The sequence below is a fragment of the Musa acuminata genome, chromosome BXJ1-5, assembly GCF_036884655.1.
Source record: "Musa acuminata AAA Group cultivar baxijiao chromosome BXJ1-5, Cavendish_Baxijiao_AAA, whole genome shotgun sequence".
NCBI classification, from domain to species: domain Eukaryota; kingdom Viridiplantae; phylum Streptophyta; class Magnoliopsida; order Zingiberales; family Musaceae; genus Musa; species Musa acuminata.
Window position 1 is genome coordinate 34599780 of NC_088331.1, and position 69289 is coordinate 34669068.

The window sequence follows — 69289 nt, forward strand, 5'->3', positions numbered from 1 at the left end:
ACATTTTAATCCTATTAATAACTGCAATCTGTCCTCTACGATTTTACGAACGAGTTTCAACATTTAGACGTAAAACTGCATTCAGACGTAAATCGGCTTTCCTCGCTCAATCATCAGATTTCAGTTCACGTTTACGTCTTGATTTCAACTGCATACTGCCTTCTGCGAGTATACAAACGAGTTTCAAAGTTTAGACGTAAATCTAAGTCTAGACGTAAAACTGCGTTTAGACGTAAATCTGCGTTTAGACGTAAAACTACGTTTAGACGTAAAACTGCGTTTAGACGTAAATCTGCGTTTAGACGTAAAACTGCGTTTAGACGTAAATCTACGTTTAGACGTAAATCTGCGTTTAGACGTAAATCTGCATTTAGACGTAAATCTGAGTTTAGACGCAAAACTGCGCTTAGACGCAAAACTGTGCTTAGACGCAAAACTGCGCTTAAACGCAATCTGCGCTTAGACGCAAACTGCACTTAGATACAAACTGAGAATTTTAGTTTGCATCATAATAGTTTTTGAACGAACGCAGCTTTTGGTTTTTAAATCATTGTTAAGATTTCCGCTGCACTAATTCACCCCCCCCCTCTTAGTGCTCTCGATCCTAACAATTGGTATCAGAGCAAGGTTAACTCTCTAAAGGATTAAAACCCAAGAGAGATGGCATACGCCGGAAACCAAGAGGGGCATTCGATTACACGTCCACCCATGTTCAGTGGAACGGACTACACTTACTGGAAGACCCGAATGAGGATCTTTCTTATTTCTATGGATTTTGAACTGTGGAACCTTGTTGAAAATGGATTTTCAAAATCTTCTCTTCCAATGATCGATTGGAACGATTTGGAGAAGAAGGCTTTCGCTCTTAATGCAAAGGCTATGAATGCCTTATTTTGCGCACTTGATAAAAACGAGTTTAATCGTGTTTCAACTTGCGAAACTGCTTTTGATATTTGGCACACACTTGAAGTGACCCACGAGGGCACAAGTAGAGTGAAAGAGTCAAAAATCAATCTGTTGCTGCATTCTTTTGAACTTTTCCGAATGAAACCGAGTGAAACCATTGGCGACATGTTTACCCGTTTCACGGATGTCGTCAACGGTCTAAAAGGACTCGGAAAGAGCTTTTCGGATTTTGAGCTTGTTAATAAGATACTAAGATCCCTTCCTAAGAGTTGGGATCCTAAAGTCACCGCCATTCAAGAGGCAAAAGATCTGCGAAATTTCCCTCTTGAAGAACTAATCGGGTCATTAATGACCTACGAAATGACCTGCAAAGCTCATGAAGAGCAAGAAGACATCCTTCCAAAGAACAGGAAGGATATGGCACTTAAAACTTCTGAATGCCACTTGAGAGAAAACTCAAGTGATGAGGATTGTGACGATGACTTGGCACTTTTGACAAGAAAGTTTAAGAAATTCTTCAAAAGAAACAAGTTTAAAAACGATGTGAAAAATAAACTTGAACCCAAGAAGGACCAAGTAATCTGCTACGAATGTAAAAAGCCGGGACACTACAAGAGTGATTGTCCCCAAGTCAAGAAAAGAACAACAAAGAAGAAGGCGCTCCAAGCAACATGGGATGATTCGAGCGCATCTGAGGAAGAGGAGTCCAACACCGAGCAAGTTGCTCATTACGCCTTTATGGCCATCGAAGAGGAGGTAACGGATTTAATAGATGCTGATTTATCTTTCGATGAATTATTAAATGCCTTCCATGATTTATTTGATGAATGCAAAGTTATAAATAGAAAATACAACTTGCTAAAAAAGGTACATGATAATCTTACTTGTGAGTTTGATAAGTTAAAAGTCGAACATCATGATAGTTTAAATTCATGTATCAAATGTCATGATTTAGAAACTATACAAAAAGAAAACTTGCTACTTAAGGACACCTTGAAGAAATTCGAGGTTGGTAGCAAGTCATTAAACATGATCCTTACAAACAAGGGTCATGCTCCCAAAAGAAGTGGGATTGGATTTGTGAGGAGTCCTCACCGAAATCCAACTACCTTTGTAAAAGGCCCCATCTTACATGTTCAAAACCAAACCAAGTGCAACTTTTGTTGCAAATCTGGACACAAGACACATTGTTGTCCATTCAAAAAAATAAGTCCAAACAAATTAATTTGGGTTCCTAAAGGAACCATGATAAACTCTATGCAACATGATAGAAAATGTAGATCTATTTATGAGGCACCCAAAAGCAAATGGGTACCTAAACATCATCCTTTCTTGTAGAAAACTAAACAATCGCAAGCTAGGAGCAAGAAATGGTACCTTGATAGTGGATGCTCAAGGCATATGACCGGAGATCCATCTCAATTCTCTAAGCTCTCTAGCATAGACGAAGGATATGTCACCTTCGGAGACAACAACAAGGGTAAAATCATTGGCAAAGGAACCATAGGTAACAAATCCAACCTCTCTATTGAAGATGTTTTACTAGTTGATGGTTTAAAACATAACATCTTGAGCATTAGTCAATTATGTGATAAAGGATATATTATAAGATTTGAATCTAATGCCTGCATCATTGAAAAACCACACAAAAATATATCTATGATTGCATTAAAACAAAACAACGTATACACTATTGACATCAATGACTTATGTGATGAAATGTGCTTTGCCGTTATGAATGAGGATGCTTGGCTATGGCATAGAAGATTAGGTCATGCTAGCATGAAACTAATCAATCAAGTATCATCTAGAGAACTTGTAAGAGGAATTCCTCATATCAAGTTCATCAAAGATAATGTATGTGATGCTTGCCAATTAGGTAAGCAAATTAGGGGTAGCTTCAAAGCTAAGAATCAAATAAGCACCTCTAGGCCCCTACAATTGATCCATATGGACTTGTTCGGACCAATCTCTACATCGAGTCTAGGAGGTAGCAAATACGCCTTTGTCATTATTGATGACTACAGCAGATATACATGGACCTACTTTTTAAAACAAAAAAATGAATGCTTTAGACATTTTACCAAGTTTTGTAAACTTGTTCAAAATGAGAAGGAATCTATGATTTCGTCAATTAGAAGTGATCACGGTGGAGAATTTCAAAACCATGACTTCCAAGAATTCTGTGAACTCAACGGATACAACCATAACTTCTCTACTCCAAGAAATCCTCAACAAAATGGGGTAGTAGAAAGAAAAAATCGAAATTTACAAGAAATGGCAAGAACCATGTTGAATGAACATAGCCTACCCAAATATTTTTGGGCCGAAGCTGTAAACACTGCATGCTATATTTTAAATAGAGTCCTAGTAAGACCCTTACTCACCAAAACTCCTTATGAGTTATGGAATAACAAAAAACCCAATGTCTCATATTTTAAAGTCTTTGGGTGTAAGTGTTTTATCTTGAATGAAAAGGATAACTTAGGAAAATTCGATGCTAAATCTGATGAAGGAATCTTTCTTGGTTATTCTTCGGTTTCTAAAGCTTTTCGCATCTTCAATAAAAGAACCTTAATTATTGAAGAATCCATCCATGTTGTTTTCAATGAGATTTCAGAAATTAAGAAAAATGATCTTGATGATGATGTTAATTTTGATTCCTTGAATTTAAACGAAACCCCGTCTCCAACCAGCAACTTGGTTGCATCCACTTCCAAAACATCCTTACCCAAGGATTGGAAATATATAGATGCTCATCCTAAGGAGCTAATCCTAGGAGACACATCAAAGGGGGTTCAAACACGATCTTCTTTTAAAAACTTTTGTGCCAACGCCGCTTTTCTCTCCCAAATTGAACCCAAATGTGTTGATGAAGCCATGAAAGATGATTCATGGATTATCGCAATGCAAGATGAATTAAATCAATTTGAGAGAAATGAGGTGTGGACGCTTGTTCCTAGGCCAAATGACCATTTAGTAATTGGTACTAAATGGGTCTTTAGAAACAAGCAAGATGAAAATGGTATCGTGGTTAGAAACAAGGCTAGATTAGTGGCCAAAGGTTTCAACCAAGAAGAAGGTATCGATTACGAAGAAACCTTCGCACCTGTGGCTCGATTGGAAGCCATAAGGATGCTCCTTGCCTACGCTAGTTCCAATAATTTTAAGTTATTTCAAATGGATGTTAAAAGCGCTTTTCTAAATGGTTTCATTTCCGAAGAAATTTATGTTGAACAACCTCCTGGATTTGAAAATAATGGCTACCCTAATCATGTGTTTAGATTAACTAAAGCTCTCTATGGTTTAAAACAAGCCCCAAGGGCTTGGTATGAGAGACTTAGCTCTTTTCTCATTGAAAATAATTTCATAAAAGGCAAGGTTGATACTACATTGTTTATCAAGAATTTTGAAAATGATTTTCTCATTGTTCAGATTTATGTTGATGATATTATCTTTGGTTCTACAAATGAATCTCTTTGTGAATCCTTTGCGAAAACTATGAGTCATGAATTCGAAATGAGTCTAATGGGAGAGTTAACATTCTTCTTAGGCCTACAAATCAAACAACTAAGCAATGGCATATTTATTAGTCAAACCAAATATGCTGTGAGTTTGCTAAAGAAGTTCAAAATGAATAATTCAAAAGCCATTGACACTCCTATGAGCACCTCCACTAAGTTAGAAATTGATGAGAATGGAGAAAGCTTCGATAAAAAAACCTATAGGGGTATGATAGGAAGTTTACTTTACCTTACTGCCACCAGACCAGACATCATGTTCAGTGTAGGACTTTGTGCTAGATTTCAATCAGACCCTAAGATATCTCATCTCAAAGCAGTCAAAAGAATACTCAGATATCTTAATGGAACTACCAATCTAGGATTATGGTACCCAAAATCAGAAAATTTTGAATTAACAGCCTATGCTGATGCGGACTTCGCTGGCTGTAAACTAGACAGAAAAAGCACATCAGGATCATGTCAATTTTTAGGACATGCCCTTGTATTCTGGTCATCTAAGAAACAAAACTCGGTTGCCCTATCAACAACCGAAGCTGAATACATTGCAGCAAGTGCATGCTGTGCACAAGTTGTATGGATGAAAAACACTTTAGAAGATTACAAAGTGAATCTTAAAGATATTCCCATTAAATGTGATAACACGAGTGCAATATGCTTAACTAAAAATCCTATACAACACTCAAGAACAAAACACATTGATATTAGACATCACTTTATACGAGATCATGTCACTAATCATGATGTAACCATAGAGTTTATTGATACCAAACATCAACTAGCTGATATCTTCACAAAACCCCTATGTGAAGAATAATTTGATTACATAAGAAGAGAATTAGGAATGTTGATGTGTCCGAATACTTAAACTAGTTAAAATTATTTTTCGAATGTTATTACTATTACATGCCTTGACAATGCTTGATCAAATAACATGTTGCAAATTATGTGACATATATTTTTAACCAAATGCATGTAAGAAGTTCATTTTTCGGGTTGTATGCTAAAAATGGGATGTTCCCGTACACTCTTATGAAAACTCTTTGGAAAATGACTTTCCTCCGTCAAGCAAAAACAATAAAGAGATATATGTGTCATGACTTCCTTTATATGCTTGATAATGCTATCATGCTTTTTGTTGATGACAAAGGGGGAGAAACATATGAATTGATAAACACTATGTCATAGCTGAACTGCCATAATCATATCTATGTCATAGTTGCAAATACTTGAGTGATGCTATAAACAATGTTATGCCATCCTTGCATCACCAAGAGATATGTGAACATATGAATTGATAAACACTATGTCATAGCTGAACTGCCATAATCATATCTATGTCATAGTTGCAAATACTTGAGTGATGCTATAAACAATGTTATGCCATCCTTGTATCACCAAGAGATATGTGAACATGTGCTATAGTTTGCATCAAATCTTGATTTGATATTCTATATTGTGAAGAAAATGCAAACTTGCTAGAAAATCTCAAATGTGTGCATCATGTAAAAAGTCCTTCGTAGCTTTATATGATTACATGATGAATGGTTACAAACACTATCATACAAACTTGATGATGTATGTCATGCCTTGACATAATTCTTGAAGAGATACATCATGATGGGCATCATGATGGGAGCATTGATAAGTTTAACTGATCTAACTTATCAATACGTCACTTGAATTCTTAGGTCTTGAATTCAAGGTTGACTTATCTCAACTATGGCATATAGATAGGGGGAGTTAAGGACAACTCCTTTATCAATTGATTGTCATCATCAAAAAGGGGGAGATTGTTGAATCTCGGATTTTGATGATGAAGTCAATTGTCATTTGTTATCTAATCTATGTGTTGAGATAAGTGTGCAGGATTAACTACGATAAGAGTAAGACAAGCAGCAGGTGTTGCGCCGGAGTCAAGATCATGATCACGTTGGGAGTTCGAGAGTTCGACGGAAGTTCGGACGGTCGTCGGAGGTTCAGCGAGAACAGATCCGAGAAGTCCAGAAGCTTGCCAAGCGAAGCTCGTCGGAACTCGCCAAGTGGATCGTCGCAAAGTCCAGGAGTATGCCTGATGTCCGCAGAAGGATCACCGAGGGTTATCGGTTGATCGACGGAAGTTGGCCGGAAACTCGCCGGAAGAAGCGATTGACGCATCGGAGCAAAGCTGCAGAAGTTGTCTTAGAGTTAATCGTAGTTAGCATGATGATTAAGCATGAAAATGGGAGGTGATCCCATTAGCTTAATCTTGGGGCAATTGGGCCCCTGAAAAGATTCAAAGTGGGCCGAATGGAGTGAACCATTCGGACCCTGATTGCACCAGGAGGTGCAACCGCCCCAGCCAGGAGGTGCAACCGCCTGGGCTGTGGGGTTGGGAGGTGCAACCGCCCCAGCCAGGAGGTGCAACCGCCAGGGCTGCGAGGCTGGGAGGTGCAACCGCCCCAGCCGAGAGGTGCAACCGCCCAGAGCTCAGTCTTCGAGCTAGACTGGGCGGTGCAACCTCCTCTGCCAAGAGGTAGCACCGCCAGAGCTCAAGTTTCGAGCTCTGCCAGGCGATGCAACCACCGAGCTCAGTCTTCGAGCTCTGGCAGAGAGGTGCATCAGCCTGAGCTCAGTCTCGAGCTCTGCCAGGTGATGCAATCACCGAGCTCAGTCTTCGAGCTCTGGCAGAGAGGTGGATCAGCCTGAGCTCAGCTTGGAGCTCTGCCAGGTGATGCAACCACCGAGCTCAGTTTCGAGCTCTGCCAGGTGATGCAATCACCAAGCTCAGTCTTCGAGCTCTGCCAGGTGATGCAACCATCGAGCTCAGTCTTCGAGCTCTGGCAGAAAGAAGCAATCGCCTGAGCTCAGTCTTCGAGCTCTGCCAAGCGGTGCCACCTCTCCAGTCAAGAGGTGCAACCGCCTGATCCCAGAATTCTGGGATTTAATCGATTTGATCGTTTTGAGCTCGAATTTTGAATTGGGTTGGGGCCTATAAATACCCCACCCATTCAGCACTGAAAAGATACAGACCTACACCGAAATCTTGATCTTTTCTGTGATTCTAAGAGCTCAAAAGTGTTGTAAAGCCTTTAAGTCTCCTCCTTCTGTTCTTCAAGTTTTCAATTGTAAAGTGAGGAGAGAAAGGTCTGTAAAGGTTGTCTCCTAAGCCTGTCAAAAGGAGAGAAATTGTAAAAGGGCAGTTTGGCCTTCGCCCATTGAAGGAAGGCACCTAGTTGACATCGGCAACCTCATCGGTGGAGGAAGCCAAAAGTGGAGTAGGTCAAGGCTGACCGAACCACTCTAAATCTCTGGTTTGCGTTTATTTTCGAGCACTTTATCATTACTGCAAACCTCCCTCATCACTACTGCTCTCTGCGCTTTCACGAACAAGTTCTAAGTGCTGTTCTTCCAAATCTGCATTCATACGTAAATTCGTATTTTCATACATTACAGTTTACGTTTACATTTGATTCTGCAGAACTATTTTCCGTGCTTTTACGAACGAGCTTCTTTGCAGTTTACGCTTACATTTTAATCCTATTAATAACTGCAATCTGTCCTCTACGATTTTACGAACGAGTTTCAACATTTAGACGTAAAACTGCATTCAGACGTAAATCGGCTTTCCTCGCTCAATCATCAGATTTCAGTTCACGTTTACGTCTTGATTTCAACTGCATACTGCCTTCTGCGAGTATACAAACGAGTTTCAAAGTTTAGACGTAAATCTGCGTCTAGACGTAAAACTGCGTTTAGACGTAAATCTGCGTTTAGACGTAAAACTACGTTTAGACGTAAAACTGCGTTTAGACGTAAATCTGCGTTTAGACGTAAAACTGCGTTTAGACGTAAATCTGCGTTTAGACGTAAATCTGCGTTTAGACGTAAATCTACGTTTAGACATAAATCTGCATTTAGACGTAAATCTGAGTTTAGACGCAAAACTGCGCTTAGACGCAAAACTGCGCTTAGACGCAAAACTGCGCTTAAACGCAATCTGCGCTTAGACGCAAACTGCACTTAGATACAAACTGAGAATTTTAGTTTGCATCATAATAGTTTTTGAACGAACGCAGCTTTTGGTTTTTAAATCATTGTTAAGATTTCCGCTGCACTAATTCACCCCCCCCCTCTTAGTGCTCTCGATCCTAACACAACCGCCCCTGACAGGAGGTGGCACCGCCCAGAGTCTGCCAGGCGGTGCAACCGCCAGATCCCGGAATTTCGGGAATTGACAATTTTGAGCTCCAAATTCAAATTGGGTTGGGGCCTATAAATACCCCACCCTTTCAGCACTGAAAGGGCACTCAAAACAAACTGAAATCCTGATCTTATTCTGTGATTCTAAGAGCTCAAAATTATTGTAAAGGCCAAAAGTTCTTCTCCCTCTTTTCTTCCAAGTCATGATCTTTAAAGAGAGGAGAGAAAATTCTGTAAGGGTTGTCTCCTAAGCCCGTCAAAAGGAGTGAAACTGTAAAATAGTGGTTGGCCTTCGCCTATTGAAGGAAGGCCTCTAGTGGACGTCGGTGACCTCGTCGGTGGAGGAAGCCAAAAGTGGAGTAGGTCAAGATTGACCGAACCACTCTAAATCTCGGTTTGCATTTACTTTGAGCATCTTATCCTTACTGCAAATCTCCTCAAAAGCTTACTGCTTTCTGCGCATATACGATCGGGTTTCAAGCTTTGCACTTTCCGAATCGACGTTTAGACGTAAATCAGTTTTATCGTACGATCATATTATTTCAGTTTGCGTTTACGTTTTGATTTCAATCATAACTGCAAACTGCCTTTATATCCTTGCTTTAACTGCATCTCGCTTATTCAAGTGATTTACAAATCAGCATTTAGACGTAAATCAGTTTTTTCGTACGAATATCATATTTCAGTTTGCGCCTACTATCTGATTTGAACCATAACTGCAAACTGCATTTATATCTTTGCTGCATCTCGCTTAATCAAAAGTTAAAGTGATTTACGAATCAGGCTTTCTTACCGAAATCACTTTTATCGAACGAACGTAGTTTTTTTAATCGTAGAAGGTTTTCCACTGCACTAATTCACCCCCCCCCCCCCCCCCCCCTCTTAGTGCTCTTGATCCTAACAGTGAATTAGTGCAGCAGAAAACTTTCGACAATTTAAAACGACGTTCGTATGATAAAAACGATTTCGGTAAGAAAGTCGATTCAAAAATTGCTTTAACTTAGATTAGGCGAAGTGCAGTTAAAGTAAAGATATGGAGGTAGTTTGTAGTTAAGATAGAGAACAGAAAGTAAATGCAAACTGAGATTTAGAGTGGTTAAGTCAATCTTGACCTACATCCACTTTTGGCTTCCTCCTCCGATGAGGTCACCGACGTCCATTAGAGGCCTTCCTTCAATAGGCGAAGGCCAACCACTCTTTTACAATTTCACTCCTTTTGACGAGCTTAGGAGACAACCCTTACAGAATTTTCTCTCCTCTCTTGAAAGATCAAAACTTGGAAGAAAAGAGGGAGGAGAACTTCTAACCTTTACAACACTTTTGAGCTCTAAAAATCATAGAGTAAGATTGGATTTTCGGTGCCCTTTCATGCAGGAAAGGGTGGGGTATATATAGGCCTCAAACTGGTTTGAATTTGGAGCTCAAAAATTTCATCTCCCGGATTTTCGGGGTCATTGAGGTACTACCGCCAGACTGGGCAGTACGACAACCTATCAGAGCTCGGAGACCGAGCTCTGGCGGTGCCACCGTCCACCGCCCAGTCTCGCTCGGAGATTGAGCCCAGGCGGTGCCACTGCCTGACCTGGATGGTTGCACCGCCTAGCTTTCCTGAGAGACTGAGCTCTTGGGCAGTGCCACCGTCGGCCAGGAAATCTGGGTCCGAATGGGCTGATCCATTTGGCCCAATTTGGGTCTGCCAAGGGCCCAATTTCCCCCAGATTAAGTTAATGGGATCACCTCCCATTCCTATCTTAATCTACATGCTAACTACAATATTTCTTAAGACATTTACTGCAACTTGCTCTGGTGCGTCAATCGCTTCTTCCGGTGAGCTTCCGGCAAACATCCCATGAACCCTCGGTGATGCTCCGACGGACTTCCAGCAAACTCTTGGACTTGCGACGATCCACTTGGTGAGTTCCGACGAGCTTCTTTGGCAAGCTCCTGGACTTCTCGGATTTGTTCCCGTAGAACCTCCGATGACCGTCCGGACTTCCGTCAAACTCTCGAACCCCCAATGTGATCATGGTCTTGATTCCGGCGCAACTCCTGCTATATGTCTTACTTCCATCGTAGTTAATCCTGCACATGTAAAACAAACTTCAATCTAGACAATTAATACTAAGCATTAATCAAGTTGTCCGGCATGTCATTGGTCCCTCAACGCTTCGTCCGATTCTTCGGCGCATCGTCCTCTCCTGCGGCATATTGCCCAATCGGCCAATTAACTCCGCAACTCCGATATCCTTGGCGCAATACCCGCTCTTCTTGGCCCGATGCCCGAGTCCACGGCCCGAAGCCTTCTGTCGATACGTCGACTGATCCACTAGCCCAACGTCCAATCTTCTAACATGTTCCTCCGGCCCAACATGATTTTTCCTACTTTAATTGTCTCATCCTGATCGAAGCATCATGCGTCACTCAAAACGCAGATTAAAACATAAACACAATTATCAATTGGTTTTATCATCAAAATACGAGATTCAACAAAACTGTGTCTGGTGGTGGTACCACTAGACTGGGTAGTGGTACCGCCCAATATCAGTGTTAGTGTTAGATTGATAAGTAGTAGTATCGCTAGTACCCCAAAGACCTAGGATGAGACCAGTTTGGCTCCAAATTTGAAGCCATTTGGGGCCTATAAATACCCCACTCATCCTTTCTTGGTCAAGACAAGAATTTAAACAAAAATAGTATGAAAACTCTATTATAATTCCTTGAGATTTCCCCTTTAGCTCTAAGTTTCGGTTTTAGTTTAAGAGGAGGGTGATTGGCTTGTAAAGGTTATCTCCTGAACTTGTGAAAAGGAGAAAAGGGTTGTAAGAGGGTAGTTGATCTTCGCCCATTGAAAGAAGATCGATAGTGAAGCCGGTGGCCTCGATGGAGGAGGAATTGGGAGTGGACGTAGGTCACGATGACCAAACCACTATAAAACTCGATTTGCATTTTTATTATACTTTTCATTGTCATTGTATTTTGTTAATTGCTTATTAGACTTACTTCAAGTGAAGCACAATTTCGATATCATTTCTGATACGGGCTTTATCAAATGAAAGTTTTCGAATCGACGTAATTTTTACAAAAATACTAATTCACCCCCTCTTTTAGTGTCGATTTCGGTCCTAATAGTTGGTATTAGAGCCAAGTTTCTCTCTGTTTAGTTTAACACCCAAGAGAGATGGATTTTTTTGGCTTTCAAGAGAGTCACTCTATTATTCATCCTCCTATGTTCAATGGGATGGACTACACATAATGCAAAACACGAATGAGGGTTTTCTTGCTTTCTTTGCACTTTGATTTATAGAATATTACCGAATATAGTTTTCAACAACCCTTTAAACCTATGAATGAATGGAATGATTTTGAGAAAAAAGTATTTTCGTTAAATATAAAACCTATAAATGCTTTGTTTTGTGCTTTGAATAAAAATGAGTTTAATCATATTTCGACTTGTGAAACTACACATGACATTTGGCACACTCTTGAAATTACACATGAAGGCACAAGTAGAGTTAAAAAATCGAAAATTAATATTTTGATGCATAGTTTTGAATTGTTTTGAATGGAACCAAGCAAAACTATTGAAGATATATATATCCATTTTACGGATGTCATCAATGGTTTAAAAGAACTTAGTAAAAGTTTTTTTAACTTTGAACTTATAAATATAATAATACTAAGATCCCTTCCAAAAAGTTGGGATCCAAAAGTAATGTCAATACAAGAAGCAAAGGACTTAAACAATATTTCAATTGAAGAACTCATCGATTCATTGATAACATATGAAATGACTTATTTGGCACATGACAAATATGAGAACAACCTTCCAAAGAACAAAAACGATATGATACATAGAACAAAAGAAAACCACTCGAGCGAAAGCTCAAGTCATGATGACTTTGAACTCCTCACAAGAAAATTTAAGAAGTTCATAAAACAAGAATCTAAGAATAAAAATGAAAATAAAAAGAAGTAGTTGCCAAAGTAAAAGAAAGTATTCAAGACGATATGGGATGAATCAAGTGTATCGGAAAACGAGAAGCAAATCGATGAAAGCGAAGTGGCAAACTACGCATTGATGGTTCTCGATGACAAGGTAAATGACTTAACCGAAACTCCTTTACCTTACTATGAAATTACTTGATATATTTCACGAGTTGTTTGATGATTTTAATTAGTTAGTAGGAAATATAAAATGTCAAAAAAAGGGGAAGGAGGGGATTATACTTCTCTTTCTAGTAATTTTAAAAAATTAAAAAATTGATCATGATAATTACATTTTAACATCTTACAAGAAACAATAATGTGTATCTTGATGATTTGCGTATTGATTTTCATTTTCAAATGATGATGTAATACTTTTGTATGAAAGATTAGGGCATCACACAAATTGAAACTAAAAAGGGAATGCATTTTTTTTTTAATTTCTCTATCCTATCGAGTTTTTAATAAGAGATTGAAATATCTATTTATGTCATTTTGAATCTCTTAAAAGTGATTTTAATTATTTGATGATTTGAATTTAAATGAGTTTTATCCAAATCTTACACTTGATACTTGAATTTTTTTATGAATCATGATCTTGATGACTTGAGATTTCTTAGGCATGAATCAAGTTCTCCTATGTTTTCTTTTGCTATAAAGAAGTTTTTATCCTAATCATGATCTTGATTTCTCGATATTTGATACTTGAGACTTTTTTTTGTGAATCAAGTTCTCTTATTTGATCTCTTATGTTTCTTTTTGCCATTTACTAAAGAGAAAAATTATCTAAATGAATCATGATTGTTCTTTTGATTACAACTTGAAAGTTTTTTATGAATCAAGATTTTTCCTTTCACTAAAGAAAATATTCATCCAAATGAATCTTGATTCTTTCACTTGATATTTATGAATTGAGATTTATTATTAATCAAGATTTTTTATTAATTGTCCTCCTACTATTCTTCTTGGTATTTACTAAAGAGATTTATTCAAATTAACCATGATATGTCACTTGATTTCTTGATGTTTATGACTTGAATTTTATTATGTACAATTGTCTTGTATTTATGATTTGTATATCTCATGATATGATTGAATCATTGATGTAAAAAAAGAGAAAAATTATACTATTGTATTCTTCTCTTCTCTTTGACAATAATAAAGGGGGAGAAGTCTTGCTAGCTTGCACATCGAAAAGAAAAGAAAAAATTGCTAGCTTGCACATTTCAAGAAAAGAAAACTTGCTAGCTTACACATTGCAAAAGAAAGCAAAATTGCTAGTTTGTACATTTCAAGGAAAGAAAACTTGCTAGCTTACACATTGTAAAAGAAAGCAAAATTGTTAGGTTGCACATTTCAAAGAAGTAGACACTTGCTATCTTGCATATCTCAAGAGAAAAGTGCTAACTTACTGAGAAGCAAAACTTGCTAGCCTTGGTACTTCGAAGAGAACACTTGCTAACTTGTTAGCTTGCATGTTCTAAAGTAATGTAAATCTTGCTAAGTTGCTAGCTTGAAAACTTGCTAATTGCACTTCTCCTTTTTGTTGATGGCAAAGGGGGAGAAATTATGATGATGATCATGGTGTATTTTGATGTTTTGAAATTATGAGTATATATGAAATACTCATAATTTTAAGATGCATGTAATGATGTGATTAATTGGTTCTTTCAACATTCATGATGCATGCAATGATGAAATAGTCATAATTTTCTGAATTCAAAGTTTCTATCAATATAACATATTAATAGGGGGAGTTTAGTTTAAACTCCGTCATCAATTGGTCGTCATCATAAAAAAAAGGAGAGATTGTTGAATCTCGGATTTTGATGATGAAATCAATTGATGAGTTAATGATATAATCTGTGTTTTGAGTGACGCAAGACTAGCTTCAATCAGGGAAAGACAAATTGATTAAAATAGTGGAATCAGATGTTGGGTCAGAATGGAACATGTCAAGAGATTAGATGTCAAGCTAAAGGAGCAGTCAACGTACCGGCAAAAGAACTTCGTGCCATGAGTTCGGGCATCGGGCCAGAAAGATTAGACATTGTGCCAAGGAGATCGGATGTTGCGAAGGTCAACATGTCGATTGGGCAATATGCCGCAAGAGAGGACGATACACCGAAAGGATCGAACGAAGCGTTGGATGAACCAATGACATGCCAAACAACATAGTATTATTGATTGTGTCTAGATTGAAGTAGTCGTGGTTGTAATTGAGTTGATTTTGGGATAAACCCTACTAACTCAATTAGGGCTTAATTACGTCTAAGTTGGGGCTATTTTGGGCTAAGTGGAAGGCTCATTCGGTCACCCATAGAAGGTTCAAGTGGTGGCACTACAAAACTAGGCAATGGTACCACCCAAATACAGTCTCCTAGATTGTATCAAGCAGTGGTACTGCTCAGACATAGTCTCCCAAACTATGTTAGGTGGTGGTACAGCCAGACTAGATGGTGGTACCATCTAGTGTCAGTGTTAGTGTTAGTGTCAGATTGACAAGCGGTGGTACTACCCAGTATTGGCGATGGTACCGCTAGTACCTGAAGACTCGGGATGAGACCAATTTGGCTCCAAATTTGAATCCATTTGGGGCCTATAAATACCCCACTCATACATGCTCAATCAAGACAATAACTTGAACAAAATAGTATGAAAACTTTGTTGTAATTCCTTGAGATTTCCCCTCTAGCTTTAAGTTCCGGTTTTAGTTTAAGAGAGGGGCGAGTAGCTTATAAAGGTTATCTTCTAAACCTGTGAAAATAAGAAAAGGGTTATAAGAGGGTAGTTGATCTTTACCCTTTGAAAGAAGATTGATAGTGGAAGAGGAATCGGGAGTGAATGTAGGTCACGACGATCGAACCACTAGAAAACTCGATTTGTATTTTTGTTTTGCTTTTCATTGTCATTGATATTGTTTTAATTACTTATTACACTTTACTTCAAGTGAAGCACACTTTCGATATCATTTCCGATACGGGCTTTATCGAACGAAAGTTTTCAAATCGATGTAATTTTTATGAAAACACTAATTCACCATCCCTCTTAGTACTGATTTCAATCCTAACACATCCAACTACCTAAGCCTCCTAGATTAGTGGGTCTCTACCCAATAATCTCTTATTGGCTCTTATTAAATCTCATTCATAAGATTAAATAATTCAGGGGCTTATTAGATATCCAATAAGATAGGGTTTCCAGAGGATATCTCATATCCGAACCTCTACTCGTCACAACATCTACCATATATACGTGACCCTCTAGGCCCAATATCGAGCAAGCCATGAGTCATACCTATCAGAACTCCTTTTGACTCAGTGAATTATTATCTCTAAAATAATTCACTTGACTCATCGACTACGGATGTACTAGGCCACTACGTCACAGTCCCTAGACGATACAGAAGAATTCAATCCATTGGACCTGTTTGTCCTCAATTACCTTGTATATATAGTCCCTCATCCATCTAATACTCCAGAGACTATATACTGGACATGGTGCTGTCATGCCCATACGGTTTCTACTTGAGTCTCGCTCTAATCAGATTCTCCCGGAGAACTCTTTCTCTCTCAATCCGAATAACCCTAGCTAAGGATTTGTCTGAGTAAGAACACATGGGATATTCCTCTCATGACATCGAGAGCAAATAATCCTCTATCGACACTCAATAGCTCTCGTAAGGTTGGCTATCACTCCTAATGGCCGGTTGTGTTAGATCTAGAACTTTTAGGCCTATTATAAGTCTGGTATCATAGAGTGGAGTACTCATACATGACATCCTTGATGTCTCAAATCTAAGGACCAAATATACCATTAGGACTACGAAATCGTTGTCTGACAATAAGGCATTATCAATCATCCAACATTCCGTGAGCAGATCAATCAATAAACTCATTCTCCAATGAGCACCTGCACTATATCCCTAGTGTCCCCATATGAGCAGCTATGAGATTAGTCACCTCCATCATATGGACGGGTGTACAACACACTAATCTATCCAGTCATCTCGATGTTCCTCTCAAGTGACCTATGACTATGATTATTTAGGGTATGTGTTTAAAGGTGAATCGGTCTCATTATCATGATCTCATCACGATCTGATTCCCATTACACAGATCCATGGACATCACAATATATGTAGCATGCAAGATAATGTGATAAAATACCAAATAATATAATATGAAAAAAGAATACATATCATGTCACACATGTCATCACTCACGTGATTGGCTTGCAGAGCACCTATGACTAGTAGTAATTCTCAATCTCAGATCAGTGATGTCGGCCCGTGGCAACGGTGAAGGCGTGGAGTGTCGTTGCGAAATTGTCTCGAAGGAAAACATCGAAATAGAGGATGATGACAAAGGGAAATGACTAGCAAGTAACGGTGTCAAGGTAGCGGTTGTCTACCTCTTTGTCTTCTTCCTCTCAACAATTGGGAGGTAGCGACAACGGTGCGGCTGGGAAGTAGCGACAGCAACAGTGAGACTCCTTGTCACTACTCCTTTGGGTCGTTGGTCTTGGTTGCAGCGACAGAACAGGTGAAGTCACGGAGGTCGGTGAGGAGAGGTTTCGAGACTCCTTAGTGGAGTCATACCCGCTTGATACGAGGGTCAGGTTGTGGTTCTTCGCGCTTAGGTTGCCAAAGTTGGTAGTCCGTAGGCTAACGTGAAAGAAGAAGGTTGCAAGAGCACCGAGGGTCCCTACAAGAACCCTAACCCTCTATGTGACAGTGTTGGGAAGCTACACCAATCGCTCGACAACGACTAAGGAGAGAGACGATTGTAGCGACTAGGTTGTGAGATGGCGACAGAGGGATTACAGATGTCGATCGCATGCATGCAATCATTGCGTGCGCAACTGGAGGCAACAGCATTGCCATAAGTGACTACGACAGAATGTGGGATGAGACTTGGGCTACCACAGTAGAAGACGAGATGAAGAATTGCAACGAAAATGTCAAGGATCACGATTTTAATACCAGATGATAAGATCCTTAAGATTTTATCATAGAAGAAGAGGAAAAAAAAAGGATGATCACTTTGAGAGGATCGACCTCCTAGGATTTACCAAAGATTAGAATACTATTTCATAGATGATAAAAAAAATAAATACATCCATATTTGGACTCCTAATAAAATAAATAAATCTCATATAAACCTCAAGGACTAGAAAAACTTAATAAAACATGATACAAAACTTGAAAAATAAAAAAAAAATCCTAACAATTCCCTCGGGAATGGGCTTCACCTAGCATTTGGGAAGATACGTGTCAGAATGAACCTGGAAGTCCAACACGAGTACCTTGAGAAATTTTACTTTTATACTCCTTTAGGAGGGGCTTTTCTTTCTTAGACATTTCACATGGCAGAGATGACGGGATGGAATAGAACTATAAATTAATGGCTTGGGTGAAACTTTGACAGCAGGTAAATTCAACAGAATGATTCAATGCATTAATACAACGCAAGCACAAATAGTTTGAGTTAATTCAAGGAACACCACAATTTCACCTCAACTCATCAAAGTATGATACAATTGGAACAGAATCTGTTCTGTGCAACCTTCAGCTCTAGAGACGAAATAATTTTTGTTCCTAAAGGGAAGGAGAGGAAGAATAAACAAAAAATCCTGAATGTATCCAGAAACTGAGAAAACAAACATAATGAGAGAACGTAATACAGGAATATATTCATAAAAGAAAAAGAATCAGTTCAGTTGGTCAACATCTCTAGACTGCATGTAACTCATAAACTGTCTAGGTAACTCTGCAAGAAGTGACTGAATTACTGATACCTCACCACCTGCATGTTAAGCACAACAAAACTCAGCATTTCCATATATCTCATTCATAGGATCCGGACAAGAAAATTATTTAACAAAACATTATCGTCCAAGCTTGTCAGGGACATTTACGACTTTGTTGTTGATCCAGGCTTCAGACTGTTACATTACTTGAGAAAAGAATTGTACAGGATGCATATATCCAGTGTTAAGTACATCAAATACAGGGTTAAGTACTGTATCTGATTGATTGTTTGAAAGTTATATACATAATTGTTGTTTCATTATTTTCTGGCATAGCCATCAAGTTTATCTTGTTTAGTCAACACCATTTTCAAAGAACCCATATTGTTGAACCCTTATTCATCATTATGTTCCATGGACTCTACATGAAAAAGAAAAAGGAAGTTTCTAATTTATAAAGATGTTTTTATTCTCATCCCAGAAAAAAATCTGATAGTTCCTTTTATGACAGCTTGTCTAATCAACTATAATTTCTATTTCTCTCAGATTCAGAGCTTTTACAATAAGGTACAGAAAGGAAAGTTCAAGACGATTCCATGAAAGCCCGTTTGTGCATCCAAAAGATTACTGTGACCTTCATAGACCACTTGGAGAACAAATTAGTTGTTATGGTATGGAATTGGCATATGTCAACTGCATAACTTCTGATCTGTAAACAAGACATGACTTTCTTGTATAGTTGATGACTATAAAAAATATAGCCCTATTCCTAGGTGTTCCATGTATTCATTTTAACTAAAGAAAACAAATACAAATAACAGATCAGTGTATCACTTCTATGATTCTTTTATATGTCATAAAAGTATGTCACTGTATAGGGCAGTAGTAAAAAGGGGGAATGGAAGATCCACGTGAATAGAGGATAGATGAAGAGTACATACTTTGTGCATCCCGCATAGCAACAAATTGCACTATATCTCGTGATGCAACTCGTCCAGTTGGGCTCTCTATTCGCTCCCCTTTCTCTGCATCTAAGATCTGCAAGAATGAAACCTGCAAACTCAAGAACTATGTTGGGGAATTAAAAGCCTATAGTAACCTGTGATGTTTACAGAGAAAACAAAGAACCCAAGGTGTTATAATCTGTTAACAGTGTGACCTTTGCAAGCCAAAAGAATGGGGGAGGAAAAAGGGTAGTGTGGGGTTTCAATAAAAGAATATTCTTCAAGATCAACAGATAAAAGAAGGTTACAATGATCTGACGATAAATTCACCTCCATTTCCTTGAAGTCAGCCCCACCAACTCCAACAATGAGAATTGACAAAGGTAGATCAGATGCCTTCACCAGAGCATCTTTTGTTTCCTGCAAATCAGTAATCACCCCATCCTGGACAAAGTTTTTGCAGGATTAAAATAAAAGGACTAAAATATACAAGTAAAAAATTTTGATGTAGCATACCGTGACTATCAGCAAAATGAAGTACTTCTGTCTACTGTTACTCAGTGACTGGCCAGCTATTAGTGCAGCAGCACTGATTACATGCCCAAAGAGCGTAGGGCCTGCCAATGATACATTGTGAAGAGCACTTATATAAGCTGACATTATACCTTGGATACCTTCTACCTGAGAACAATTAGACATGGTCAAGTTAAACATCAACTTTCCAAGGTGATAGGTGGATGTCTTAACTTTACTGGTTCCAGACAACAAGGAAAACTATTATCCACAGAGCATGACCAGACAAAGTGATAAAAAGTAAAGCCACCTGGCAAAAGGATGAGTAAAAACCATTTAATTCATTTTTCTTTACAGTTCAGGTTGTTGGAGCACCTCAGGCTGATAAGTGCTTCCATTAAGGTTAAAACAATGAGAAACAGGACCATCTATCGGCCTTGCACCAAAACCCCAGGCAGGAAAGCGCCTATGTGCAACATAAAACTGCAGGACCTCCCCAACTTCTAGAATTGCCTGTAGATACCCAAATAACAAAATGCAAAAAATAGTGCATGCCTTAAGAAGGCAATAGAGGTCAACAAAGAAACTAAAATCATCACTAATATTCATAAACAGTTGCTCACTCTCTGATATGCATTTGGCCGACCTGAGGGGTCAATGTAGTGCAAGGAATCGGGTAGGCGAGGATTTCCATTTGATGCTGACAGAAAAGAAGTCACAAGATTTATGCAAATTTCAAAGTGATGATGTGCAAAGAGAGCAAATAAATAGTCTAAGATAGCTCCAACCAGGTCAAACCACTAATTCATCCATACCTGTAAAATCAATAGCAACCATGAAGTTCATTTCGCAGCCATCTGAGATATAATCCAAGAAAGTCTTACTTTTGCTTTGAGAAAATCGTTCCACAAAAATCTGACTTTTCAATACCTACATAGGTTCAGCAATTTCAGAGAGGAAAAAAAGTATAATTCAACTAGTACCCAGAATGTAAAAACTTTAGAATATCAGTAAAAGCCATCCTCACCTTATCCTCATAATCGTTACCAACAAGAGTAGGTAAAAATAGATCTTCACCATGCTGACTATGATGAAGCTTTTCCAATTCAGCCAACGATTTTATGACTTTGCTGTCAGTAAAAAGAAAAATCAACATGGCAATACTATTGTTGTAAAGCCCTACTTAGTGCTACTGTATCATGTAACCATAATCACATGTAACATCAAACAGCATATACACAGTACAACTGCTTCTGCAACATCATATACATAAAGAGATTCACACAACTCTTGTGCATACCAATGTACAATCATTCTTTTTAAATTGTGTGAGAAGGAGAGAGAGAGACAGGCTAAACATTATATAAGGAGAGGTGAAAAATCATTACCCAATCAATTCATGTTTGCCATTGCTATTGAAGTTGAAACACTCTATGGCAAGAGGATTTTCCTGCAAAAGCCTTAACCAAATGAGACTGCATAAAGTAACATGATAACTAGAAGAGGATGAAGGTACACATACTTTGCTCACAATCTGTTGAAGATTTACAATCACTGGTCTCCAAATAGGATTGCGATCATTCTTTTTCACTTCAGTCTTGGAGATTGGAACAAGTACTCCACTCTCCTCTTTTCTAGACATCAATAAGAAAGGGTCCTTTGACAATCAATAAAAGAATAATCAGTAAATTTCATACAGATTCCGTCGAGAATTTTTCATAAACAAGCAAATGCTTACACTTTTTGAGAAAAGGTCCTTGTTTTCCAACTCCGAACAACGGAACACTATCTCCATGATAGTTTTTGAACCAAGACTCTCGTTGACACAAACATTGAGCTTGCCTAACTTTCTCAGATGAGTTTCATTGTTTTCTTTCCGGTAAAGATTTAGTGTTAATGATCTGGCAGGTGTAGTGACCACCTGTAAGAAACAAAAATGGCAAAAACTCTTCATATGCATTAGCTATAAGTTAGCCATCTTTTGTTAGACATTATCGCTTTACACAACATGAGTTCATCTTCCATTTGACAACGAAACAGAACAAAGGAGACCAACTAACCTTCGTTATACTAAATAAGGATGATCATGATAGCATCATATGCTGCATCATCTGCCACTGCCAGTATAAATCATTATAATACTAAACAATATGACTGTCACATGGACCAGAAACATGGGTTCCTCATAAATTCTGGCTTCGTGCTAGTGCAAATTGGCATGTGATCAGTTGGCCCATTAATATAGACCAAACTTTGGCAAATGTAAGACTTCCAAAGTTTTCATTATCAATAGTAAGCACCATTAAGTCTTTATATACAAGCCCACCGTTGAATTATCTTCAACAGTAGGACTATTGGAGCGCCATAATCTCCAAGGTACCATCTCAGTTTATACATCATTTAGCACTTGTAAGCATACCGCGAAAGGCTTCAGTGGCATTAATATTATCTATGTTGTGGATGCCCAGAATAGTATGTACAGACATTAGCAAAATTACACATTGTAAGCCATGTTAAAAGGGTTCATCACAAGTTATGGGGTCAATCAACAGTGAACTTGGGAAATGATATATTATAGTAAGATAGCAATTACCATTAAATTCATATCTTGCCTAACAAAATGACAATTGCATTCCAAGTAAAATTCCTGTTTCTAAAAGTTCCTCAAGACAACGAAGAGAGAAAAAAAAGACTAGCATTGATTCAATCCAGATTCACTTATAGGTTCATTAAGTCAGATTGTTGATTTCCTATGTTGATTAATTTTACATCAACTTTCAGAATTGTCTTTTTTCAGCCTTCAACGTGGTCAAAGCATTTTATTCACCTTCACGTATTTTAGAGTTCAACCTGTTCAGTTCAATTGATCAACCATAGTCTCGTCTACTAATCTCACACTTAATCTTGTCACGTCAATAACTTAATCTTACCTATCAGCCCTATGTTATTAGGTGATGTGTCATCACTAATATATAGTCATCCCCTCTTCTACAAACAAAAAGACAGCAGAAGGATACAGAGAAGATTAGCATGGTCCTTACGCAAGGATGACACACACAAAATCAAGAAGCAAACGGATCCACGTTCATCGCAATTGTTGAACTCTTCCTGCAGAATGACAGCAGCACGACGAGAGACTTTGGTAGGGTTTGGGAGGCGTGAATTCTCATGGCTGCAGGTGATTCCTCGCGGACCGCAATGCCCCCCCTCATAGGATACTGTTGATGCAGTGTCACAGTTTCCCCCGCCTCATGGGCCCCACAAACCCTGAGTCGCAATTCTCTTCTCACCACTTCCCTCGCCGCGACGTAATTGATGGCGGCATCCATCATCCGATGAACCGCTAGGCCTATCGTTGGTGTTGGGGTGCGTCGCAATCGCCGCATGGTTGTGTGCATCCCCATTGCTACCGAGGCATATAGGACCAGCAGACAACCGCTCACATCCACATCGTCCCCTGCAATTGCCCTACCTAGTATTTCTTCGCTGATGGTCGATCCTTCTTCTTTGTCGATCAGAATCAATCTTGATTTGTCGACGATTCTGACTATTAGGGGTCCACCACTAGCGATTCTTGCAGTTGGCATGGAATCGCAGACCCCTATTTCGCATCCCATGCCGGATTTGCCTAGTTTGCAGACCGATTCTTCGATGATTAAGGTCGGTGAAGGGACATCGACTTTAAATTCTTCTCTATTGCCCGTAGTCACTCTTGATCTAACAATGTCTCTAGCCATTGGGGGTCCTCCGTCGGCAAATCATGTTCTTGGCATGGAATCACAGCCTTCGCAGATTGTTTCCTTCCCGCTAGTGGCCTCCTCCATGTGGGTCCCGCCTCCATCATCCTTGTGTACGCCCACCTCTATTGCTGCTGCAGTGTCAGCTTCTATACCTTGCTCCCCTTGTCCATCGAGCAAATGCAAGGGCTTGGCACAAAGAGCATGGAGCTCCATGTTCACTCCAAGTTCCATGCCACAGGGGTTTTCTTTATTTCATGCACCTCCCTCATTCACTCATGATGGAGTTCTCAAAGTTCAACCTTCTGAGGAAGTAATCCTCGAGGGGTAAGAGTACAGGAAGAATTATCCAATTGGTTATTTTATCGGCTCTCGTCCACCCTTCCTTATAGTTAAGAATCGGGTACATGCATTAAGTCATATGATTCCTTGGATGTTCTCTCTATGGACGCTGGTTTTCTTATTTTCCACTTTGGAGACCAAGATAATCTTACTAGAGTGCTTGAATCTAGCCCCTAGTAAATTCATAACAAACTCCTCATTCCCTAACCTTGGGAACATGATTTTCAGCTCGAGAAGATAGACTTTTCTACTATTCCAATCTGGGTAAAAATATTCAACCTTCCTTTTTCTATGTGGACTCCCAAATTTCTCAGAATTACTAGCGGCATTGGGAAGCTTTTATTTATGGATCGGCTCACTAGTACTAAGGAACGCATTGGATTTGCACAAGTGTGTATAAAGGTTTCACTACTTCAGATCTCCCTGATATCCTGCGCTTTTCCCTTAACGATGCCAAAGATTATATTGTTAGACTGGTGTATGATTGAAAACTGGTGAGATGTTCACTTTTTAATATCTTTGGACATGCTATCAAGAACTGCTATAAACACAACTAAATGGGTCTCAAAGCAGCCAATGGCTCCTGTCTCACCTATGTCAACGGAGATCCCCTCGACTATTGTGCCAACTGCACGTGACATCGGCCTTTTCATGCCAGTGATTTCAATGCAAATTGTGTCAAAGGTTAAGTTTAAGCAAATTGTCAGTCTTCTTATGGTCTTGTGCCACTTAAGTTTAAGCAAATTGTCTCGACTATCTTTGCATTAGTTGCATGTGATCACGGCCTCCCACAAGAAACGTGACTTCTTCTTATGGTCTGCCTAGGTAGACACCTATCATGACTGACAGTCTCATAGCCATGTGTTAGGACTCTAGCTAGGAGAGTCCTAATTGAATTTTATTGAAAGGGGCATTCATGTAAAACCTACCTAGCCGACCCCTATTAAAGAGGTGAAGAGGCCGACTAGGGTTAGGGTTAGTTGGGAGGTTGTTTCTGAGAGTAGGAGTCTGTTAGAAGTAGGAGTCTTGAGTAGGAATCCTATTAGGAGTTAGGGTTTAGAAGCCCTATAAATAGTCATGTATTCATCCTCTTTTGACAAACAATGGATGAATCTTCTTAGCAGCCTTTAAGCAGCAACTTGGAGGAAGGAACCCCTATAGAGTTACAAGGAGGCCAATCCCCTAAAGAGATCAACCCCAAGCTTAGAATCCGCTACGGTTCTAACACTTGGTATCGGAGCAGCGTTCTTGGCGTCTCGCTGCCCTTCCACAGCCATCCATCAGCCCTCCACAATCGTCCAAAGCAATTCCCACAATTGCTTAAAACATCGTCGCCAAATTCCGCCGTCATCTCCACCACCGCGGATCATCATTTGATCTCCCCGTGAATTGCAACGGGTTCTGGTTTCCTACCTTACTACTGCTGCAATTTAGTTATCCTTATTCAAAAATCCAAAAAAAATGTTCCTATATTGCTGCATAAACTTTTCGTCGCAAAGTTTTGATCTCTACGACGAAAGATGCACTACAGAATTCCAACCGCATAGCATAGTTTGTTTGATCTTGCTATTGCATTTTTTCTGTCCAAATCTCTATGAAATTTTTATGACAACTTTGACACTTTCTAACAGCGGATTTCCCTTTGGTTTCGTCAAAAATTATCAATATAAACCACTGATCTTTTATGTCCAAACTGCTAGATGCACTACAGAATTCCAACCGCATAGCACAGTTTGTTTAATCTTGCTACTGCGTTTTTTGTCCAAATCAATACAAAATTTTTACGACAGCTTTAACACTTCCTAGTAGCATATTTCCCTTTGGTTTCGTCAAAAAATTCTCAATATAAACCACTGACCTTTTACGTCCAAACTGCTACACTTTAGACGTAAAAATCTGCTGCAGTACCTTTCCGTGATCCTCAATTTTTTCAAAACTTCCACCACCCCATGCCATTAACCCGTCAATAGAAAAAAGACGGGAACATCTCTAATCTACAGGCAAATGCTATGGCTTCTCAAGATCCATTTGATGCCAAATTTGATGGGAATCTCGGATTGAATCGCAACTTGAATCGCGCTTGAAGGACAAATTACACGCTTTGTTTGCAGAATTCAGAATTGAACAACCGCCGAGTCCAACCAAATTTTAGCAAGGAGAGAGTTCAAAGAGGCCTCCAGAGAAAGAGGGACAGCCCTCAAACATGCTTCAGCCACGCATTAGGGTGGACTTCCCATCGGAGACCCTGCAGGGTGGATTTCGCGCGCCGAACGTTACTTTCGCTACTACCGAACTGTCACGGACAAACTTCTAAACAAGATGTTTGATGTAATGCTTATGTATGTCCGTGTCTTTTGGCATGTTCATGCCTTGTACAGCATGTAGAGGGGCGACCGAAGGCTTAATAGTCCCATTTTAGTTGGGTTGGTGGCCTCTTTAGGCTTGTAAATAAAGGTTGTGTCATGTGGACACGTTCGAGAGATTTTCGATCTGTAATGGACCAATTTACCCTTTGTTGTGCCACTGTTCAGAGCTTGTAAAGTCTGTTTGTAATTTGCATTGTCTATGAAGTGTTTTTCGGAGATGTTTGCTTGTGGATCCCGATTGAGGCGTTTTCTCTAACTCGTTCTCTCTTTCGTGGGTCCTAAGAGACATGGGAGACTTCGGGGAGGCTGACCTTTGCGGACGGACACGCAAGGGTGCCGCACGACTTAGGCAAAACCAGCTAAGTCCGTGACAGATGGTATCAGAGCGGGACAAGCACTCATAGAAACACTTAGCATGCAAACGTGGGGGACCTAGCGGGGCTGCGTTGAGGGCAGTCAGTACACGCGCGACCATTTGGGGGAAAACGGGCATGGAGATGTAGGGAAAATGAGTCGCTCGGAGGAGCGGGCATCTGACATTGGCATTCAGAGGAATGGCCAACCCTTCGCGCAAGAGGCACCACGAGAACAGGCAAGCTTGGAAGAATGCGGAGCGCACAAAGGTTGGGATGGCTGAGTTTAAGCTACGGCTCAACGTTGACAACTATACTTGATGGTGCTCAAGGCAAGCGAGGCGCTTGGTAAAGGATGAGACCATGCAAGGTGGAATGAGTTGCTCAACAATCGAAAGAGTTGTGCAAAGCTCACAGAGGTGAGGGGAATTGCTAACTCAAAGAATTCGATACTCATGCATGGACTTGTATGCGGACGATGGAATGTTCGCGGCCATCCCAAGGCGACCGAAACTCGACGCCATGGAGCATTGAAACTTTCTCTTCAGCATGTGAAGGATACGTCTGTAGGAGGCTGAAGTGTGCAACGAGTTCAGCATGTTGCTAGGCCTTGAGGGGTGCAGCGGGGGCTATATTGACGGGGAGTCGCAATCTAGCAAGTGCGTTTGCAGGAGGCAGAACAATGCATAGTTTGTTCAGCAGATCGGAGTAGTCCAAGGGGATAGTGGTCTCCGAAACGAAGAGAGATGTTGCTCCAATGGGACAGTTATCCAGGAGGGATAAGTCCCGGCTCTCCAAAGGGAGAATCATATGGGACGGAGCTCACATGTTGAGGAGTACCTCAACAAACAACGACTCCACGAAGCTCAATGGACTGAGCAAGCGACGAGGACTTGTCGCATGATCTCGCTCGAGAGAATGCATTGGTGGATGCATTACGAGATCAAGTGGGGGAACGACCCAAAACAACTTAAATGAAGGCACACTTGGAGTCGATATGGAGATCGGACTCAAGGGAGGGCTGACCCGTGGAATGGTGGGCGCGAGGGCCACCATCGACTCAATGCAAAAACGAGGAGCGGAGCAACTTGGGTGTAACTTGGCGAAGTACCCAAGTCGCATGAAGGGAGCCAGCATAGAAGTTGGAACATGGAGCAGAGGCACAGTGCTTTTCTTAGACAGAGGTCAAGGACATGAACTCTTGCAGAGGCAAGAGTAGGATCATGTTGTTCCATGGGTCCTTCATTCTGACGGAGCAGACTCATCTTGCATGGTGCCGAAGACGAAGGGAACTTTTGGGCACATGCACCTTATCTCGGAGAAGCATTTGATGGAGGAACTAAGGCGACTCAATTTGCGGAGGCGAAGTTGAGTTCAGAAGACCTTAGCACGGGGCATGAGGACTCAGAGGTGGGTACTCTTGAAGAATATGCCACAGTGTTGCCATTCAAGTTGCCATGAAGGAAGCGGTGCGCAGCGGAGATTGTGCTGGTAGGGGCAGAGGCCTAGGATCCAGACAATAGTGCACTAATTGCAGCGAAGTCGGGGGACTTCGGGAGCTACTAGGCAACGGACTGTCCTAGAGCAGTGCTTCATCTAGGTGTGACCCAAGAGTGGGTGGATGAAGGTCGATTGCCAAAGGAGCGAACAAAATCGAATATGGAAGAGACCCTGCGATGTATTGGCAGAGGCCACACATGGAGGGTTCACAATTCGAGTTTATTCCACAAGGATCAGAATGCAATGGAGATGTCACCAGGAGGCAACATGGTGCAGCGGATCGTGGTGGAACAGTTCGTGGCAATGCGATACACACAACATAGTCCCGTGAGGGATTAGATCATATGGAGGTATGATCGGGAGCTACTGAAAGCTCCACTTCGGTGAATAACACGACGGCAAGAAGGGTTATGGATTTAAGGAGTGAAGGCCATGGTACCGCAGAGGCGGGTCTTCCGTGCGTGCATCGAATTTTGCATCGGATGAAAACCTTGGTCATCAGCATATGGGGGCTGGGTTCCACCAAGGGAAAAGTTCGAATGCAAGTACCAGTGAGTTCCATGGGAGGGACTTGATCATGCAGAGGTATGATCGAAGCAGCTGGAGAGTTGGACTGCTCCAGAGCTCATATTCGCTTAAGGGAGCCCGATAAGTCAGAGGACAAGGTCGAGTAAGCGAACGTTGCTACCAAGGAAGCTAAGGAGAACTGAATCGGTATAAACCCTATAATGCGATGGCAGAGGCCATGCATGGGAGTTGCAGTCTGTCTTTCCATCGACCAAAAGAGAGCTGCTTGGAGAACACATATGTGTTGAAGCAGGGGGTCGAAAGGGGCGAGGAAGCGACGACGAGTCCAGAGGGACTTAGCTACCCAAAATCAAGCATCAGTTAGAATGGAGGTGGACTCAGAGGAGTGCCACGGAGACATATCTACTGATCGTGAAGAAAAGGGATACAGATGCGATGCGACGGATAGTAGGGCCATGGGCATGGCAGCGCCATGGTACCGCAGAGGCGGGACTTCCGTGAAAGTCATTGATCCCTTGCTCTCACGGAGGGAGAGCGATTGGTCGTGAAAGGGGCCGAGGAGGTGGAGCATGCAGAGGCAATCTCTAAGTACCGAGACAAGGCTGAAGGGCAGAGGCCGAGGAACTTCGTAAGACCGGTGTCAATGAGCTTCTCATCAAGATAGCCGAAAGTGAAGGACTTCGGGTCATGCAAGAGTGCATAACCAAGGAACAAAGCAGGCAGTACGCGGTGTTGTACCTTTGCTACTCAGTGGAGTAGGCGGCAGGGTTGATGGAGAAGACGGTACAATCCCAGAGGCGACCAAACCTATAAGAGAATTACTCCAAGTTGGGGTGAAAACTTCCTGCATTCCAGAAGTTCGATGGCATTGAGAAGGTGAATCACAGTAACTAACTCAACGCAAGGAGTGCAAACACTTCAAGTGCTTCAGAAGTGTGAGCAAAGAGCAGGTGAAGGCCAGTAACCAGCTCGATGCATGGAGTACAACCTCGAGGAGGCGGGCAAAGTCAAGTAACCTTTGCCTTCTCAACTCTTAAGAGAATGGGCGAAACCGAGTACCCCAATTCTCTTATCTATCTAGCAGAGGAGCTTTGCACAAGTTCAAAGACCCTTCGAAGATAATGGAAGACAATAGTTGTCAAATCCTCACCAACGGTGATCAGTGCAACTGAGAGTAGATTGTCCGCTTCATTTCCCAACGAAATGCCAATCGAAAGCGGAAGTGATGCGAACCTACTTGGATGTGATAACTAAGTGAAAGAAGAGTCAATGAGCAAATTTTGTGGAGGAAGGACCCAAAACTTCAGATGTTTGCGAGACGATGCTCGTTAAAGCTCCAACAAGCATCCATCCAGTTCAAGCAGCATGTGGAATTTGAGAGACTGGCGCAGTAAGGATGGTCTTTTCCTTCATCTGGGGGATCCGCAGGAATCAACAAGGATCAACACAACTCAGCCAACCCCACACCAGAGTCGGAGTCATTGGTGAGTTGAAGCAGCATGACGGATCAAAGGTTCGACTACTCAAAAACAGCAGCGGAGAGCGGCTAGGAGCCAAGAGGCGCATTGTAGCTGGAGTAGAAGATTGAAGACTCAGCAAAGGCGAGGAGTTGCAGTGTCGACAAAGGCTTCAACGAGGACGTCGAAGGAATAAGTGGGGGAGAATGTCACGGACAAACTTCTAAACAAGATGTTTGATGTAATGCTTATGTATGTCCGTGTCTTTTGGCATGTTCATACCTTGTACAGCATGTAGAGAGGCGGTCGAAGGCTTAATAGTCCCATTTTAGTTGCGTTGGTGGCCTCTTTAGTGAAGTAAGGATGGTCTTTTCCTTCATCTGGGGGATCCGCAGGAATCAACAAGGATCAACACAACTCAGCCAACCCCACACCAGAGTCGGAGTCATTGGTGAGTTGAAGCAGCATGACAGATCAAAGGTTCGACTACTTAAAAACAGCAGCGGAGAGCAGCTAGGAGCCAAGAGGCGCATTGTAGCTGGAGTAGAAGATTGAAGACTCAGCAAAGGCGAGGAGTTGCAGTGTCGACAAAGACTTCAACGAGGACGTCGAAGGAATAAGTGGGGGATAATGTCACGGACAAACTTCTAAACAAGATGTTTGATGTAATGCTTATGTATGTCCGTGTCTTTTGGCATGTTCATACCTTGTACAGCATGTAGAGAGGCGGTCAAAGGCTTAATAGTCCCATTTTAGTTGCATTGGTGGCCTCTTTAGGCTTGTAAATAAAGGTTGCGTCATGTGGACACGTGCGAGAGATTTTCGGTGCGAGAGATAGTCCCATTTTACCCTTTGTTGTGCCGCTGTTCAGAGCTTGTAAAGTCTGTTTGTAATTTGCATTGTCTATGAAGTGTTTTTCGGAGATGTTTGCTTATGGATCCCGATTGAGGCGTTTTCTCTAACCCGTTCTCTCTTTCGTGGGTCCTAAGGGACATGGGAGACTTCGGGGAGGCTGACCTTTGCGGACGGACACGCAAGGGTGCCGCACGACTTAGGCAAAACCAGCTAAGTCCGTGACAGAACGTCGGATGATGCTATGGTAGAAATTGCTATCATCCACCTTGAAGGAGATGTTATTCAATAGTACAATTGGCTGGAATACAATCATGAGGCTCCAATGTGGAATCAATTTAAGAACGCACTGCTGAATCGTTTCGGACCTAGGGAGTATAAAAATATTGATGAACAACTCGCAAAGATTTGACAATCCTCTATGATTCAATAGTACCAAATCAGGTTTGAGAAACTATTCTACCTTGCTCGTGATTGGATTGACCGTTAATTGTTAGGAACATTCATCGAATGACTCAAGCCATAGATAAAAGGGGAGGTTAAGGCGCGGCAGCCCCGTACCATGACAGCTACGATTTCTTTCGCCCGAATACAAGAAGAACGGCTCAACCAAGATGCTCGGAGGATGAGAACCTCTCCTAGGCCCATGGCATATAAACCTCCTTTTGCTCCCAGCCATCCTTCGCTGCCAAAAAAATTGACAAGAGAAGAACTACATGACCGATCAGCAAAGGGTCTTTGTTGGCATTGCGACGAGCCATGGAACCGCGATCATCGCTGCAAAAGGGGCCGCCTCTTATTGATTAAACCTCTTGAAGACATGGAGGAGGAGGTCCAAGAGCATGAGGAAGAGGTCGCGGATGAAGATCAGCCGCCGGTCAATATTATGATGCATGCCCTTGCCGGTTATGCAAACCCACAAACGATGAAAGTAGGAGGACTTTTAAAGCAACAACCTATCACCGTTCTTATTGACACCGGAAGCATTAATAATTTTATGAACAATAAGATTGCTGTCCGGATGGCCTTACCTATCAAGAACTGCAGCAGGTTTGACGTTAAGGTTGCCGACGGACGAATTTTGAAATGTGATCATAGGTGCCCGCAGGTGAAACTGTTGCTGCAGGATCAAGAGATAATTGCATATTTCTTCCTCCTCCCTCTTGATAATTATGAGGTCATGCTCGGCATCGAATGACTGACGACATTAGGTGATATCTCCTGGAATTTTGTAAAACTAATTATGAAATTTTACAGTAAGGGGAAACAGATGATACTGTACGGGAAACGTGGGGGCAACATAACGATGATTTGCACACAACGAATGGATAAGGTTTTGCACAAAGCATACAGTGGCTTTTAGTACAACTTGAGCAGCAAACTAAAGGAAAGCCAACAGAATTTGAAGATCCAAACCTACTTCCTTTGCTTGCTGAATTTTCATATATATTTGACGAACCATGCAACCTACCTCCTACCCGTCGGCATGATCATTGTATATCGATTCTTCCGGGCAAACCTCCAGCAAATACTCGATCATATCGGTATCCATATCTCAAGAAGAATGAAATAGAAAGGATTGTAAAAGAGATGCTCGAAACAGGAGTTATCCGACCAAGTTGTAGCCCCTAGTCTTCACTAGTGCTCCTCGTACGAAAGGACGGAACATAATGAATGTGCGTTGATTACCGAGCTCTCAACGACATAATCGTCAAGGACAAATACCCTATTCCAGTAGTAGATGAATTGCTTGATAAATTAAAGGGAGCACAAGTCTTCACAAAGCTGGACCTTCGATCTGGGTATTATCAAATATGAGTGTGCGAAGAAGACATACCGAAAACCGCCTTTCGAACACACAACGACCACTACGAATTTTTGGTAATGCCCTTTGGTCTCACCAATGCTCCCTCCACCTTCCAGAGCCTTATGAATGATATTTTTCAAAATTATCTTCGTAAGTTTGTGCTGGTTTTCTTCGACAATATCCTTATTTACAACCCTTCTCTTGAAAGTCATTTCAGCACTTACAACTTGTTTTGACGATTTTGCGAGAACATATTCTTTTTTTCAAAAAATCGAAGTGCAACTTTCTTCAACAAAAGGTGGAATATCTTGGGCATATCATATCAGAGGAAGGTATAGCGGTGGACCCCTCCAAAATTGAAGCAATGCAAAACTGGCCGACCCCGAAGAACATAAAATCGCTACGCGGCTTTCTTGGTTTAACAGGCTACTACCACAAGTTCGTGAAAAACTATACAAAGATCAGTGCACTCCTTACTTCCTTGCTGAAAAAAGATGCTTTCCAATGGTCAGACAAAGCCACCACCGCCTTCGACGAACTTAAAGCCGCAATGACGACAACGCCCGTACTAGCGCTACTCGACTTCGGCAAGACTTTTGTTATTGAAGCCGATGCCTTCGGAGTCGGAATTGATGTTGTACTAATACAAGATGGCTGCCTCCTCACTAATAGCCTAATACCAATAAGGCATTATCTCCTTCCCATATCAAGATGACTATTTACGATAAGGAGATGCTCGTGATTGTGTGTGTGGTGACCAAATGGAGATTGTACTTGATCGAGCGACGCTTTCAAATCAAGACCGACCATAAAAGCCCAAAATATTTCTTGGACCAAAAGATATCTTCCCCCGAGCAGCAAAAATGGGTAACAAAGCTTCTTGGATATGATTATGAAATAACTTACAAAAAGGGGAAAGAGAATGTTGTTACAGATGTGCTTTCGCGACTACTCGAGAAAACTAAAAAAAATTGAAGACCAGTAACAAAGCTTTTTTTGTCGTTTCACTTCCGACCAACGACTTCCTTGAGGCTATTAAGAGAGAATGGTAGGAAGATCTGGAGACCAGTAAGATCATAAAAAAATTGGAGGAAGCACCAAGCTCCGTGGCTCATTACAGTTGGGACTCAAAAGAATTGCGCTCTAAGGGACGCATTGTGCTTGTGCCAAATTCATCTTGCATAAAGACCATCCTTCAAGAGATGCATTCCACACCTACGGCCGGGCACTCTGGGTTCCTTAGAACCTATAAGAGAATTAAACAAAATTTTTATTGGGTAGGGATGAAAAATATTATTGCTAAATTTGTGGCATAATGTGATGTATATCAACGACATAAAGGCGAGACAGTGGCAAGCCCCAGAAAGCTGCAACCTCTACCCGTCTCGGACTCAATATGGACTGATATATCAATGGAGTTCATCGAAGGACTTCCCTCATCACAATGAAAAAGTATAATTCTTGTTGTGGTTGATAGCCTTACAAAGTATGCTCACTTTTGCGCATTTCGTAATCCCTACACTGCTTCTAGTATTGTTCGAATCTTTATGGAGAATATTATAAAATTGCATGGGATGTCGAGATCTATTGTAAGTGATCGTGATAGGGTCTTCACAAGCAGATTTTGGATAGAGTTATTGCAGATGCAAGGCACTAAATTAAAAATGAGTATGGCATATCACCCACAAATCGACGGCCAGACTGAAGTGGTGAACAGGTGCTTGGAGACATACCTCAAATTCTTCACTAATGACCGGCCAAAAGAGTGGACAAAGTGGCTTCCTTGAGCCGAGTGGTGGTATAATACAACTTATCATTCATCCACAAAATGTACTCCCTAAGGCTATGTATGGCCAACCTCCCCCTGTGATTCCAAAATATGTGTTGGATACCTCTAAAGTAGAACAAGTAGACAGGGAACTATAGGACAGAGACAAAATGCTGAAGTTACTAAAAGATAATCTCAATGCAGCCCAAGCAAGTATGAAACAGTAATATGATCAACACAAAGGCGAAACAGAATTTTCAGTAGGAGATTCAGTCTTCCTACGGCTCCAACCATACAAGCAAACATTAATCCAAACCAAAGCATCTATGAAGCTTTCACCTCGGTTCTATGGACCCTACCAAATTTTGGAGCGCATCGGAGCAGTAGCATACAGATTGGACTTACCCGCTAGCACCCGAATCCATCCAGTCTTCCATGTGTCGTGTTTAAAGCTCAAGCTGGGACAAAACGAGACAACCCAAAGCCATCTACTAAATATGACTACCCAAGGAGAACTCCAGACCCAACCAAGTGCCATTATTAATAGATGAATGGTAACCCGACGACGACAACCCACTACTGAAGTGCTAATACAGTGGGCGAACCTACCAGCAAAAGATGCCACTTGGGAGAACTATGACAACTTGAAGATCAAATTCCCAAAATTCATGAATCGTCAGCCTCGAGGACAAGGCTGATTTGAAGAGGGCGGGTCTGTTAGGACTCTAGCTAGGAGAGTCCTAATTGAATCTTATTAAAAGGAAAATTTATGTAAAACCTACCAAGTCGACCCCTATTAAAAAGGTGAAGAGGCCGACTACGGTTAGGGTTAGTTGGGAGGTTGCTTCTTAGAGTATACGTCTTATTAGGAGTTGGTTAAAAGTAGGAGTCTTGAGTAGAAGTCCTATTAGGAGTTAGGGTTTAGAAGCCCTATAAATAATCATGTATTCATCCTCTTTTGACAAGCAATAGATGAATCTTCTTAACAGCCTTTGAGCAGCAACTTGGAGGAAGGAACCCCTATAGAGTTCCAAAAAGACCGATCCCCTAAAGAGATCAACCTTAAGCTTAGAATCTGCTAGGGTTCTAACACTATGACAACCTCTAACAGTTATGACGCCCTCACGAGTACTTATGTGGTTGATGACTCTGAGGTGGAAGAAGATGGAAATTCTACATTTGCCAACCTTCAACTCAGTGTGGAAAAGTAACATGCCTCTAACATATAAGCAGAGTACAGAGTGGGAGACATTCTATATGATTTTTATTTTGATTTTAATTGTTGATAGGGCCTTGCTTTATATTACTTTGTATGCACCCTCTGTTTCATTGGCTTTAGTCTCTCTTTTTGTCCCTATGCTCTATCGTAGTGGAACGAGTCCATGCTACATCATAGTATATCCTTTTCTTTATATCAATACTATTCTTGCCTTTTTGCACCAAAAAAAAATAGAAAACAAAAAGCTAAAAAGGGCAAGGCCCCCATCAAAAGAAAGGCAAAGACAAACACTAATACAAGGTCAAATTAAATGTGAGATATGAAAAGGTGCAGCTCAAAGAAGAGCAAGGACAAAAGAGGAAAAAGGAATGAAAAGAAACAAGCACGAAGAGCTACAATGTGGACAGAAATCTCATCTTAGGCTTCGAGCTGTAAAGAGTTACAAAACAAATAAGTAGGGTTTGTTGTACCGATGTATACCACCCGGTATGTGCAGTACATACAGATATACGAACCACCCTCTATCGAGCGATACCGGTCACTTGACTTCGTATCGTGTGATACGGGATCTGTATCGGGCGGTTACAATCAAAATCCGACCATTATTGACTTGTAACAATCGATAACAGTCATATTTCAACCATTACTAATCAAGGGCTGAGAATGCCCTATTTCAAACGTTCAATCTTTTAAAATCTCATACTCTTTTTTATTCACATCTCTCTCTTATTCTTACATTTTCACTCTCCTAAACTCAACAAAGCTATGATTTGTAAATTAGATCAAATTTAGGAGGCTAATTTGGAAGGATTAAGAGGAAGAACACTCTGATCAAGAGGTATGTATTCTCTTCCAAGATTTTTGTTAATTTATGAGATGATTAAGCCTATTCTATATGGTGTATGACTTAATGTCTAATATGTTGTTTGATATGTTTTTGATGGAAGAATAATTTTAAGGGAGCAATCAAGGTCTTTAATGTTGTGATTAGTGTGTTTAATATTGATTTTTTTTCGAAATTAAACACTTAATATGTTAAATCTTTATATTTTATGCATATAAAGGATTGGATCATATGTTTGTGATAGTATAATAGGCTTAAGTAAGTTTAAATTAAGTTTTTTAATACTATGATTAATAGTTTTAATAATGATTTAATCGAAATTTAATCGATATTGGGTTGATTTATATTATTTTTGTTAAAATTATACTAAATTTATATTTATTTCTAACTTAAAAACCCTAATCTAACTTTTTTTCTATTTTTCAAGTATTTTTTAGAGGATTTTTTTTATGATTTTGGGCATACCGTCGATATGCCCCGGTGTACCACTGGTACACCTTGGTATTTACCGTACTGAGAAAGGCTCGACACACTGGTACTAACCAAAATTGTAATTTTTGCAAATAAGCATACAGAAATTTTAAAACTTAATTTTCTTTTCTATTTATTTACTCACCGAGTTGATATTTTCAATTAAATCTCACAAAATTGACCCTGGTGCCTTATGTCAATGCCCACATGCAGAATTTGTTACCTATCTATTTCTAGAATACCTCTAGAACTTTTTTCTAGATTATATCCATGTATTTTGAACAAGCTCATCCACATCATCTAGGAAAAAGGCAAGTAAGATGATGCTACTAACCATTGTACATATTCAGATGAATCAATTTAGTTTGTGTTGGTAAAGCCAACCAATATATACTCTATAATCATGATATATTCAAATTTTGACCCTAATTTTTTTCCAATGACAAACATCCATTCTTCTTATAGCATGATGTATGAGCTTTGATTTCTATTGATTCCTATATTCATTTGAACAGAAGTCAGAGTAGCCCGAACGCTGATTTTTATAATTGTCACTTGAGCTTTACCTTTGATGTAAAATGTCACATTTTGAGTGCAGTTGTTGACTCATCTTTATGTGTAAGTTATACCAGGAAAGGTATGAAGCTGTCATGAGCTTATTTGGATTTTCTTGATATATACTTGCACATGGATTTGAATATTCAGTTCACATAGTGGATTTCTCCATAACTTCACAGTAAAAGCTGTGAGTTAAAGCACTGCTTAAACATGAGGCTATTTTTGTTATTTGGAAGCCATCTCTTGGTTCTGTTTCTAATCAGTGTGAGTAGCGCACACCTCTCCCAATCCATTTTTTGCGCAACATCTTAATTGGACCAAGCATGACTCATATCTCAAAAGTGGCCACCAAATTCCTTTTTGAAATTAGCTATCAACAGGACCCTTGAGATAATGGTTGGGTTGGTCAGAAACAATCAAATTGCCAATATGTCAATTGTTGAAAATATTTGTAAAAACATGACTATCAAAATCATCATGAACCAACTAAGGTAACCTATACAGGAGGCAAATACTCTGTGATACAATAAATTTATTTTTATTTCCTTAAACAAAAACAATGGTGAGAAAGAAAAGTTTCCAAACTATATCTGATGCAAACCATACTAAGTCCTCTAGACCATTCTGAAGTAATCAAGTGACATACCTCAGACAGAAGACTGCTTGCTTCACCAAGCAGTTGTTGCTCCTCCAACTTAAGCATCTGCATGGATGCAAATCCTTCTGAACATACTATCACATAGCTACTTTGCAAATAACTGCAAATGTATAAATGCCCTCAAACAAAAGTAACATACAGAAGCATAGAAAAGATATTGTAAGAACAAGCAGCCACAACTACAGGAATAGAAATAGTGCATGGGCAGTAATGATAACTAAAATACATCTGTGATAATTGTGAACAAAATTGAACTTTATCCATGTAAATACAAAATTAACATTTGTTTAAATATTTTTGTAGTAAAATGCAACCAGAAAAAGACATTTGTTGGTGGGTACACAAACAATGGAATTAAGATAATAGTTCAATGATTATCAGATGATCAATAAGGGCATTGCAAAAACTTCCAAAGGCCACTTTGGTGTTGTATAACAGCTGCCAGATAGTAACAAGCCCGGGACATACTTCACTGTGCACTTATTCAGAAAGTCAACAATTCTAAAGATACATTGTTAATAGGCATTAGAAGTAGTCTTTAGATAGACACATATTACAATGTTACCAAGGCACTAATTGGAAATAGCAAAGGAATTGAATAAAAGATTTATCTCATAATATGGGACCATCTATGTTTGAATAATGCCCCATGAAATCTGTTGGCCCCTGTATACATGAATTTGAAATATGCTAAGGTTCACTAGAACATTGCAGTGTATCATAACAGATCTGGCAGATAAAATGACAAGAAAAAATTATCTTCTTTCATGGTGCATTTTTAATAATAGGCACTCAAGGTGATCTCTCAAACATACTAGATTCGCCTGGATAACTAGACGAGAATAGATATTTTACGGCCATGAGATAAATATGCACTTAATGAGAATCAAGGCAGATCTTGGAAATACAGCACAAAATAGATTTATCATAAATGTTCATGCATTCACTATAAGATTCATATCCAAGTGACTAGTTGCAAAAGATTATTTTGAATTTTGTGTGACAGCAACAAAAAGATCATTACCTTTGCAGGTACATTGTGGAAGACTGACTCAACATCATACACCTGGAACCTGTGAACAGACAACATGAACCAATACAATCACTAAGAATTAAGGGAAAAAAGAGAACAAATGTTCTTCATAAGTGGGGCAAAAGAATCAACTGATATAGATTAAAGTTTGATGAAATTAGACTGATAACTTTTAAAGCTTACACCAGATGTTGCAGAACCTCAAATTGGTAATTGATGATAATCTTTTGTGTCCACACTGGATTTGCTGAATTTAGTATCACTTCAGTGCGACCAAGCTCTTCAAGTTTTCCATCTCTTTGTTTGGCATAAACAATAGCCAAAGAATCACTCTACAAAAGATATTAGATTTACCAGGACCCAAAAATTCATCCTTTAAACAACTACAAAACTACCGTCATGTGTTAGCACAAGCCAAAGGGTTAATGAAGGATGATACATGATACCAGGAAGTAAAAACAAGATATACAATTGCTGGAAGGCACATAGATCCTCAAGATCTAATTTACACAACAGAAAAAAGGGGATATGACAAAAGTCAGCAGCATTCTCATTTTTCAAAGAACAAAGCAATAAGATTATCTGATTTCAGACCTCAATATACAATTATGATCAAACCAATGTGTCGTTAGATAAGAAAAGAAATTACCTGACTTTGAACAAGCCCTTAAACATAAGAGAGCGCAGAGACAGGAGAAATAATATATCACAATCTAACTAGATGGTTAAAAAAGAAAAGAAATTACCTTATTTTGAACAAGTCCATACACATAAGAGAGAGGAGGGATAGAATAAATAAAATACCAAAATCTAACTAGATGGTACAGTGAGACTAACAACTCCAGCAGAGATAAAAAAAACATCAATCTGAAACAATCCACCTTTTGTGATGCAAGGCAAGAAAGAAAATAAATTTCTCCTGAAGGCACAAAATTTCTAGGTTATATAAAATGGAGAATGAGTCAATAGGAAGGCATGAAAACTCAAAGAACCCAAACTCTTAAGTCTCAAGCACAAAATGTCAAACTGGAACACAATGCTGACTGAATAAATGTATTTGAATATTTCCAGCCAACAAGAAAATGCAAGTTAACTTGCAGAAATTAATAAATTATATAATCTCTTTATCTGAAAGAAAGTGTACCTTTGAAAGCACATCCTGATCACACAAGTCTGTAGCAGACAAGGATAGCTGTCAACAATGCCATAAAAAGAAATTAGTTAACTACAAAAAGATAGTCACAGAGACATAACAATTGCTGAAGCATGTCACAAGCAAGTAAACCAACATAATATTAAATCTCAGGTAATCAAAACGCCCATAAGAAAATGATACATTATTCTTCAGGACAAAACCTTTCTTAAAGTATCATATTTTTTCCTCACCAGCAAACGACTGAATGCCAAACCTCAGGATATCAGTGACCTATATAGCATTAAACTTCCACTCGAAACACACTATTGCAGGCAAGAGGGCAACTGAAGATATAGCTGGAATTAATATGCATACTCTTTTACTCTTTAACTAGCGACGGGATGTAATCAGTAATTGTTGTATTTATATCATCAAACATTGATTGACGAATTTCAACAGTGAAATCTACCTCAATTAGCATATTTGTGAGATCAAAAAATAATGTTTTGCCATTTTATTCAAGTAGCATGTCATACATCAAGAAAAGCGAGCATTCTAAAGCTCATCAAAATAGAATTTATGAAAGAGTGTCGGAATGTCTCAAAAAAATTAACCACCCGAAGGCATCATCTCGACACACACATGAAAATTAAGCAACCTTAAACCACTGATCTCAAGCATTTCCACTACCACCCAATGAAATCCACAGCGACCTAAGTCGCGCAGTTCCGAAACAAGAACGAAAGGAACAACGGAGCTGAGTCTATCTAGGGTTTTACGATGAGGGATCCGGATGGAGATGCCGACCTCGATCTGGGTATAGGGGCTACGTAGGCAGCGAGATTTGAGGAAGAGGTCGCAGGCACCGTCGGCGCCGCTCTTCAACCCAGGGCCACCGGCTACGGCGGCGGCGGCGGCGCCACCGACCGGGCGCCCGCCCTGGCCGTCGCCGGAGAAGCAGTTACCCATGGACGCCGAATCTACCGGTTCGGGCTGCGAGGAGGAAAAGTAGGAACGAAGAGGGGAGGCGGCGAGAGAGGCGCTCCGAGAGCCGAGAGACGTGGGTCGAAAGGAGAAACGAGTGAGAGTAGGAGCTGAAGAGAACGAGAAAGCGCGTAGGAAAGAGAGCGACGTGTTCACATGGCACTATCTAAGAGAGGATATTCTGCATGACGAGCACAGAATTCAGCATTTTGTGCAATAACTGTATCTCACAAGTGGGGCCTTCCAAAACACAGCAGTCGAGATCTTGAACGCTATAGTAAACAGCACAGATGATCGAGAACACGGTACGTTGAGCTCGAGCTCGTGCGGTTACGGGGGACCCGACGCAACATATGCACTAGCTCTTCGGCTCGGTTCCGGATCCCTCTCGCGACCGCGACGGGGGTTAAAAGACGAAAACACCGATTGGAAACCAGAGTTGTGGGACTACTCATTGGCTTGGACCAATTAAGCTATTTATGTAAACAACATCAGTAACAGTTAATTACAATAATTCTGCTATTGAGATGGACTCAATCGATCAAGTCTTTTCTGACTTTATGTCGAAAAATGGCAATAATTAGAGACGAGGGAAACCTGGAACATCAATTCTGTTCTTTTTGTCCCTAGCTATCGACATTTGTTTAATCCAAGAATCTAAGAACTAATGAGTTATCTTATCTTTCCCAAAGTTTCAGTTGGGAAGGAGTTCAAGATAAATGAGCCAATTACAAGCTTGGTCTCATGTTCGTGAACAACTTGCCTTGTATTAGTTGCCACCATTTCATAAATAAGTGCAATGAAGCATCAAGCTCATATCGTGCAACTTTACCATAACTATATACATAATACTGATGATACTGTGACGTGCCGACCACTCCAACACTTCAGAATTATAGAACCTAGATGACTACGAGAGTGTACACAGTGATGCGTGCGACCACAAGACCAAAGCACGCTCATTCGACAATCAAGAAACAGCTAGATTTTAAGGTTGCAAGTTGAAATATTGGGCACATTCATTCCACAATAAAAAAAAGAGGCTAGAGTTTAAGGTCTGCAAACATCTGAAAGGAAAACACGGACAAACTCAAGCAAGAATAGGGATGGCAAGAGCAAACAGTTAGTTGCCAACGGACAGCTTCCGCCGCTTGTATCGCACCATCACTTCACCTTTGACACCAACTACCATGGCATTCCAGTCATTCTCGGGGAAGGGAGATATCAACTCAAACTCAAAGTTCCTCAGCAAGTGGCTCCATATTGCCTTGATCTGCAAGTAAGCAAAAGGCTCTCCCAGGCATCCATGCCTGCCACCGCCAAATGAAATGTATGAGAAGGCTCCCGCAGCCTTGTCTTCCTCTCTCCCAGGTAGAAATCTGTCAGGATCATAGGTATCTGGGTCCTTGAAGATGTACGGTAGCCGGTTTGCGAAAGATGGGGATGTGGCTACAATGTGGCCCTTGGGAATATCATACTCCTTTCCTTCTCTCGTTGTGACGGTGAAGTCACTGTGAGAATACCGGAGAAGCATAATCAACGGAGGGTGAAGCCTCAGAGCTTCCTTGATGCAGCGGTAGAGGACATCCATCTCAGATAGAATGTCATGATCCACCTTATCCCCATGCTGCCTCATTATCTCCCGCTGCTCCTCGAGAGCAGCTGAAAGGTACTTCCTGAAGCGCAGCAAGTAAGCTCCCGTCCAGGTGGAAGTGATGGAACTGGTGTGCTGGCCTGCAAAGAGTGCAGCGATGAGCAACCCTGTAATCTCTCCTTCTGTGGTTGCACGGCCATCCTTGTATTTTGAATCAATGAAGCACTGCAACATGTCATCCTCTGATTTGCCAGAAGTTTTGCGTGAACTGATAATGGTTGAGAAGATCTCCGCTATCCTAGCACGGGCACGATCCCGCCTGCGGTGGGCTGGGATAGGGAGGTAGGGGAATATGACACTGATGGGCTGCATGCCATTGTCAAGGTCATGAAAGAGGGCAGAGACATCATCAAAGAGCTTGTCCCTTACTTCTCTGCCCAACAGGCATCGGCTTGCTGTCAATATGATGAGATGTTCCAGCTCGTACTTCAAATCCACTGTACCACTCTCTCCCCATTTTGAGAAGTAGTCCTGCAGAAATAATGATAAATATAATTTAAAATCACTTAAAACTGTAGAACATATGGTGGCTAAGCCAACATTCTATCATTCTAAACAATAATAGTTAGGGCATAAATGCTATAAGCAATGAAATGCAGACAAGATGAAATTCAACTGTGTTCTACAAGGTAAATGATTAACCATTCATTTTGTTTGGTGTGTGTTGGTACAAAACAAGAAAGGAGCAGTGTCTTCAGACCCTTGACCAAAAGATGCTGTAATTTAGGTGCACAAAATCACCCTTGAAGATGGCCGTCAGTGACGTCATACCTCACAGTCCTGATGAGTGGGCCAATATGTGTGGATCACAGGCATCAAGTCTATGAGACACCATAACTCAGTCCATCTAATCAACAACTATTCCTTTGGCAAAAACAGCATATAGGCTGATGAATAATATTAAATGTCAATGAATTAAAGTATCATTACATGTCAACTAATTATGCCACATCATATTAAACGTCAACTAATTATGCCACATCATATTAAATGTCAACTAATTAGTGTCATTAAAATGGTCACAAGTCTGAAGTTGAAGTCGGTAAGAAGTCTAGCTCCAGAAAACAACATATATATATAAATGAACGACCAGAATGAAAAATCTAGATAAACAACAAAATCATATTCATCCAGGAAAGGGGTAAAAATGTACTTTGTTGTAGTTTCAGTTCCTCTTATGTTTCCTTTCTTCCTTAACATGGTCTACATTCAAGTCCGGAAAATATAATAGTATCAATAAATGAAAATCATTTGAAAAATACTACCAACAGAACTTGCAGGAAATAAATCAGATTAAGAAAATATAATGCACCTTAAGCAAACCATCATTTAATAAACATATGTTGTAGGAAAAAAGTTAAGTGTCCTGAATTATGACTACAAAAGAATCAATCAAGTAAAGCAGACCTTCGTATTACAAGAACTTTGTAAAGTGTAAGTAGTAACAAACATTTTTTGAAGCCATGAATAGTAAGAAGTAACTAACCAGTTTTTAGGAACTTTATGAACAGTTTGGATAGAACTTTTAGTTTGACTTACAAGTTTCCAGTTCATGGCATCCAACTAGGAAAAAAGTTACAGAATATACACCATCACATTTATCCATTTTAACGTCATGGGTCTCACCATTTCATATACAACGACAAAATTCAATGGAGGAGCAAACCCTTCTGAAATAAAACAATGCTCACAACAATCTGGATTTCACCACAAGCTTGTTCATTTGATCAAGATAATTAGCAACAATTGCTCAAACGAAAGTTAGGGCATATTAATCTAGACAAAAGTAGGCAATGTAGATCAATGTAGATTATGGATCCAGAGTCTGATGCTAAAAAAAAAATTGATTTTAAAAGGCCTAGTTCATTTGATGAAGATAATCTGCAACTAAAGCACAAACTGGATGTTAGGGCATACTGTTCTGGACAAACGTAGCTAATGTATATCATGCATCTAAACTTGGAGAAACAAATGCTTATAACAATCTGGACTCGCCAGAAGCTCGTTCATTTGATTTAGATGAGTGTCATTTATCAACAAATGCCTAAATTGCATAGATTCAAGCAATCAGGGTTTTCTGCCAATGGAAAAGCAACTGAGGCAGATAATTACCTCAGTCTCGACAACCATGTGATCCACATAGCTCCTCAGTTTGGTCACCCTGAGCGCCTCCGTGAAGAATCGAAACTGCTCCTGCCGCACCGAGTAGTCGACGTCGAAGACAACACCCGGCCCAAAGGTCGGAACGTTGAACTGGTACACCTCCTGCTGGCTGAGCTGCGCCTCTGGTGCCTTGAAGAAGTGGCCCGACACCTCAGGCCCGATGAAGAAGGTGATCTTCCGGTTGACAACGTTCACCGTGAACACACTTCCGAGCTTTGCGTACTCCTCGCGGATCATCAAAATTGGGCCCCGCATGAACCGCAGCAGCCCTCCGATGACCGGCACCGCCGCGACTATCGGCGGCAGCGGCTTCCGGGACTTGGGAGCCAGGGCGGCGGCCACGAGCTTGGCGAGGACCAGGGTCGCCAAGAAGAGGAACCCCGCAGCGAAGAACTTGTGTTCCTTCAGATCCATCGCCGAAATCATGATCTGCACGGAGGAACCCTCAGCAAGGTTCGATCTTTATGACAAAAGAACCTTCAGATCTAAGCAGAACAAGTGTAAGATATTGGTAAAAGAAGAGCAGGAAGGCAGAGATTTAGATTATTGCCAAGAAATGCGCGGTGAAAAGGTCAAGAAATCGAGTTGAGACGACGGAAGAAGGAACAAATCGAACGGAAAACAAAAGGGAGGAGATCGAAGGAAGTGTTTACCTCAAATCCTGGAGGGAGGGGCAACCGACAAGGGCAGGAGACACGACAATAGGACTTGGATGGGGAGAGGTCGAGATGAGAGGCTTTAAGCAAAGGCGGGCAGAAAGAATCGCTCCAACGGGTGGGAGATGCACGGAGAGAGTGAATCGTGGAAGATCAAAACGTGCATTTACATTACTAGCCCTCGAACTTGGATTCAATTTCAATTTCAATTTCAATTTCAATTTCAATTCCAATTTGAATTTTTACGTAAATTTATTCCCTAATTTTTTTATTAGCATTTGGATTCTACTTAACCCGTTTAATTAATCAACTTTTGTTAAATTTCCTGATTTTTGACCAGGAAAAATGATTAGATTGTCTAGCAAACTTCTGTCTAGCAAATTTCCTAAATCTTGACCAGAAAAATTGATTGGGTTGTATGGTATAACTTAATCTGTGTCTCAGCATCAATACTCATCATATATTTTTTACAATAAATGATTAAAGTGAAATTTGATCTCAGGCCAATGCAATTTAACGTGGCAACTTGACATAAATATAAATATGTTTTATAAAATTTATTTCGTCAAAAATTTTATCAAGTATACCCAATCACACCATGAATTTTAATCCCATGGGATATCTTGTGCCTTGTTATGAAAATTTTGGTGGTATATATGTGGGTTCCAAAAAGTTACTTTCCCTGTATAAATTTTGATACATGTTAGTGGTGTGTATAAAAAAAAAATTTATCAATTAAGTTAGATTACAGTTTTCATTTTTTTTAAAGATAAGAATTAATTTTTTTAGGATATGAGTTCCAACTTTCTATATAACATATAATTTTATCTATGCTTAAAAATTATATTATTACATAAGTGATATATCTTATATTTGAAGTCATGTGTGCTATTTAATATGATGAAGATATTTTTTTAATAAAAAATATTACTATAATTTCTCCTGCATTATGTATGTACCTAGAAAATAATGTGGATTAGACAAATTAATCATGAAATTTTGAATTTAATATGTCTCAAATTTTAATTTTTACAGCACCGAGTTAAACAACACTCTTGTGAGCTCTCTCTCTCTCTCTCTCTCGTCTTCATGAATCTCCAGAAACGTGGAATTGGACAATCTCGATTGGGAGGAATCTCGTTAAATAATTTTTCATATATAGGATATTAATAAGGTGATGGTATGTCAGATTCATCGATCAAAGGATTCGATACCACATTTATTTTTTTAATAATTTTTTAATCCGAGATGATAATTTTTCTTAGAATATGATATTTTAAAACTTCACCTAATCGGTGCACCACCATAACTAGATTTAATTGGAACACATCGAGTTTAATCAACTTTAACCATAATTTTATCAAATAAAAAAGTATGAGTTGTTTCTGGAGATCAGATCAAGTAAAGACGAACAATTATTCTCATATTCATGGCCTCGTTCCTTGAGACAATCGGTATCATCGATAATTTTATATAAATACTTGTATAACATAATTTTATAGAAAAAGCGGGAAACATCCTGCTAAACTATTTCTTCGGACCGTCTCCGTTGCAAGTCGAGATGCACATGGCAAGTGAACCCATAAGCTATGTGAAGGGTCCCCATGGATTTCCCCAAGAATGTTGCGGATGATTCAGCTTTGTAATAAATCAAGAGAGAGAGAGAGAGAGAGAGGAGAGTGAATGACTGACGACAAAAGAATGGTGATGGAGGGGAGGGCAAATTGATCGGTGAAAACATGTTAATAGTAACTGTTCTGATTTGGATTTATAAGAGGCTTGGCTAGTATAAATAAACTTGGGTTAAGGTTCATTTTAACCTAATTTGGGTTATGGATCATTTAAATCTGATTTATTTATATCTAAAATAATTTATATATTTTAAAAAAACATAATATATAAGCTTCTTTCAATTAACAAACGTTAGAATTTGATTACGTGATATGCTAACTTATAATAAATTATTAATATAATAATATATAATTTAAATTTAAAAAATAATTAAGATCCATTTTAGCTTCTATGGTTTTAGCTATAGATCACTTAAACCCTTATAATTTATTCATGTCTAAAATAATATATATTTTAAAAAATATATAATATATAATAAACTATTAATATAATAATATATATAATTTATAATTTTTATAAAAAATAAGGCCATCATCAATGGTCAAAGGAGTTGTCATCATAGAAGCGATCGCTAACAATAACATTGAGTTGTTGCTATCTAGTAAGACGTCGTAAGCATACAACATCTCCCGTACCAACGATGAGCTCAAGAGCTTTTGGTTGTGCCTTAGGTGGATGTATATCAACCAATCCATCGCTTGGCACACAATGGTCTCCTGATCCCTCTTCCTCCTCTTGGGTGTTTTTGTCCCCATTACCTCCCACTTCATCCTCTCCTATGCTTCTACCCACAATGTCTGCGATGTAATGGTCGAGCTCTCCCTCATCTCTACTTTTTGCCTCTCCTACCTTTACCTCTCTGTCTTCGTTCATCATTACGGCCTTCATCGCTTCCTCTTCCTCGACAAAATGAACCTTAACCCTTTTTAAAATTTAAATTATGTATATCATTATATTAATAATTTATTATGAGTCAGCATATCACATATACTGACTTTAATGTCTATTTACTCAAGCTTAACAGAAGAGACTTATATGTTATGTTTTTTTAAGATATAGGGATTATTTAGACACAAATAAATCATAAGGGCTTAAGTGATCCATGATCAAAACCATATGAGCTAAAATGAGTTTTAATTTTTTTTTAAACTTAAATTATATATCATTATATTAATTATTTATTATGAGTCAATATGCCACTTAAGCATATTATAACGTATGTTAACTCAGTCTTAACATGAGGTATTTATATGTTATAATTTTAAAAATATATGAGTAAACAATAAAGATTTAAATGATGAAAAATTATATGGCACCTTAACCCAATAAACTTTCTTATTACTTTTTGAACTCTCAAACAACCCAGTAATCACTGGCCGATCAAAATGATACGTAGGAAAGTATTGTTACAGCTTCATTGCCCACATCAACGTAAACCTCTGCCCCATGTATGTATGTACATGTGAAAGATGACCATTCTGTTCACGAACATTAAAGACATGGATCCTTCTTTTAACAAAATGATGGGAGATTAGAGGACAGTTAGGGTTCAGCTAAAACTAAATGGAAAACACTCACATAAAGATAGCCGAGTTGAGCCTTCATAAAAGAGTACTTGCCACGTTCACAAATGGAGAGGTGAGTGGTAAGCAAGCTGCTTTGAAGTATCCTGAAACATACCATATATTTTTTTTCCCAAAAACACAGAGTTAAAATATATTTATGGAAAAGTCTTGAACACTCATCACCTCTCGTCACGCCCCGAAATCCGAGATGTAACAATCCAATGATCACGAGCAAGACTAGTTCAAGTTTGATTATATTTTTTATTTTTTATTTTTTTGGAACCAATCTAATTCATGATCACGTATGTGAAAAATTAAATAAAATATTTAGTAAGTAAACAAGACTCACTTATAGGTGAGTTAGTAAAAATTTAAACACATTATAACTATTCATATAATATAAAAAAGATTATATATTCAAATCAATAAATATAAGAACAACGAATCAATTTAATCGTATTCATGTGTTCAACACATCCTTTTATTTTCCTCTTCATAGTATACACATTATATATATATATATATATATATATATATATATATATATATATATATATTCACTTTTATATTTTTTTCTAGAAAATATAATAATTAAATAGTCAGATGCATACTAAACCTAAGATAATCTAGCCCTATCTTATAGATAACATGCTTAGCAGTCTTGTACACCATCCCATGTCTTGTATATTCTCATAGGATGATAATATATTATCCTAAAAAATCATATGAGAATATATATATTTTTCTCTATCATTCCTCCGATACAGTTATTACTAGGTATCACTCGTATTACCTCATTAGCTTCATCTTGATGGACTTAAATAACATCCCTTTTATCAGTTCAAAGTTTACCATCCTTAAAATTCGTAATGAGATATAAATTCTTATAATTAAATTAATAAAAATTAACTTAAAAAATATATAAATATAGATATTATTAATATTAGCACTGGTCTTCTATCATTTATTATAAATATATTTTTTCTTCATATATTAATTTATAATTAGAATAAAAATTTATAATTAAAATAATTATACATGGAACATATGGGAGCATGATACACACATTTCAAAGCAGTTGGTCAACCATCGTTAAATCCAGAAAGCTCCAGTTTGTCACTTACATAGTAAATGATTTTGCCTACAAAAGAGTTGATGAAAATTTCTAAAACATCCCATCTGCAACTTTGTTGCTTGGAATATTCAAACTGGTGTACGCGTACTGGTCTCAAATAATGGCAGATAGGTCATATTGACAAGGATCCTATGAATCTGCACAACCATCGATTCAAACCTTATATATATATATATATATATATATATATATATACATATGTATATATATATCTATATATATACATATATATATATATATATGTATATATATACATATATATATATATATGTATATGTATATATATACATATATATATACATATGTATATATATACATATATATATACATATGTATATATATATATATATATATATACATATGTATATATATATATATATATGTATATATATGTATATATATAGATATATATATACATATATATACATATATGTATATATATATATATAATAAAAATTATAATGCAGAAATCTTATGCTACGATTGAAACAAAAACTATATCCTAAATCAAAGATAATAGCAGGTATCTTTCAATGACATAAGTATTCATGTCCTAGAATCTTTTTCTATTTTCAGGATCAAGATTACTGATAGAGTAGGGATCAATTAAAAAGATAGATAAGATCACTTTTTATGATCATTAGATCTCTAAGAGTTCATGCTATTATATAGGTGAGAGCATAAGTTTAGGAAAAGACAATTAGAAAAATCTTTCCGATGAAGACCATCTCCTATTTTCTTTTTATTGATCGATGATTTTAATAAAAATATAATTAGATTTTTAATATATCTTATCTTAAATTAATTGAGTCATAAAATCTAATATTTTTTCACTTGGTTTATTAACTGATAAGATATAAAACAAGGATTCAAAATCAACATAAATAAAATAAATTTATTTAAAAATTATTTACCCAATTAAATTTTAAATTTTTTAAAAGATATTTTATACGTGCATAAATTTTAGAAAACAAACCTAACTATAATAATTATAATATTATTATATTAAGTTCGACTCTCAAGAAGAGTCATAACAATTATATGTCGTCAATATTATTATTATACTTCTTTCTATATGTCATAATAATATTAATCTTTTCTTATATAGTTAAGATGACTTTTATAGTTTATCTAATTCTATTATCATATTCAATCATAATATGTATATATATATATAAATATGAAAAGGATAATAGAAATAAATAATCTTAATTACATAAGTAAGAATATTAATTATAATATCTAGTTAAGCATACCTTACTAAATCTTTTATGAGTTGTTCATAAATCAATAATCAATATAGTAGTTTTCAAATTCATAATTAACATTAGTTGTTTTTAGATTATTTTTCTAATCATCAAGTACTTTTTACTAATATGCTTAAAACCACTTGATTACTTGCTATTCTTAGAAAAAAATATTATGATAATTATAAAATATTTTCAACGATATGACAATTGAGTTTGATCATACCAAAACCTAAGATAAAGTTTCGCAATCATAAACCTTGATTAGCAGCCTCAAAATATGTCATAAAATTAACTTCTATTATTGATAATATAATAATAAATTAATTTATACTTTTCTAATGAATTATCCCTCTAGCTAATATAAAATAAGCATCTAAAAATTTCATCATTTTAGGTTGATTTGAACTTTTATATATGAACATAGAGTCCTTCGTCTCTTACAGATTTTTTCATTATTTTTTTAAATTTTATTATTTTATTCTTGTGTAGCTTCAATATCTATCTTGTATTTTGATTATAAAATTGATATCTAATCTAGCATAGACTCGAGCATATAATAGACTTTTAACTATGCATATATAAAGAATATATTTTTTTTAATTTTTTTTCAAGTCATTTTTTAAAATATTAGCTTTGATTGATTTTTTTCTAACTTTTGTCTATAGACAAAATATTTATTGAACAAAGTGATACTACTATTGACTCCAAGTGGTACTATCATCATAATTTTTGAAATAGAACTATAATTCTGAACTGCGATGTTCTTACTACCATTCAATGCTTATTAGATGACTCAAGTGATACTATCACTAGGGCCTAATGGTATTATCACCTCTAACTATTTATGCCACATGTTTAGTCTTCTAATATTCCTAATTTTAGTTCAACATCAAGCCTAATGACTAATATAGGCTTGAATTTTATTTTAACTTAATATCGATTCAAATTGTCTCAAAATGATCTCGACTTATCAACCACTCATTCAATATATCTTCAAAACTTTTGATACATTGTCAACTCTTCCAATATATCATTCAATATTTTGACACTTTGTTTGAACCTATAACATATTTCTCTATACTCAACGTATCTTTGAAGCTTTCGATATATTATTCGTACCTTAGTAATAATTTCAATAATGTATTAACTTAATTAGATTTATTTCATGTTGGTTTATTAGAGTATTAAATCAACATTGAGTGATGCTAACTTAGAATCGGTCACCACATGCTAATAGAGGCTTATAGCTTAATGAATAAATTGATCACACATAAGATTAAATTTAGTCTTGATGAAGTCCCTAAGCTGTTTAAATCCAACAACTTTAGTGAATTAATCAGAAAGAAATTAATTAACTTATCAAATGACTCGTTGATTTGTCTTTGAAAAATAATGTATTAAAGCTTCATCTCACAACTTTACATGAAGCTTCATCTTAAGCTGAAATCTAGCAAATGTTACCTTTAGAAGGTATATATGTGTTTAAACTTTTTCTTTCTACTGCAGCATTCAATCTCTTTATTTTAGTTCTGTTCCCTCTCAATTTCACTTTTCACTCCGTACCCCATCTAACCCGAGTGCTCATAGAGGAGTTGTTGTAGAAGCATATGTATCTTATGCTTTGGGACGGATCTTAGGCACTGAAAGGTGCAAGTCCTGACCAAAGGCTGAAGTCCATTTAAATTAGACTACGAAAGATTAGGTTGATTTTTATCTTACAAATCGTTTTATATCCTTAGACCTAGGGATTCATATAACTTCCACTATCATTACAAGAAAAGGAAAAATACATCCATCGACTCTAAGTTTTTGGCATTTTCTTGATTCACATAGTTACTCTAATTCTATGATCCTTGAATAATTTCACTCGTGCTCGTCTTGAAATATGTAATTTTCTAACGATGCTTTATCAAATTTTATAAAATAATACCATCACCGACCATAGGATTATAATGGTGTCAAGCTAGATTGACTAAAATAATTATATTTTTCAGATCGATCTAAGGCTCTTTTTGAGATCTGACAGATTAAATTAGACAATGAAAGATTAGGTTGGTTTTTATCTACAGATTTTTTTTTTTAATGTCTTTACACCTAAGGATTAATAACTTCCACTATCATTACAAGACAAAAAAAACATCCATCGGTTCTAAGTTTTTTTAATGTTTTCTTGGTTCACACAGTCTAATTCTATGATCCTACAGTAATTTCATGTGTGCTTGTCTTAAAATATATAATTTTCTAACCATGCTTTCTCAATATTTATATAATAATACCGTCACTCACATACAAGAGGATTATAACGGTGTCGAGATAGATCGATTAAAATAATTATATTTTTCAAATCAATCTAGTGCTGTTATTGGGATCGAATAATATAATATAAATTATTTCAATAGTAGGAAATCCCCTTATAATTTATGTTTATATTAACTAGAGGGGTAATTTATTAGAATAATATAACATAAATTATATTATTAACAGTAAAAGTTGATTTTTTTGAGAACACTAATCAAGATTTATGAGTATGAAACTTCATCTCACAACTTAGCATGGCTAGACTCAATTATTAAATCACATACTTTATGATATATCACATTAGTTTACTTTTATAAGAAATTTAAGTATTTTAACAACAGTTATATACGTTATGGCATAAAATATTTTATGATCAAAGAAAAATTTTAAAAATAATTAATGTCAATTAAAAATTTGATTGCAGTTCTGATTCATGATCTAAAAATTTATTATTATGGGTGTAGCTCGTGCACCAAACTTAAACATGGACAATATAAAAAAATGAGATAGTTACCATTGGATTCTATAAATAGGATCGTAGTTTATGAAACAAAAATATATGCATTTGAGAATATTTTGTATATGTTTTTAATTTTACCTCTTGTTTAATATTATTTTAATTTTTTTAATTAAAAATATTTTTTTAATTATATCATAATTATATCATATCATCTCAATTTTTTAGGTGCCGCTTTCTTGGACGCTACCGTCTTATGTCAGATTTAGGATTCTTTATTTCGGATATGTTGGTTTGGTTTCCAGTTGATTTGATCTCTGTTGAGCCTCGATCGTTAGGTGGCAGTTTCTTGGACGCTATTACGAAGACTCATGTTCGCTCTACTGTAGGGTTCTTTCTTCTCGGTCTCGATGTTGTCGTTGGTTTTGGGTTGATTATTCTCTTTGCTAGATCTTGATACTTGATGTGTCGGTTTCTTGGATGCATGCATTGCTGTTGTAGTCTCACGTCTGTCTTCTCTTCCTTTGTTTGGTAGCTTGTTAGTCTGCGATTGGATTCTTTTCTGCATGCGAACACACTTTTCTCCTTCGTCCTTAGATTTTGCATGGCTTCTCTCGCCAACTAAGATCATGTTCGAGTTCCTATTTGCATATTAGGGATCTCGAAATGAGGTACGCATAATCACTCTGGAAGACCATAACATCACAACTATATCGCTTGGTCTCTCCACTTTTGCGCACGTCCAACTCGTTACAACTTTTATAGGGTCCTAATTTATTATTCTTCGTAATATATTTATAATTATAATATTCTTTGTAATAGCATTCTTTCTCCTAAACTCTTTTACTAATTTGAATGACAAGTGAAATCTCGAAATGTGCACCCTCGACATTTATGCTCGAAGATAATTTGAAAAGTCCAATTGTGTCCACTCAAGAAAGTCATTTTCTTAAAATGAAGAAGATCCAAAATTCTTATGGCTCGCTTCATGTGATTTATAAACACTACCCTCGGATTTTCAGATTAAAAAATAAATAAATATACAACAATAGCATATTGCGAAGAAACATCTCACGTAAATCAGTTTAGATAAAAATCAGACTCAAACTTTTGATACCCAACTAATCCCTTTCTTTTTCATTTTACTATTGAAAAAAGCCATAAAGAATTGACTAAATTTATTTTAGTAGGACATATTTCTTTCAATTTTGGTCAAAAATCAGGTTTGTGAATTATTATCAAAATACTTTAAATCCTATTATTGTGTTCCTCGATTAACTCTTTCTTGCACACATTATTCATAAACTAATTCGAAGGAAAAAAAATTACAAAATTTATTTTGATCTTTTGATGGACATGTTTGTATTTGCTCTCTCATATTTGGAGTTATCATTGACAAAAAATGCATTCCAAAATAGGGAATCACATGTCATTGGAGTGATAATGATTTTGGACCATACAAAAAAGAGTTATTGCATTTAGAGTTTTTGATGAAATATGGGAAGTTGATATTAGAGGAAGTTTAAAAAAAACAAGTTATAATAGGTAACAAGCTACCCCCAAATCTTCTAAATATATGGATCAAGTTAGTGCAAGTTATACTACTAACGATTTAGGATTTTATTTTACAAATTCATTTTTTAATGTTATTTTAATATATGTGGAAATACATCCACTTCTCTGAGTGAAAATTTGATCAAAATTTTGAAATAAATTTATAAATTTGTTGCTACTTTCAATTATTTTTTAAATTAAAAACTTAAATTATAATAAATATGTCAAAGAAAAATTACAATTGTAGAAACTAGACCTAGATCGAAATTCCCAATTCCAGAACTATACCTAGAACCATCCGGATCTAATTTGGTTACGATCTCCAATTAGAACTGTTTGTTAGTTTCGAAATTGGGGTCATAATTAGATTGAGATGGCGGATCTGAATTATGGTTAAATATATAGATTGAGGTAGGGATGACTACAGTTCCAAAATCACTGGTTCCGATTTCTTGAAACTAAGAACCAGAAACGATTCCGGTTCGAACCATCAGTTTCGGTTCAAACCATGAATTTTTCTATTATCTTTTATTAAAATAATTTTAAACTATGAAACCAAATTAAAATTTTATTTAAGAAAAAAATTAAAAATAGATGTATAACTATAATCAGTGTAGTAACATACAAAACATTGATACAAAAATAAAAATTATAATAAAATAAATGACACTATTTTGGATTCAAACCTGATTTTCTTTAATTTAAAATTACAATTTAACCACTATACAACAAGCACCTTTTCTATCATCTTTTTATTTTTTTTTCAAGACAATTGGGTTCTAATTAGAATCGTGATCAATCTATACCCTAGATTGGGCCTCCTATTAGGTCGAATGTATTTAGTATTGCTTATTCTTTAAAATTCAATCTCCTGATAGTTAACAATTATTAACAGAAAATTTTATACTATATTAAATCAAATATTATGTCGAAAGTTTTTGGCGTTGCTTATTCCTAAAAATTCAATCTCCTCAAAGATAACAATTATTAACAGAAAATTTTAAACTACATGGAACCAAATATTATGATGAAAGTATTTAGCGTTGATTATTTCTTAAAATTCAATCTCTTTATAATTAACAATTATTAATAAAAAAATTTATTATACATGGAATTAAATTTTCCATCGAAAGTATTTGGCATTGTTTATTTCTTAAATTGCAATCTCCTGATAGTTAATAATTATTGACAAAAAATTTTATACTACATGGAATCAAATTTTATGTCGAAAGTATTTAGCATTGCTTATTCCTTAAAATTCAATATCCTAATAGTTAACAATTATTAACAGAGAATTTTAAACTATATAGAATCAAATATTATGTCGAAAGTATTTAGCGTTACTTTTTCCATTAAATTCAATCTCTTGATAGATAATAATTATTAACAGAAAATTTTATACTATATGAAATCAAATATTATGTCGAAAGTTTTTGGCTTTGCTTATTCTTTAAAATTCAATCTCATGATAGTTAACAATTATTAACAATAAATTTTATATTACATGAAATCAAAGATTATGTCGAAAGTATTTGGCGTTGCTTATTCCTTAAAATTCATTCTCCTGATAGTTAACAATTATTAACAAAAAAAATTATACTACATGGAATCCAATATTATGTCAAAAGTATTTGGCATTGCTTATTAATTAAAATTCAATCTCCTGATAGTTAACAATTATTAACAGAAAATTTTATACTACATGGAATCAAATATTATGTCGAAAGTATTTAGCTTTGCTTATTCCTTAAAATTCAATTTCATTATAATTAACAATTATTAAAACAAAATTTTATACTACATGGAATCAAATATTATATGGAAAGTATTTGGCATTACTTATTCCCTAAAATTCAATTTCCTGATAGTTAACAATTATTAACAGAAAATTTTATACTGCATGGAATCAAATATTATGTGGACAGTATTTGGATTTGCTTATTCCTTAAAATTAATCTCGTGATAGTTAGCAATTCTTAATAGAAAATTTTATATTACATGGAATCAAATATTATGTCGAAAGTATTGTGCGTTGCTTATTTCGTAAAATTCAATTTCCTTATAGTTAACAATTATTAATATAAAATTTTAAACTACATCAAATCAAATATTATGTGGAAAGTATTTGGCATTCTTTATTTCTTAAAATTTAATCTCATGATAATTAATAATTATTAACAAAAAAAATTATATTATATGGAATCAAATATTATGTCAAAAGTATTTGGCATTGCTTATTGCTTAAAATCCAGTCTCTTGATAGTTAAAAATAATTAATAAAAAATTTTATACTACATGAAATTAAATATTATGTCGAAAGTATTTGGCATTGCTTATTCCTTAAAAATCAATCTCGTGATAGTTAACAATTATTAAGGAAAATTTTATACTACATAGAATCAAATATTATGCCGAAAGTATTTGGCGTTTCTTATTTCTTAAAATTCAATTTCCAAACAATTAACAATTATTAATAGAAAATATTTATACTACATGGAATCAAATATTATGTCGAAAGTATTTGGCATTGCTTATTCCTAAAAATTCAATCTCTTGTTAGTTAACAGTTATTAACAAAAAAATTTATACTACATGGAATCAAATATTATGTCGAAAGTATTTGGCATTGCTTATTCATTAAAATTCAATATCCTAATAATTAACAATTATTGATAGAAAATTTTATACTATATGGAATCAAATATTATGATGAAAGTATTTGGTTTTGCTTATTCCTTAAAATTCAATCTCCTTATAGTTAACAATTATTAACAAAAAAATTTAGACTAAGTGGAATCAAATATTATGGGGAAAGTATTTGTTCTTGCTTATTCTTTAAAATTCAATCTCATGATAGTTAAAAATTATTAACATAAAATTTTATACTACATGGAATTAAATATTATGTCGAAAGTATTGGTCGTTGCTTATTCCTTAAAATTCAATCTCTTGATAGTTAACAATTATTAATAGAAAATTTTATACTATATAGAATCAAATATTATGTGGATAGTATTTGGATTTGCTTATTCCTTAAAATTAAATCTCCTAATAGTTAATAATTATTAATAGAAAATTTTATACTACATGGAATCAAATATTATGTTGAAAGTATTTAGCGTTGCTTATTCCACAAATTTAATTTCCTCATAGTTAACAATTATTAATAGAAAAAATTTATACTACAATGAATCAAATATTATCTCGAATTCCTTTCGACATTACTAATTCATTAAAATTCAATCTCTAGATAGTTAACAATTATTAATAGAAAATTTTATACTACATGGAATCAAATATTATGTCAAAAGTATTTGATGTTTCTTATTCCTAAAAATTCAATCTCTTGATAGTTAACAATTATTAATAGAAAATTTTATACTTATGGAATCAAATATTATATCGAAAGTATTATGTGTTGATTATTCTTTAAAATTCAATTTACTAATAGTTAACAATTATTAATAAAAAAATTTATATTTCATGTAATCAAATATTACATCGAAAGTATTTGACGTTACTTATTCATTAAAATTCAATATTATGATAGTTAACAATTATTAACAAAAAAATTTATACTACATGGAATCAAATATTATGTCGAAAATATTGTGCGTTGCTTATTTCTTAAAATTCAATCTCCTGATAGTTAACAATTATTAATAGAAAAATTTTGATACATCGAATCAAATATTATGTGGAAAATATTTGACATTCCTTATTTCTTAAAATTTAATCTTATGATAGTTAACAATTATTAACAAAAAAATTTATATTATATGGAATCAAATATTATGGAAAAGTATTTGATGTTGCTTATTGCTTAAAATCCAGTCTCCTAATAGTTAACAATAATTAACAGAAAATTTTATACTACATGAAAACAAATATTATGTCGAAAGTATTTGGCGTTGCTTATTCCTTAAAAATCAATCTTGTGATAGTTAACAATTATTTAGGAAAATTTTATAATACATAGAATCAAATATTACACTGAAAGTATTTGGCGTTTCTTATTTCTTAAAATTCAATTTTTAGATTGTTAACAATTATTAATAAAAAAAATTTATACTACATAGAATCAAATATTATGTCGAAAGTATTTGGCGTTACTTATTCTTAAAAATTCAATATCTTGATAGTTAACAATTATTAAAAAAAAAATTTATACTACATGGAATCAAATATTATGTTGAAAGTATTTGGCATTGTTTATTCATTAAAATTCAATCTCTTAATAGTTATCAATTATTGATAGAAAATTTTATACTACATGGAATCAAATATTATGATGAAAATATTTGGCTTTGCTTATTCCTTAAAATTCAATCTACTTATAGTTAACAATTATTAACAAAAAAATTTTAGACTATGTGGAATCAAATATTATGGGGAAATTATTTGTCGTTGCTTATTCTTTAAAATTCAATCTCATGATAGTTAAAAATTATCAACAAAAAATTTTATACTATATGTAATTAAATATTATGTCGAAAGTATTGGGCGTTGCTTATTCCTTAAAATTCAATCTCCTAGTAGTTAACAATTATTAACAAAAAAATTTATACTATTTGGAATCAAATATTATGTGGACAGTATTTGGATTTATTTATTCTTTAAAATTTAATCTACTGATAGTTAACAATTATTATAAAAAAAATTATACTACATGGAATCAAATATTATGTTGAAAGTATTTAGAGTTGCTTATTCTATAAATTCAATTTCCTCATAGTTAACAATTATTAATAGAAAAAAATTATATTACAATGAATCAAATATTATCTCGAAATCCTTTCAACATTGCTTATTCATTAAAATTCAATCTTCATATAGTTAACAATTATTAATAGAAAATTTTATACTACATGGAATCAAATATTATGTCAAAAGTATTTGACATTGCTTATTCCTAAAAATTCAATCTCTTGATAGTTAATAATTATTAATAGAAAATTTTATACTTCTGTAATCAAATATTATATCGAAAGTATTAGGCATTGCTTATTTTTTAAAATTCAATCTCCTAATAGTTAACAATTATTAACAGAAAATTTTATATTTTATGTAATAAAATATTATGTCGAAAGTATTTGGCATTGCTTATTCATTAAAATTCAATCTTATGAGAGTTAACAATTATTAAAATTCAATCTCTTGGTAGTTAATAACTATTAATAGAAAATTTTATACTATATAGAATCAAATATTATGTGGAAAGTATTTGACATTCTTTATTCCTTAAAATTTAATCTCCTGATAGTTAATAATTATTAATAGAAAATTTTATACTAAATGTAAGCAAATATTATGTCGAAAGTATTTGGCGATGCTTATTTCTTAAAATTCAATCTCCTGATAGTTAACAATTATTAACAGAAAATTTTATACTACATTGAATCAAATATTATGTCGAAAGTATTTGGTGTTGCTTATTCCTTAAAATTTAATTTCTTGATAGTTAACAATTATTAATAAAAAAATTTACACTACATGGAATCAAATATTATGTCAAATGTATTTAGGGTTGCTTATTCCTAGAAATTCAATCTCTTGATAGTTAACAATTATTAACAAAAGATTATACTACATGGAATCAAATATTATGTCGAAAGTATTTGGTGTTGCTTATTCCTTCAAATTTAATCTCATGATAGTTAACAATTATTAATAGAATATTTTATACTATATAGAATCAAATATTATGTGGAAAGTATTTGGCGTTGCTTATTCCTTAAAATTTAATCTCTTGATAGTTAATAATTATTAACAAAAAATGTTATACTATATGGAATCAAATGTTATGTCGAAAGTATTTCGCTATGCTTATTCCTTAAAATTAAATCTCCCGATAGTTAACAATTATTAACAGAAAGTTTTATACTAAGTGGAATCAAATATTATGTGGAAAGTATTTGACATTGCTTATTCCTTAAAATTCAATCTCCTTATAGTTAAAAATCATTAACAAAAATTTTATACTACATGGAATCAAATATTATATCGAAAGTATTTGGCGATTCTTATTCCTTAAAATTCAATTTCTTGATAGTTAATAATTATTAATATAAATTTTTATACTATATTGAATTAAATATTATGTCGAAAGTATGTGGAAAGTCTTTGACATTGCTTATTCTATAAAATTCAATCTTCTGATAGTTACTAATTATTGACAGAAAATTTTATACTACATATAATCAAATATTATGTGGAAAGTATTTGACTTTTCTTAGTCCTTAAAATTTAATTTCCTGATTGTTAACAATTATTAATAGAAAATTTTATACTACATGGAATCAAATATTATGTTGAATGTATTTGGCGTTGCTTATTATTTAAAATTCAATCTCCTGGTAGTTAACAATTATTCATAGAAAATTTTATATTACATGGAATCAAATATTTTGTCGAAAGTATTTAGCTTTGCTTATTCCTTAAAATTCAATCTCCTTATAGTTGACAATTATTAATAGAAAATTTTACACTACATGGAATAAAATTTTATGCCGAAAGTATTTGGCGTTGATTATTCCTTAAAATTCAATCTCCTAATAGTTAACAATTATTAAAAAAAAATTTATACTAAATGGAATCAAATATTGTGTCGAAAGTATTTGGTGTTGCTTATTCTTTAAAATTCAATCTCTTGATAGTTAACAATAATTAACAGAAAATTTTATACTATATGTAATTAAATATTATGTCGAAAGTATGTGGAAAGTATTTGGCGTTGCTTATTCCTTAAAATTCAATCTCCTAATAGTTAACAATTATTAACACAAAAGTTTATACTACTTTGAATCAAATATTATGTCGAAATTATTTGGTATTGCTTATTACTTAAAATTCAATCTCCTGATAGTTAACAATTATTAACAGAAAATTTTATATTACATGGAATCAAATATTATGTCGAAAGTATTCGGCATTGCTTATTCCTTAAAATTCAATTTTCTGATAGTTAACAATTATTAATAGAAAATTTTATACCATATGGATTCAATTATTATATCGAAAGTATGTGGCGATACATATTACTTAAAATTCAATCTTTTAATAGTTAATAATTATTAACAAAAAAATTTATACTATATGAAATTAAATATTATGTTAAAAATATTTGGCGTTGCTTATTCTTTAAAATTCAATCTCTAAATAGTTAACAATTATTAGTAGAAAGTTTTATACTACATGAAATTAAATATTGTGTGGAAAGTATTTGGCGTTGCTTATTCCATAAAATTTAATCTCCTAATAGTTAAAAATTATTAAAAGAAAAATTTATACTACATGGAATCAAATATTATATGGAAAGTATTAGGTATTGCTTATTCCTTAAAATTAAATCTCCTTATAATTAATAATTATTAATAAAAAAATTTATTTTACATGGAATCAAATATTATGAGGAAAGTATTTGGCATTGCTTATTCCTAAAAAATTAATACCTTGATAGTTAATAATTATTAACAAAAAATTTTATACAACATTGAATCAAATAGTATACCGAAAGTATTTGGTGTGGCTTATTCTTTAAAATTTAATCTATTGAAGTTAATAATTATTAACAAAAAAAATTATATTAAACAGAATCAAATATTATGTCAAAAGTGTTTGGCTTTGCTTATTCCTTAAAATTCAATCTCATGACAGTTAAAAATTATTAACATAAAATTATATACCAAATGAAATCAAATATTATGTGGAAAGTATTTCACATTGCTTATGTTAGGATCGGAGCGGCACTAAGAGGGAGGGGGGGTGAATTAGTGTAGCGGATTAAAACTTGTAAGTTCGAAAATGATTCCGTAAAATGTAAGGAGATTTCGCTTTCATTGTAACTTGAGTAAAGTAAAAATCGGAAACTTGCTGTTGTGTAGATAACGATTGTAAAAAAGTAAGTACTCACACATTCAATGAACACACCAATTTAAAGTGCTTCGGTCAAATGACTTACATCCACTTGCGAAGCCTTCTTCAATGAGGTTCCCAGCTTCCACTAGCAAATCTCTTTGAAGGGGAAGGACAAATACCCCTCTTACAACCTTTTACAAGTGGTTCACACTCTTACAGTTTTTAAAGAGAAAGAGGGAGGTGAACACTCAAGCTATTGAAAATAAAAACTTGCTAAAGACTTTGCTAAGACTTTTATCTCAATCTCTTGCTTCTCAAAGGTTGTATTCTCAGTTGAGAATTGAGGGGCATTTATAGGCCCCAAGAGGATTCAAATTTGGGCTCCAAATTTTGAATTCTCTTGGGTTCCCGAGGTTGGCGGTGCCACCGCTCGACCTCTCGGGTTCTAGGCGGTGCCACCGCTTAGTCCAGCGGTGCCACCGCTTAGTTCTCGGGTTCTAGGCGGTGCCACCGTCTACACTATTTCAGCTCATTGGTTGGGCTCCAAACTTGGCCCAAACCAGTCCGAACTAGGGCCCAATTGGCCCCTACTTGGGTTATAGGATTAACACCTAATCCTAACTCTAATTAACATGCTAAATATGAATTTGAAGACATTTCCTAAGCTATTACAAAGTCCACAAGTTAAGACTTCTTCCGGCGAACTTCCGGCGGTCTTCCGATAAACTCTCGGAAACCATTCTGCGGACTCCCGACAAGCTCCTAGACTTCACGATTTGATCTTGGCGAGTTCCAACAAGCTTCTTCGGCAAGCTCCGATCTTTCTCGGTGAGCTCCGGGAACTTCCAACGAACCTTCCAGCGAGCTTCCGAAAAACCCTTCGGCAAGCTCCCTACTCATTCTCGGCTAGTTCCGGTAGCATTCCTGACGAACCTTCGAACTTCCGTCGAACTCTCAAACTCATAACAAATCCTTCGCGCTTGACTCCGATACTTTGTTTCGCTTTTTGTCTTCGTCGTTATCATAGTTAATCCTGCACACACAAGCCAAAACTCTACTCCGATCTAGACAATTATTATAATGCGAATTGACATTTTGTTGCCCGACACGTCATTGGTTGGCGCTTCGTCCGATTCTTTAGCACATCATTCTCTCTTGCGGCTTGTTGCCCAATCGGCAGTTGACCTCCATAACCCCGATATCCTTGGTGCAATTTCGCTCTTGGCTCGATGCTCGATGTCCGAAGCCTTCTGCCATCCAATATCCTATCATGATCTCCTTCGGCGCAATGTCAATTCCTCCTGCGTTAACTGTCTAATCCTGATCGAGTAGACCTGCATCACTCAAAATGCAATTAAACATCTAAACACAATCAATTAGTTTCATCATCAAAATCCGAGATTCAATAATCTCCCCCTTTTTGATGATGATAAGTAATTGATGACTAACGGAGTTAACCTTAACTCCTCGGAGTTTAACCAAACTCCCCCTATCAATATGCCACTGATAGAACACTTGGATTATCCCAAATCCAAGTAACATCCATCATATGTTATGAAAAACATTTAAACCATCATGCAAATATATATAAAATATTCAATTCAATGCATGAAGTCATCAATGTACTTCTCCCCCTATGTCATCAACAAAAAGGAGAAGTAGCTCTAGCTATTTTAAAAGATATGCAAATTTTTGCAACATGAAGCTAGATTTTCATCACAACATATAAGCACAAAAGCATAACAAGATTCTTAAGTTCAATCATGGCAATTCAACACTTGAATTTTTGTGCAAGATTGCACTTTGCTTTTTTTTGCAAGTAACAATATTTATGATGTTTGATATAGCAAATTTCTTCATTACAATTATCGAGCTAGCAAATTCTTCATTCAAGTGTGTAAGCTAGCAATAACTTTCTCGCCCTTTGTCAATGTCAAAAAGAAGGAGAGGAACCAATGATTTAAACTTTTACATCAACTTTGCATCAATCAATATTTCAATCATCACATGATGCATACAAGACAATAATGCAAAGAAATCATTTCATGAAGGATATCAATATGAAAATTCACCAAGGATCACATGATACAATTACAAATCATGATATCATTATGTGATACATCATGAGATGATAATTTATCATATCAATGAAAGATATCAATTGTTAAACATGATATGATAATAGTCTCAAAATTTTCAATTTGCGATACATGTGATACATTGCGATACACTAAAAAAATTTAATGCGATGCTTTTAAGGATATCAACCTATTTTTGATACAAAGCATGGTAAGAGCAATTTTGTTGCAAGTTTTCTAAGTTTCGCACTTTTTGCTTCTTTCGATAGGCAAGATATTTCTTCTCTTTTTGAGAAGTGCAAGCTTGCAAGTTTTACTTCCTTAGTATGCTAGGAAGTTTACTTTCATTTTCAATGCACAAGCTAGCAAAACTTTCTCTCCCTTTATCAAAGTCAAAAAGAAAGGGAGGATTCAATGGCTAAAAATTTCAACCATTCAACAAGCTAAATATGCAAAAAATTCATGAAATATATCAATAAGGATCAATTCATGAATACCAAAGATATGATTCATGGTTCATTAAAATTCTTCTTAATAAGTTCACGATCAAGATTCATATAATTCATAATAAAGCAAATTGATGTACAATCATCACATAAGGCATACAAGGCAAAGAAATATTGTTATTTCTATATTATGAAATATATGATATCAAGGCTCATGATTCATTTGAAAAGATATAGCACAAAGACCAACTTGAAACATTCTTATCAAGATCACCTTTTAAAATATTCCAAGTATCAAGTGTTTAGAGATAAAAAGTTCAATACATTGTATGAAAAAAAATATAATATCAAGTTTTATCATCATGCAATGTAGCAATTAAAGATTTGCAAGTTTAGCATTTTTGCTTTTCTTGAGATAGCAAATGTTTGCTTCTCTACAAGCTAGCAATTTTTATGATATGCAAGTTTTACTACATACAAGCTAGCAAATTTAAAGATGTGCAAGTTGGCATATTTTCTTTTCTTTGCAATGTGCATGATAGTATTTCTTTGTAATGTTCAAGATAGCAAATTGTACATCATGCTAGCTAGCAAATTAAAGATGTTCAAGAAAGCAAGCTCTTTCTTCTCTTTTGAGAAGTGTCATTTTTGCTTCCTTAGCAAAATACCAAACTAGTAAGGGACCATGTTTTACATAAGGCAAGCAAACAATTTGGCAAGTGTTACATTTGTATCTTTTCTTTAGATGTGCAAGAAAAGTAAGCAAGTTTTTGTATTTTCTTGACTTGTGCAAGGTAGCTAATTTCTCTTTGAGATGACCCTTTATATCAATTCAAGATAGCACATTAGCAACTCTTTCTCTCCCTTTGTCATTGGCAAAAAGAAAGAAAAATTCAAGTCATGAATATCAAAATAATAATTTTATCATGAATATTTTATCATTGCATGCATCATTATTGCATGCATAATACCAAATCATCATATATATTTTCAAAACATATAAACTCATCATTATATGCATGATTCCAAATCATCATTCATATCATTTCAATCATTGTTTCAATCATCACTATAACTCATCATGCACAAAATGTAAAATCATCTAATATGATACAAACATTTATTTTTAAAATATTTATCACTATTTTCATGTATGATAATAAAGTATTCATGATACCGAACATTAAGTCAACAATGATTCATTTTATCAAATCTCTTCTTTTTATAAATAACAAAAATTGTAGGTGTACAAAGAAGAGATTGTGCAAAAAATCTCAAGTAGTAAATCCAGGAAGTCAAGATCATAATTCGAATACAAACTCATTCAAATTCAAATCATCAAATTCATCAAAATCTCAACATTACTTTCAAGAGATTCAAAATGGTATACATAGATTTATCATAAAGCAAATTAATTTTCAATCATCGCATAAGGCATTTAAAGAATTTTTGAAACATAGGAGAATGATTAATTTAAGCATGCAATATTTCAATCAAATTCAAGTCATGAATATCAATACTTTCATATTGTGAGTATCAATTCATGAATACTAAAAGATATTATTTGTGATTCCAATTTTGCAAGATCAAGATTATGATTTAGATAAAACTCATTCAAATCAAATCGTTAACTTGAAATTCATAATCAAGTAATCAAAATCAATTTCGAGATTCACAAAATATCATGAAATCATTAATCTCGATCAGATGGAAAAAGTATTTTTTAAGTGATTCTTTTTCATCTAAGCATGCTTTAGTCATTATATGCCAAATCAAGATAAGCATGAAAGTTCAAGACGTAAAGGAAAAATCTTATAAAATAACTCATCAAGTAAGATTTTAAACATTTATTTTCAAGCTAGAGTAAGTCAAGGATTCAATTATCTCATGTCATGAATTCCAACGGGCATCTCAAATTATCAACATCATATTAAAAAGATATTTCAAAAAGACATATCGATAAGTGATTCATTTGTATCATTTCATTTTCGAAAAATTCTCCTCTTTGGTAAATAAATCTAGGAGAACAAAATAAATTAAGGGAGATATAACATGATTGAAGCATTGAACATGATTTATATTTAAAATGTGTCTCATGTCATAAGTATGAATCAAGCATTTGTGAAATCCGAAATCATTCTTAAAGTCACATTCAATAAATTCATACATGACAAGTATAGATTTATTGAAAAGTTGATAAGATAGAGGATCGCATTTCATTTTTATAAATTTCTATTAATGTGATTTGTTTCTTATAAGCATGCCTTTACCTTTAATAAAACAAGTGGCAACATTTAAGACGGAAAGGTAAATTTCGTAAAACAAATCATCAAGCATGATTCCATGATAATATCCTTTTAATATCTTGATATTCATCATCAAGTATGATTTCAAAAAGTATGTTCAAGAGAAATCATTAAGACCAAATGCATGAAACACTCATTTATTTTCAAAATATTCATCATGTTTATTTTCATGAGATTCACAAGATTGGTAAAATAAATTCATTAATCTCAATATGATAGAAATTTTATTTCCATTTCATACAATTAATTTCATGTGAGGGTATTCAAATCTTTTGTGAAAACATGTATCATCTTTTAAAATCGAAACATAAGTTTCGTCATGAAGCCGTCAAGACCAAACACATCATGATATCACATCTATCATCAAAAGACTATCAAGAAATTCATACATAGATGTACATGCACTATGTCATCTTAATATATCATGAGAATGTCATCTTAATTCGTCATAAAAACGATTAGACCAAAAACATGTTAATCTAAAATGAGTGTTTGAAATCAATATTTACTTCAAAAACTCATGCATGACATAAAATCATCAAAATACACATGCATGGATTAATCCTATTTATTATCACATATCATATAATTATCATCCCTAATGTTGCATACATCATTCAACATTTCAAAACATAACATGCATGAAACCTTAGCAATATACTTTTCATGATCAAATTTTTAGTTTTTCAAAGATGCTAAAAAGAAAAACAATTTTTTATTTCCTATTCCTACTATCTAAATTAAACACTAATGAAAAACTTCAAGTAATTTCAAAATAATTCAAGAGAGTTGAGTTACTTACCTTGTAGTCGAAGCCCGTCAAAG

The 69289-nt window shown here is 35.9% G+C and overlaps 2 protein-coding genes and 1 non-coding gene across 6 annotated transcripts; 1 reads left to right on the forward strand and 2 right to left on the reverse strand.

Annotated features, from left to right (window-relative positions):
• Positions 1–18082: 18082 nt before the first annotated feature.
• LOC135581623 (protein BONZAI 1-like) lies at positions 18083–41525 on the reverse strand. 3 transcript variants are annotated; one of them, XM_065183666.1, is made up of 16 exons: positions 41237–41523; positions 40439–40486; positions 39478–39626; positions 39286–39334; positions 38250–38306; positions 21540–21722; positions 21324–21458; positions 21190–21251; positions 20829–20931; positions 20617–20731; positions 20425–20501; positions 20177–20314; positions 19805–19969; positions 19619–19732; positions 19286–19382; positions 18083–18400 (listed from the first exon to the last, which is right to left on the reverse strand). In XM_065183666.1, the coding sequence occupies exons 1-16, from the start codon at positions 41396–41398 to the stop codon at positions 18306–18308; spliced, it is 1749 nt and encodes a 582-aa protein (XP_065039738.1). In that variant the 5' UTR covers positions 41399–41523; the 3' UTR covers positions 18083–18305. The 3 variants fall into 3 exon arrangements, with proteins under 3 accessions (XP_065039738.1, XP_065039739.1, XP_065039740.1); XM_065183667.1 differs by lacking the exon at positions 20177–20314 and having other exon boundaries at positions 41237–41525; XM_065183668.1 differs by lacking the exons at positions 39478–39626; positions 40439–40486; positions 41237–41523 and having other exon boundaries at positions 38250–38361; positions 39286–39314.
• Positions 22785–22890, forward strand: LOC135675258 (U6 spliceosomal RNA). The gene has a single exon (XR_010513837.1). It is a non-coding gene; the product is annotated as a U6 spliceosomal RNA (small nuclear RNA).
• An 882-nt stretch (positions 41526–42407) lies between the features above and the next one.
• Positions 42408–46009, reverse strand: LOC103974015 (obtusifoliol 14-alpha demethylase). 2 transcript variants are annotated; one of them, XM_009388729.3, is made up of 3 exons: positions 45884–46009; positions 45180–45659; positions 42408–43538 (listed from the first exon to the last, which is right to left on the reverse strand). In XM_009388729.3, the coding sequence occupies exons 2-3, from the start codon at positions 45654–45656 to the stop codon at positions 42537–42539; spliced, it is 1479 nt and encodes a 492-aa protein (XP_009387004.2). In that variant the 5' UTR covers positions 45657–45659; positions 45884–46009; the 3' UTR covers positions 42408–42536. The 2 variants fall into 2 exon arrangements, with proteins under 2 accessions (XP_009387004.2, XP_009387005.2); XM_009388730.3 differs by having other exon boundaries at positions 45180–45715; positions 45884–46003.
• Between the last annotated feature and the right edge of the window lie 23280 nt (positions 46010–69289).

What these genes read in the sequence shown, in the direction of transcription:
- LOC135581623 (XM_065183666.1), bottom strand. Translation starts at nt 41,398, where the DNA reads ATGGGTAACTGCTTCTCCGGCGACGGCCAGGGCGGGCGCCCGGTCGGT. An exon ending in GGCCAAATGCATATCAGAGA is followed by an intron (nt 20,315 to 20,424) that starts GTGAGCAACTGT and finishes GGGTATCTACAG; the next exon opens with GCAATTCTAGAAGTTGGGGA. An exon ending in TGCTATGCGGGATGCACAAA is followed by an intron (nt 18,401 to 19,285) that starts GTATGTACTCTT and finishes CTTAACATGCAG; the next exon opens with GTGGTGAGGTATCAGTAATT.
- LOC103974015 (XM_009388729.3), bottom strand. Translation starts at nt 45,656, where the DNA reads ATGATTTCGGCGATGGATCTGAAGGAACACAAGTTCTTCGCTGCGGGG. An exon ending in ACATGGTTGTCGAGACTGAG is followed by an intron (nt 43,539 to 45,179) that starts GTAATTATCTGC and finishes TTATTTCTGCAG; the next exon opens with GACTACTTCTCAAAATGGGG.